The sequence below is a fragment of the Camelina sativa genome, chromosome 9 (assembly GCF_030686135.1).
Source record: "Camelina sativa cultivar CO46 ecotype springtype chromosome 9, ASM3068613v1".
Taxonomy (NCBI): domain Eukaryota; kingdom Viridiplantae; phylum Streptophyta; class Magnoliopsida; order Brassicales; family Brassicaceae; genus Camelina; species Camelina sativa.
In genome coordinates, this window is record NC_141888.1 from 26,250,356 (window position 1) to 26,305,827 (window position 55,472).

The 55,472-nt window shown below is 37.0% G+C and overlaps 2 protein-coding genes, 2 long non-coding RNA genes and 1 pseudogene across 5 annotated transcripts; 1 reads left to right on the top strand and 4 right to left on the bottom strand.

Annotated features, from left to right (window-relative positions):
- Window positions 1-17,465: 17,465 nt before the first annotated feature.
- LOC104715463 (senescence-specific cysteine protease SAG12-like) lies at window positions 17,466-19,311 on the bottom strand (annotated as a pseudogene).
- Window positions 19,312-20,087: 776 nt separating this feature from the next.
- Window positions 20,088-21,625, top strand: LOC147938785 (uncharacterized). Of its 2 annotated transcripts, XR_015565057.1 has the most exons (3): window positions 20,088-20,413; window positions 21,149-21,214; window positions 21,321-21,625. It is a non-coding gene; the product is annotated as an uncharacterized LOC147938785 (long non-coding RNA). The 2 variants fall into 2 exon arrangements; XR_015565058.1 differs by lacking the exon at window positions 21,149-21,214 and having other exon boundaries at window positions 20,113-20,413.
- A 12,659-nt stretch (window positions 21,626-34,284) lies between these two features.
- LOC104711442 (uncharacterized) lies at window positions 34,285-35,627 on the bottom strand. The gene is made up of 2 exons (XR_755284.3): window positions 35,232-35,627; window positions 34,285-34,582 (listed from the first exon to the last, which is right to left on the bottom strand). It is a non-coding gene; the product is annotated as an uncharacterized LOC104711442 (long non-coding RNA).
- Window positions 35,628-42,691: 7,064 nt separating this feature from the next.
- Window positions 42,692-45,620, bottom strand: LOC104711443 (rab GTPase-activating protein 22). Its single transcript, XM_010428142.2, has 5 exons — window positions 45,053-45,620; window positions 44,623-44,758; window positions 44,471-44,520; window positions 44,298-44,351; window positions 42,692-44,206 (listed from the first exon to the last, which is right to left on the bottom strand). The coding sequence occupies exons 1-5, from the start codon at window positions 45,223-45,225 to the stop codon at window positions 42,988-42,990; spliced, it is 1,632 nt and encodes a 543-aa protein (XP_010426444.1). The 5' UTR covers window positions 45,226-45,620; the 3' UTR covers window positions 42,692-42,987.
- A 3,257-nt stretch (window positions 45,621-48,877) lies between these two features.
- Window positions 48,878-50,425, bottom strand: LOC147938786 (putative 6-phosphogluconolactonase 2). Its single transcript, XM_087464097.1, has 3 exons — window positions 50,079-50,425; window positions 49,829-49,964; window positions 48,878-49,493 (listed from the first exon to the last, which is right to left on the bottom strand). The coding sequence occupies exons 1-3, from the start codon at window positions 50,228-50,230 to the stop codon at window positions 49,002-49,004; spliced, it is 780 nt and encodes a 259-aa protein (XP_087320223.1). The 5' UTR covers window positions 50,231-50,425; the 3' UTR covers window positions 48,878-49,001.
- Between the last annotated feature and the right edge of the window lie 5,047 nt (window positions 50,426-55,472).

Genomic DNA, 55,472 nt, shown 5'->3' on the forward strand with positions numbered 1-55,472 from the left:
TGTGTAATCGTTTAAAGACGATATTGCCGGGTTTGATCTCAGAATTGCAGTCTGCTTTTGTTCCAGGACGTTTGATCTCGGACAATATTCTGATTGCTCAAGAGATGTTTCATGGTCTGCGGACCAATAATTCCTGCAAAGGTAAGTTTATGGCAATTAAGATGGATATGAGTAAGGCATATGATAGGGTGGAGTGGGGGTTTCTCATGGCTCTTTTCCGCCGAATGGGCTTCGCGGAAAAATTGATTTCATGGGTAATGTTCTGTGTCTCTTCGGTTCAGTATCAAGTTCTTATTAATGGTCAACCACATGGTCAGATTGTACCTGAGAGAGCATTGCGGCAGGGGGATCCCCTCTCTCCATATCTTTTTATTCTATTGATATGTCTATATTTTGTCTCTCCTTAGCCTATTTTTATCATGCATTTAGCTAGGATAACTCATTGGTTTGCATCGTTTTCTAGTTTTTTCTATACACTTTGCACGTCTAGGTAGCTCTTGCATCATCCTTGCATACATTGTGCATTTTGGAGTATTTCAGGTATTTAGGAAACGTTGGAAGCTATTCTCGTCCGAGCCATGGTCACCATCTTCATTCTCGTCCGAGCCATGGTCACCATCTTCATTCGCGTCCGAGCCATGGTCACCATCTTCGTTTCGTCCGAGCCATGGTCACCATCTTCATTCTCGTCCGAGCCATGGTCACCATCTTCGTTTCGTCCGAGCCATGGTCACCATCTTCATTCTCGTCCGAGCCATGGTCACCATCTTCATTCTCGTCCGAGCCATGGTCACCATCTCCGTCTCGTCCGAGCCATTGTCACCATCTCCGTTCCGTCCGAGCTATCCGTCCAAGCCATGCTCCTCAGCCTTCCATCCGAGCTATGATGACATTGGATTCCATTCGACGCACATGGACTTGATCGCACATGTCGGGAAGAAAGACGTTTGGTTTCACATGCTTCAGGAGATTACCGAACCGACGCTTTACCTTGTCGTTTTAAGTTTTAGGGCTTTCCATGTTGGACTACTATATATACATTTTGTTAAGTCTTTGCGGAGACAGCTTATCTTTTAATCTCGTTTTCGTTCCCAGAAGGTTTTTAACCTAGCATCCAAAACACGTTCTCAGACTTGTATTCCGATATCGTTGAGATTTATTGAGATTTTGCATTTGATTCCTTCTACAAAGTTGTTAATCTTATTTTTATCTATCTTATTATGCTTGATTCAATGATTTCTGTGTTTGCATCCTTGACTATGATTTTCGGATCTGAGTAGTGTGGTAGTTCCTGAGGATGGGATAGATTAGGTGGAGGATCTTAGGATGTAGAGTGTTTAAGCTTTGATTGTAAAATTCCCTTCTGGACTAGAGTTAGAATTACTTGTTTCTCTCTGATCAATTGGAACTAGGTTCGAGACATTTCCGCACCCAAAAGGTGTTTGATGAAATGTCTGACCAACTAGTGCCAGAGACTTACGTTCCTAGCCTAAGAGATTAGTTGTCTAGGATGTTTGTTGACACGAATGAACTTGTCTGTCATGCCTGCTCGACCACGTTTCTCTAGCGAGAGCTAGGTATGGAAGTGGTTGCGTCTGAGTAGCTTTTGCCAAGAGATTGGATTAGCTAAGTTGTGATGTTCATTGTTTAGGGATACTTTGCTTATGGTATGTTAAACACTCCTTAGACTAGAATACTCCACCGACATCAATTACCCCATCCTTAGGACTTCTTTCTTTCTGATTTTATTACATTCTTGGAACTGTTTCGTTTGTTCATGCTTAGAATCGTTTGCGTTTTTATTCACTTTCGCTTCTTGTCATGCATTCTTGTTTCTTGTTCTGTGACTCATTTCCATTTCGCATTTTGATCATTCTAGGACTCTTAGATAAAAACACTCTTTGAATTGGCTTAACTTGTGATTCCTTGATTGCATCTTGATTGCTAGCAACATCCCATTTGGATTGACACCTTAAATACTACAACACTTAAGGTTAATTGAACCTGCTAGGAGACACAAAAATCTTAGTATCAATTTGGCGCCGTTGCCATTTGGGATTCGTATTGTTACATTTGAGATTTCAAGTTTTGCAAGATTAAGTTCTGTTACACTTATCATTCTGAGTACTGACTTGTTTTGGTTGTTTGCTTGTTTGTTTTGCATCTCAGGAACCTGTTGATTGCAACCTTGCATGCACACCAGATCAAGAGGGCATCAGAATCTCCTTCCTGTGATCGACGAAATCAACCGGTTGCAACGCCCACGACAAGCTCGTCAACCCGTTGGTCAGGATGACACTCAGATGGAGAACCCCGTCGAGGCAGTCAAAGATCCAATCGAGCCAGTGAAGCAATCCGAGCCTGAAGCTGTTAAGGAGCCTGCTGTTCCTGAAGACAGACCTGCGAAGTTCATCCCTCCACCGTACAAGCCTCCTCTACCATTTCCAGTGAGGTTCAAGAAGCAGCTTACTGAGAAGTACAAAGCCTTGTTCGAAAAGCAAGTCAAGGAGATTGAGTTGAGAATGCCATTGCTAGATGCATTCGCACTTGTTCCTCACTACCAGAAATTCCTCAAGGACTTGGTGATGGAGAGATCAAAAGAAGTTCAAGGCATGGTGGTACTAAGTCTTGAGTGCAGTGCAATCATCCAGAAGAAGGTTGTACCCAAGAAGCTCAAAGATCCTGGATCATTCACTCTTCCCTGCTCCATTGGACCCATGTCTTTTGAGAGGTGCTTATGTGATCTTGGCGCTTCAGTGAATCTGATGCCATTCTCTGTGGCTAAGAGGTTGGGTTTCACAAGGTTTAAGGGATGCGACATCTCCCTCATCCTTGCAGATAGATCAGTGAGACTTCCACATGGTATCTTAGAGGACTTACCTGTCAGGATCAGAGACGTGGAAGTACCAACTGACTTCGTGGTTCTGGAGATGGATGAAGAACCTAAAGATCCTCTGATTTTAGGAAGACCGTTCCTAGCGACTGCTGGAGCCATCATTGATGTCAGAAATGGCAAGATTGATCTTAATCTGGGCGATGACTTCATCATGAAGTTTGATATCAAGGATACTTTGAAGAAGCCAACAATAGGAGGACAAGTCTTCTATATTGAAGAGATGGATAAGTTGGCTGATGAGCTGTTGGAGGAACTAGCTGAGGAGGATCATCTCAAAACTGCTCTAACCAAGGATGGAGAAGAAGGGTTCCTGCATGGGGAGACAACTTGTTACAAGAATATGCTAGATTCCCACAGAGAAACGGATGGATCAGAGGAATTCGAGCAGATATCTGACGTAAAGGAGGTACGTGCAGTTGAGACAGAGAGTTCAGAACGTGATATCTCCCACTCGACCGCGATCATTCCAGACTCCCGTGCTGATGACTGGTCGGAACTGAAAGCTCCGAAGGTAGAACTCAAAACTCTCCCTTCCGGACTCAGGTACGTTTTTCTGGGAACCAATTCTACTTATCCTGTCATAGTGAATGCTAGGTTGAGTGATGATGAATTGGGGTTGCTAGTCACTGAGCTAAAAAAGTTTAGAAAAGCCATAGGTTATTCTTTAGATGATATCAAAGGAATCTCACCTAGTCTTTGCACACATAGGATCAATCTTGAAAATGAGTCTTATGCTAGTATTGAACCCCAAAGAAGATTGAACCCTAATCTGAAAGAAGTAGTAAAGAAAGAAATCCTAAAACTGCTTGATGCTGGAGTTATCTATCCTATCTCTGATAGTACTTGGGTATCTCCAGTGCACTGTGTACCTAAGAAGGGAGGCATAACTGTGATCAAAAACGACAAAAATGAGTTAATCCCAACTAGAACCATCACAGGACATAGGATGTGTATAGATTATAGGAAGTTGAATGCTGTATCTAGGAAAGATCATTTTCCTTTGCCTTTCATTGATCAAATGTTGGAAAGACTAGCTAGTCATCCCTATTATTGTTTCCTTGATGGGTATAGTGGATTCTTCCAAATCCCTATTCACCCAAATGATCAGGAAAAGACAACCTTTACTTGTCCCTATGGCACATTTGCCTACAGACGCATGCCATTTGGTTTGTGCAATGCTCCTGCCACCTTTCAGAGGTGCATGACTTCAATTTTCTCGGATTTAATTGAGGAGTCAGTGGAAGTGTTTATGGACGACTTCTCTGTATACGGTTCCACTTTCTCCTCCTGTTTGTTAAATTTGTGCAGGGTATTGACGCGATGTGAGGAGACGAACCTGGTGCTGAACTGGGAGAAGTGCCATTTCATGGTTGAAGAAGGGATTGTTCTGGGACACAAAATTTCTGAGAAAGGGATTGAGGTTGACAAAGCTAAGATTGAGGTCATGGTTCAGCTTCAACAGCCTAAGACAGTGAAGGACATCAGGAGTTTTCTGGGACATGCTGGGTTTTACAGGAGATTCATCAAGGACTTCTCAAAAATTGCAAGACCTTTGACAAGGTTGTTGTGCAAGGAGGTTGAGTTCGAATTTGATGCAGCATGTTTGGAAGCTTTCAGCAAGATCAAGGAGGCCTTGGTTTCAGCACCCATAGTGCAAGCTCCGAATTGGGATCATCCTTTTGAGATCATGTGTGATGCTTCAGACTTCGCAGTTGGAGCAGTTCTGGGACAGCGTATTGACAAGAAGCTTCATGTCATCTACTACGCAAGTCGCACCTTGGACGAGACCCAGGGAAGGTATGCTACCACAGAGAAGGAACTCCTAGCAGTTGTGTTTGCATTCGAGAAATTCAGGAGTTATCTTGTAGGTTCGAAGGTCATTGTGTATACCGATCATGCCGCTCTGAGACACATCTACTCGAAGAAGGATACCAAACCGAGACTGCTGAGATGGATCCTGCTTCTCCAAGAGTTTGACATGGAGATAGTTGACAAGAAAGGAATAGAAAATGGAGTTGCAGACCACTTGTCAAGAATGAGGATAGAAGATGTTGTTCCAATAAATGACTCAATGCCTGAGGAACAACTTCTGGTAGCCCAGGTTTGTGAACGGATGCATGACACAGGGGTTGAGAACCTCAAAATCAGATGCATGGCAATCACTTCTGAGACTGCACCCTGGTATGCAGATGTTGTGAATTACAAGGTATGTGGAGAAGTTCCTGATGACATGGATCCATACAGGAAGAAGAAGCTTTTCAGAGAGGTCAACCACTACTTCTGGGATGAACCCTATCTGTACAAGAGAGGTTCTGACGGTCTGTTCAGAAGATGCATAGCAGAAGGGGAAGTGCAGGGAGTGCTTGAGCATTGTCACGGTTCCGTCTACGGAGGTCATTTCGCCACATTCAAGACAGCTCAGAAGGTTCTCCAAGCAGGTCTCTGGTGGCCAACCTTGTTCAAAGACGCTCACAACTTCATCACCAAGTGTGACGCTTGTCAGAGGATGGGCAACATCACAAGGAGAAACGAGATGCCCCAAAATCCAATCCTGGAAGTGGAGATATTTGACGTCTGGGGGATAGACTTCATGGGTCCTTTCAACCCCCCATCTAATGGGAATGTCTATATCTTGGTGGCAGTTGATTACGTTTCTAAGTGGGTCGAAGCCATAGCCAGCCCCACCAATGATCACAAGGTTGTTCTGAAGCTGTTCAAAAGTATAATCTTTCCAAGGTATGGGATACCTAGAGCGGTGATCAGTGATGGTGGAACTCACTTCGTCAACAAAGTTTTTGAGAGCATGCTGAGAAAGTATGGGGTCAAGCACAAAGTGTCTACTGCGTATCACCCTCAGACCAGCGGTCAGGTTGAAGTTTCGAACAAACAGATCAAGGGTATCTTGTCAAGAATTGTTGGAGTCTCGAAGAAAGATTGGTCTGTCAAGTTGGACGAGACTCTTTGGGCATACAGAACAGCGTTCAAGACGCCAATAGGCAGAACACCGTTTCAGTTGGTATATGGTAAAGCATGTCATCTCCCTGTGGAGGTTGAGTACAAGGCACTTTGGGCAATCAAGCTGCTGAACTTGGATATTGACACAGCTCAGGCTAAGAGAACTCTTGACATCCATGAGTTGGAAGAAATAAGACTTGATGCTTATGAGAGTTCCAAGATTTACAAGGAGAGGACAAAGAATTTTCATGACAAGAAGATTATTGTCAAGGAGCTCAAAGCTGGAGATCAGGTTTTGCTGTTCAATTCCAGACTTAAGTTATTTCCTGGAAAGCTTAAGTCTAGGTGGTCTGGACCATTTACAGTCAAAGACGTTTTGCCATTTGGAGCTATCACTCTTCTGAACAAGGATGGCAGCGAATTCACTGTAAACGGCCAAAGAGTAAAAAAATATTTAGCTGATCAAATCCGCCCAGAGGGGTTTTCTGTACTCCTCCATGAACCCCAAAAAGCATAAAAAGCTGAAAAGTCAAGCTAGAGACTTTAAACAAGCTCACTTGGGAGGAAGTCCCAAAGGTATCACTGTAAATATTTTTAGGATTCTTGTGTTTTTAATTTTTGTTTTTGGTTTTCTGTGTTCAGGAATCTACAGAAGGGAGTGTGTGCAACAAAGATAGAGGATACAGAGAAAAACAGAGTGAAAAGGAGAGGGAGCAAAAAAAAAAAAAAAAAAAAAAAAAAAAAAAAAAAAAAAAAAAAAAAAAAAAAAAAAAAAAAAAAAAAAAACGAAAAAACGAAAAGAAAGCAACCCACTTGCATCTCCCTCTTTGTTGGCTTCCCCTCCCACGTGAACCTCTATTATCTTCAATCACCTCACTCCTCCCCCTCTCTTGTTCCCTCACAACAAACACATCACTTTATGTCTTCTTTCTTCCCATCACTCCACCACTCTTCCTTCTTTTCTCCTCTTTAAATTCAACTCTCCCCTCCCTTCACTCTTCACCCCTACCAAACAAATACTCTCCTCAGGACCATTATTATTCCACTCCCTCATCACTCTTTGTTTACGTTCTCACTTTGTTCTATTACCTCTGCTCACTCTCCATCTTCGACCTGCTGCAGTTCACTCTCCATCTTCTCGCCGAAGCTCCACTCTCCCGTTCATCACCGCCGTCTCACCCCGCGCTTCCGTGAGGCATCAACCGAGCCACTGTCGCAATCTGCGTTTTGACCGAGCTACTGTTGCAATCTGCGTGTTGACCGAGCTACTGTCGCAATCTGCGTTTTGACCGAGCCACTGTCGCCATCTGCGTGTTGACCGAGCTACTGTCGCAATCTGCGTTTTGACCGAGCTACTGTCGCAATCTGCGTTTTGACCGAGCCACTGTGACCATCTTGCTGTCGTCCGAGCCACTGCGACCATCTTCGTGTGTCTCGCGCCATACTCACTCTCATTGATTTTTTTTGCGATTTTTATTATTGCTCGGTCACTAACCTACTAATCTTTGATTTTGAGTTTGAATTGTTTCAGCTTTGCAATGTCTGACAATTTTTGGGATGAGATGTATGATAAGTATGGTTGTCAGGTTCCAGGACGTGTTGCTACTTCCAAGCCGCCTACGCAAGGCGCTGGGTCAAGCAGACCGGCCAAACCGCTCTCTAAGAGTAAGAGTCGCGGGAAGCGACCGGCACAAGCTTCACACTCAAAGGAGGACGGGAGCGATTATGAACAGGAGGAACCCGCTTTGCGCTCAACACCAGCTCCCAGAAAATCGGTCAAACGGAAGAGCACTGAGACGAAATTAACTCCCAAGGAATACTACGAGCTGTTCCAGCAGATGGAGTTTGAGGGAACAAGATATCCCCATGTTGAGACTATGCAGCAACTTGGGATTTGGGAGGATGTTCAGTATCTGTTTAGCCGGTGCCATCTGGGGAGAATCATGAACACACCAAAAAGCGGATACAGGGAGGAGACAATTCAGTTCCTCTGTACTCTGGAGACGCATCTGTATGCGGATGAGCCGGGAATGATGTCTGATGGAGGTCTGGGCTACATTACATTTCGCGTTCATGGCCAGTTCTACACTCTCAGTTTCAAAACTGTCGAAGAGATGTTTGGATTTCCCAGCGGAACAGGGACTACGCCGCAGTTCGATCGGGATGAGATATCCGCACTCTAGGCAACGATTGGGAGTGCACCCACATTCACCTCCTCGAAGACAAAAGCGCTGAACGTGTGGAGCCCAGTGTTGCGTTACTTCCAGAAGGCGGTCACCAATGCATTTTACGCTAAAGAGATTAAAGGATACATGACGAATGGCGATCTAGAGATGATCGATTTGGCGCTTAAGGGACTCTCATTCACTGCCATGGATTGCACCGCGCTGCAAGGTGACATATCCAACGCTTCCGTCTCGCTCTACCTTATCAACCACATGCTGACATACAAGCATTGGGTCTCGCGACTAAGCCTCAACCACACTCCCGGAGTGATGTGCATGGGAGGCATCGTGACTTGGTTCCTTGAGGCTGCTGGCGTCCCCCTACACTCTGAGGCGCACCCACCACGTTGGATAGACCTCCGCTACCTGCGACAGCTACGCACTTTGGATTGGGGTTTGAGGCATGGAAGGTTGCTCTACAATTTTGTGCATCCTGCGGTCGGACCTTCGAGATTACTCCTCCCTTGCGTCGAGTTGACTACAATCTTAGGTGGAGAGCATATCGAGTTTATCCCTCCTACGACAATCTTATACAACTCTGAAGCTGAAGAGGATCATGTCGACGTTGTGGAAACACGCGCGGAGCCAATGGAAGAAGACACAGAGGACTACCGCCCAGAGGAGTACCGCCCGGAGCAATTCCACTTCGAGGAGTACTCGGATCCGAGAATGTCCAAGGGGGATCGAGCCGCTCATCATAGACTCAACCTGCTGCAACAATGGGGGAAAGCCAGAGACAAAACGTTTAGCCGTTTCACCAAGAATGTCATGAACTTCATGCGTAAGTTTAGCTGTTCGACATCCACAACCGCGGTCCCAAAGTCCATCCCCGAGGATACCATACCAATGCCAGGACGCCCTTCCGCGAACCTAGAGCGAACACCTTCTCCGATTCCATCACCCGCACGTCAATCTTCATATGTGCCGCGACAGCGCCCATCTTCTCCCGTCCCTTCACGCCACTCATCACATGAATCTAGGGAGAGAAGGGGACGCGGTTTGCGTGGTTCAAGAGCCTCCTCAAGTCGTCGATCAGCGCGTCGTTCTGCAGCTCAAGCTGAGCAAGAGGTTGAGCAACAAGTTGGGCAGCAAGGTGATTATCAGCCTACGGATGTGGTAGTATTGGTCTCGGACCATGGCGAGTCTAGAGTCGACGACATGCAGTGCGACGAGCAGCCGAGCACTTATCAGAATACTCAAGCGGTTGAGCAACAAGTCGACCAACCAGGTGGGACCACTCCTGCGGATCCCGAACACGGTGAAGGACAGAGCCAGTACCACGCACCAGCTCCTTGGGCGAGCTCAGACTCCTTTTTCTACTACTGAGGTACTCCTACCTTCCTTTGTATATACCATTTCATTTCTGCATTGTTTGTATTGTGATTCTTAAATCCTCCAGCAAATTTTTCTTACACAGGAGACTGTGTATTTTAAGTTTGGGGGAGGGTTTGAGATGATGTATCTAATGTCGTGTTTTGTGATTCTTATTTCAAATCTTTGCATCATATCATGTTTGAGTCTGCATCCATCTATTTGTATAGAAAAACCATAAAAAAATTTGAAAAAAAAAATTTCGAAAATTTCCACAAAAACAGAGTGTTCATGTAGTTTGCAGTTGCATATTAGGATTGAGTCTAGGTTTATTCATATAGGGTTGTTGCATTTAGCATAGGGGTTGATGATGATTGTAACCTTGTTAGCATGTTGGATTCAATAGGATAGGATCAAGGCCCTTGTTCTTAGTTCTTTGATGCTTGTTGATTGAACTTGAAAATTTAAGATTGAAGCATGTTTTGAATTGATATCATTCCCTATCTACTTGAACCTAATCCTGACTTGCAATTATCCTGTTATGCATTGAAGTTGAACTCATGGATACCATATACATACTTGGATTGTCTTTCACATTTTTACCACCCTTGTCGATCCAAGTAGCTGATTCCCATCTTTGGAACAGTTCCCCGCACCCTTAACCAACCGTTCTTTCAAGCCAATTGTATTCTTGAATGTCAGGCCTTTTTCCGAGTTGAGCTTGTTAGAAAGTGTTAGGTTCTAACCGACAAGAGTAGGATCCTGTGTAGTTCTAGTTCGCGTTATCCGGACTAGTAGGACTAGGTGAGAACTCGATTTTGGGTATTGGGTATGGATTTGTGCAGAAAAGTGAAGTGTAAACAGAAAGTAAAGGGGAGAAAGTCTTTAGGAGGGGGATGTGTTTTCAAGGTTTACAAGTCTAGTAAAGGATTTGGGTTGAGCAAAACAATGAGTTATTGGTTCTGGGCATAAAACGAAAAGATTAGACAAAGGAAAGAAAGTAAAAATGCTTATGATGTCTAGAGTCCTTAGAAGAAAAGAAAAAGAACCATAGTGATAATAAAGATTTCCCAATCTGCTAGAATGATAATAAGTGAACTTCCCCTAAGACCAAGTATAAAGAGTGAAAGAATGGGTTTGAGATGATGTTTCTGATGAAGGGTAGAGATAGGACCAACTTCGGTTTGGAATGTTCTTTGGGTAGACAGGACGCTGCTCTTGTATGTATCAGTTGGTTTCAACCTTTAGCCTTCTCTTAAGCTCAACTCATTTTTGTGAGAGAACCTTGTCATGTATTGATGAAACCACTCGAGAAGGAGACCATCTAAGTCTCCAACCCTTCACCCTAGCCAAATGAGTTCAACGACATTGCTTAGCTTGATTCACGGTTCTCTGTTAATGAATGTTAAAGGGAATGATTGATAGGATTGCATGTGTAAAAAAAAAATATAGAGTTCTTTCACCATGCATCATAGAACTAAAAACAAGGACCTTGATTCTAACTATTTTATTTAGCATGTTTTAGGTTCTGAGACCCCATCTTCACACCTCTTCTCCATACTCTATTCTTGATTGTTTGCTTGAGGGCAAGCAAAGAGTAAGCTTGGGGGAGTTGATATGTCTATATTTTGTCTCTCCTTAGCCTATTTTTATCATGCATTTAGCTAGGATAACTCATTGGTTTGCATCGTTTTCTAGTTTTTTCTATACACTTTGCACGTCTAGGTAGCTCTTGCATCATCCTTGCATACATTGTGCATTTTGGAGTATTTCAGGTATTTAGGAAACGTTGGAAGCTATTCTCGTCCGAGCCATGGTCACCATCTTCATTCTCGTCCGAGCCATGGTCACCATCTTCATTCTCGTCCGAGCCATGGTCACCATCTTCGTTTCGTCCGAGCCATGGTCACCATCTTCATTCTCGTCCGAGCCATGGTCACCATCTTCGTTTCGTCCGAGCCATGGTCACCATCTTCATTCTCGTCCGAGCCATGGTCACCATCTTCATTCTCGTCCGAGCCATGGTCACCATCTCCGTCTCGTCCGAGCCATTGTCACCATCTCCGTTCCGTCCGAGCTATCCGTCCAAGCCATGCTCCTCAGCCTTCCATCCGAGCTATGATGACATTGGATTCCATTCGACGCACATGGACTTGATCGCACATGTCGGGAAGAAAGACGTTTGGTTTCACATGCTTCAGGAGATTACCGAACCGACGCTTTACCTTGTCGTTTTAAGTTTTAGGGCTTTCCATGTTGGACTACTATATATACATTTTGTTAAGTCTTTGCGGAGACAGCTTATCTTTTAATCTCGTTTTCGTTCCCAGAAGGTTTTTAACCTAGCATCCAAAACACGTTCTCAGACTTGTATTCCGATATCGTTGAGATTTATTGAGATTTTGCATTTGATTCCTTCTACAAAGTTGTTAATCTTATTTTTATCTATCTTATTATGCTTGATTCAATGATTTCTGTGTTTGCATCCTTGACTATGATTTTCGGATCTGAGTAGTGTGGTAGTTCCTGAGGATGGGATAGATTAGGTGGAGGATCTTAGGATGTAGAGTGTTTAAGCTTTGATTGTAAAATTCCCTTCTGGACTAGAGTTAGAATTACTTGTTTCTCTCTGATCAATTGGAACTAGGTTCGAGACATTTCCGCACCCAAAAGGTGTTTGATGAAATGTCTGACCAACTAGTGCCAGAGACTTACGTTCCTAGCCTAAGAGATTAGTTGTCTAGGATGTTTGTTGACACGAATGAACTTGTCTGTCATGCCTGCTCGACCACGTTTCTCTAGCGAGAGCTAGGTATGGAAGTGGTTGCGTCTGAGTAGCTTTTGCCAAGAGATTGGATTAGCTAAGTTGTGATGTTCATTGTTTAGGGATACTTTGCTTATGGTATGTTAAACACTCCTTAGACTAGAATACTCCACCGACATCAATTACCCCATCCTTAGGACTTCTTTCTTTCTGATTTTATTACATTCTTGGAACTGTTTCGTTTGTTCATGCTTAGAATCGTTTGCGTTTTTATTCACTTTCGCTTCTTGTCATGCATTCTTGTTTCTTGTTCTGTGACTCATTTCCATTTCGCATTTTGATCATTCTAGGACTCTTAGATAAAAACACTCTTTGAATTGGCTTAACTTGTGATTCCTTGATTGCATCTTGATTGCTAGCAACATCCCATTTGGATTGACACCTTAAATACTACAACACTTAAGGTTAATTGAACCTGCTAGGAGACACAAAAATCTTAGTATCATCTATGCACGGAGGCTTTGATAGCTAATATTCGTAAGGCAGAGGCGGATAAGCGGATCACGGGGATTAAGGTGGCCAATAAGTGCCCCCCGATAACACATTTGTTGTTTGCGGATGATAGCCTTTTCTTCTGTAAGGCGGATAAGGCTCAGTGTGGGGTCGTTTTGGATATTTTATCGCAGTATGAGGCCGCATCTGGACAGCAGATCAACTTTGCAATATCTTGAATCCAGTTTGGTCACACAGTCGATGAACAGACTAGATTGGAGATGCAGAGTGTTCTAGGGATTTCCACCTTGGGCGGGATGGGATCATATTTAGGAATACCAGAAAGTTTGGGGGGGGGGGGGGTCCAAGACGAAGGTATTCTCATTTGTTTGGGATAGACTACAGAGCCACACCACTGGTTGGACGGCTAGGTTGTTGTCCAAAGGGGGTAAAGAGGTTATGGTTAAGTCTGTTGCGACTGCTGATCCGAGCTTTGTGATGTCTTGTTATCGATTACCAAAAACAATCACATCCAAACTCACGAGTGCAGTGGCCAATTTTTGGTGGAGTTCGTCGGGTCAGGGTGGGGGTATGCATTGGTTAGCTTGGGATAAAATATGTAGCAGTAAACAGTTGGGTGGTTTGGGCTTTAGGAATGTGGACGATTTTAACACGGCTTTATTAGCTAAACAGTTATGGCGGCTGATTGAGTTTCCCGACTCTCTGTTTGCCCGGGTTTTTAAAAGTCGGTATTACCGGAATTCTTCTCCGATGGAACCGCTGCGTTCTTACTCTCCTTCCTATGGATGGAGGAGTATTGTCTCTGCTCGCTCTTTGGTGAATTTAGGACTTATTAAACGGGTCGGCTCGGGAGATACCATCGATATATGGTCTGATCCCTGGGTTCCGGCCCAATCCCCAAGACCAGCATTTTCAAACGGATCTGCTCCAGATCCTAATCTCTCTTTAAGTTACTTTATTGATCCTTCCACACGCGCTTGGCGGCAGGATCGGCTCCTCGAGCATTTCGATCCTATGGATGTTCCTTTGGTTCAGGCTATTCCTTTGAGTAGTTATCCGCAGCGGATTCTTTGGGGTGGCATTTTACAAAGTCTGGAAAATATACGGTTAAATCAGGTTACGACACAGCGCGCTTGGGTGTTCCCAGCGCCTTTAAAGCTACTGGGTCAGGGCCAGATATCACCGCTCTCCTAGCAGGGGTTTGGCAAGTGCGATGTCCACCTAAATTGAAACATTTTATGTGGCAAGCTCTGACTGGTTGTATTTCGGTTTCGGCGAATCTGAAACGGCGAGGTGTCGCTTGTGATACTGGCTGTTCGCGGTGCGGGGCGGAGGAAGAAACGGTTAATCATGTTCTTTTTCGTTGTCCCCCCGCACGTCAGGCTTAGGCCCTGGCACATGTACCGGTGGGCCCGCAGAACTTCCCGACATAGTCGGTCTATGCTAATGTGGATCATTTCCTAGGGCGGAATAACCCAGGCAACCGGGTGGATTTTTTCCCTTGGCTCATGTGGTACATTTGGAAAGCAAGAAATGCTAAGGTTTTTGAGAACCGAGAGGAACATCCGGATGAGGTGGTGAGGTTGGCCGAAGGGGAGGCATCCTCTTGGCTTCAAGCTCAGATGGAGGACGTGGATTTGGAGGGTCCACCCGGTGGTTCCCCTTCCTCTCAGACACCTCGGGGGAATACTGTTTCTCTTTCTTTGGTTTATTCAGGGTATCGATGTTTTGTTGACGGCTCCTGGAAGGAGTCTGATGTTTTTTCAGGTGCAGGATGGTGTTGTACTTCTGTACAGCGAGAGTCCCCTCTGCTCGGAGCCACCAATTACAGGCGCAGTCTTTCCCCGCTACACGCTGAAGTTGAAGCATTTATGTGGGCCATGCGATGTATGATTGGACATGATTTCCGGGAGGTGACGTTTCTTACGGACTGTTCCGACTTGGTGAAGATGGTGTCTTCTCCTCACGAATGGCCGGTCTTTGCACCGTATCTAGACGACATAAAGATGGACAGGGAGGAGTTTTCTTCTTTTTCTTTGATTTATGTTTCCCGTAATGCTAATGTTAGGGCGGACTCTTTAGCACGCCAAGCGCGTGAAAGTTCACATCATATTTTATTTGTAAACGATTTTCCATCAAATTAGCTCGTTTGAGCTAATTTTCTTGTTGACAAAAAAAAAAAAAAAAAAAAATTAGATGCTCTAAGCACCTTTAAATAACGCTATCATTCTAAGCATTGTTTATTTAATTAATGACAAAGAAAACACTTAATCATCTAAAGAAGACAAATCTACGACAAAACAGTGGTTATTAAACCACAAACCTTTTTTTGGAGTGTTCAATAAATTCAGTGAGAAATGAAGATGTAGTTACGTACTTACGTTCCCTGTTTGCTGGAAGTACTATGGTATATTTTGACTTTTTGAGCATCCTGATACAGCTCGGGTCGTTGTAGTTTGAGATCCTTGTGGTTAATCCTGCGAGTTCGGGTATATGGGTCGGGTCGGGTCGGTTTTTTCGGTTATTCGGGTATTTGGGTTTTCAAAAAATCCACCGAACATAACCAAACAAAAAATTAGTTCGGGTCGGGTCGGGTATCGGATCGGATCGAATGAGAATTGATCTTGGATTTATCCGGTTTAAATCTTAAAATCGATTGAAATCGGTACAAATCTGGTTTAAACCGATTAAATTACGGTATATTTCGGTATAATTTTTGTTTTTATTAAAAAATAAAATAAAAAATTGGGTTTTGGGTCGGGTCGGTTTCGGGTCGAATACCGAACTAGATTTTCAATCCATCCGAATAAAACCGAACCCTAAATTTGGTCGAACCAAAACCCGAAAATTTCGGGTCGGGTCGGGTTAAAATCGCAGGCCGACTTGTGGTGGTGCAAGCTTCTCCAGTGGGGATTTCTCACACCATTTCTTTCAATTATAATAATAAAAAAATAGAAAAGGAAGGAAGAAAGAAGAGAATCGCTGCTTATTGAAGCACTCTAGGAAACGTTGCTGGCCATGTGTCATCTAACTAATTATTCTTTTTATTATTATTTGAAATTTAAATAAATAAATAATATGATTAAATTAATACATGGAAGAATCTCAAATCTCCTTTCACCGTTGGAGAATATATAATATAAGGCTTATGTTCAATTTGTTACCTCCGGAGTTTTTCTTCAATTGAAAACATTATATTTGTTACACCAACGTACTCTTTTTTTCTTTTTTTTGGTTCAAAGCTTACACATACATTTATAAACGAAAAACTAGATAATAACCCACGCTGGTAGCGCGGGAAATTTTTTTTTATTTTGTTATTTGTTAATATTATGTTTATGTTGTATCATTCATTTACATGTTATATAATATAGTACTATATGGTGAATTTTAATTCATATTAAACTACTAATAGGTAGGTCTGGAAACTACTACCGATACCCGTATTGAACCCGTTTTTTGGTTTGTATCTGTTCCGAAAAAAGGTAGCCGCAGCTTTAGGATCGAGTGAAGGGTATAATAATTATATTATCCATGAATAATGATCGAGTATCGGATATTAATTTAATTTTTGAGCGTCTCATTACCCGTCTCATTACCCGTTTTATTACCCGACTCATTAATACACGTTAATATTTTGTAGAATAATGTTACCAGCGTGAAGAAATATTTATGTAAATTTGGATTTGTTTGTTACAAAATAATAGTAGAAAATTTATTAATTCTACACATTTTATAAAATCATATATTTAATTTACTTAAGGTCATACTCTGATTTCGACCCGTAGTTGGTACTACTATTTTGGTTTGGTGCAATATCAAATTCGTTAATTATACATTCGGTAAAGCCAAAAAAATCCAACAAAACATGTATTGACCCGTGATTTGGTATTACAAATTGATGTGATCGTGTTTAGAGATCTTAATATACCAAATTTACAAATTGAAGTTATTGGTATAACATGTTGTATATTAATTTTATAGATGAAAATTACAATTAAGTTATGTATATTATCAATATTATACACTTAGTATTGTTTATATAGTGAATATTGTGTATAAACAATTAAGTTTTAGTCAATCAAATAGTTTGTTATTTTCCTAAGATTTATGAAACAATAAATAGAGTTTTCTTATTTTGTAAACAAATCTAAACTTTTCTTTTGTTAGTTATTAGAATAATTAAAATATAATAGTATTTTCGTAATATGTCACATCAGAACTGGTTAAATTTTTAACAACATAGCTTAAATAAGTATATAGATATATTTTAAAAATATAAACAATGTTGTATCCTAATTTTAATATATATTTGTTATTATTAAATAATTTAGATATGTAAATATTTAATCTTAGTTTTATAAATAAATTTAAGTTTTATAATTTTCTAAATAGTTTGTTATTGTTTCCTAAGCTTTCTAAAACAATAAATAGAATTTGTTTAATTATTTTATTACATAATTTTGAAATAATTTTATTAAATAATTTTGAAAATATTTTATTAATGATTTTTTGTAATCTAATAAATTAATAATTACTATTTTTTTGGATAATCATTTTCAGGTTACAACAAATTAATATTAAGATTCTATTATTATATTTTGTATTAAAATACTGTGGCATTTTGTGTAATATTTTATATGGAGTAGGGTTATTTGTTTAAAGGGTTGTTTAAATAGGTATATAGATTGCAAAACATATAATGCGGCTGCAGAAGGCCAATTACTTGATAAGGGTATTATTTGTCAGCACTCTGAATAAAACCCATCTGCATATACTCAAAACCAATTATAAAAATATTTCAAGCAAGTGGATAGGAAGCAAATTCGGCCAAACCACAGGCTCCTTTAGGTGCATCAACGTCTCTCTTGATTCTCATGTAACCATTTTCTCCCATTGTTCTCCCCATGAGTTCTTCAGCAACCAATATTTAATCCCTTCTTCACTTATCCCGTAACCAACAATGGTAACTGCATGATTCTGGTGCGTCCCGCAGTACTCGCCGTCGAATATCCCGCCAGAATATTGCACAAACGCAGCTCCTGATCCATCTATCCCGATGGAAACAGGCTGTTGAGACACCGCTTTAAGCAATGCTTCTGTGGAGAAAAGATCCTACATCTGATAGATGTGAAGGGACTTGAGTAATATATAAAGGGTTATGGTCTCTCCACTCATTGCCAATTGATTTTGAGTTGGAAGTCTATAGTAAAGCCCAAATCTAACATGGTATCAGAGCTTACATACGCTGGCCCGTTAATTAATCCGTCCCGGATAGAGGCCCGATGACCCCATTAATTGATGGCCCAAATGAAGGCCCAATTCCATCGAGATAGCTGAAAAAAAATAGAGCATTATCTCGAGGGGACGTGATGGATTCTGTCGAGATTAACGGCTAGAATAGCCATTATCTCGAGGGGACGTGTGGAGAAAAGATCCCACGTCTAATAGATGTGAAGGGACTTGAGTAATATATAAAGGGTTAGGGCCTGATCTCCACTCATTACCAATTGGTTTTGAGTTGGAAGCCCATAGTAAAACCCAAATCTAACAGCTTCCTCATCATTTTGAGGAACCGCCTCGTAATCGCTGATGGTTGCAGCAACGGAATGAGTTGAGTCACAGGTTTATTCTGATGCATGGTAAGGATAACTATCCTCTGTGGTGATTCCTTGGTTGTTTATTATGTAGTTGAAAGCCTTATCCATAAACCCTCCGCCATATCCGTTGTTCTCTGTGTTGCAATCCAACAGTTGTTGCTCAGACAAGGATACGAGCTCTCCTTTCGCAATCTTCGTAATGCCTTCCACCGCGGCCACTGCCGAAAAAGCCCAACAACATCCTGCTCCAGTTCAATAAAAAAAGAAAAGGTTAATATATTATTAGTGTAGTAGTTGTAAATTTCATATAAATTTTAAATCATATTTTTGATAAACACTCATGAAAATATGTAGATAAATTTGTTCAGTTATTGATGCATGTGTTTTAAGATAATATGAACTATTTTTTATTTGTTTAAGGATAATATGAACTTTTCGTATGTATATACTTAAAAGTATAATGCAGTTTTGATCCGTAATCTTGCTATTTTACAGGAAGTGACACTAGTTGTTTAAACCGCATACCACATTGTCCTTGGTTCTTAACCGGTGTAACGGCCCCTTCCTGTCTCCATTCCATGCTCTCACCGGTTTCACTGACATTTTCATGTCTAAATGACACCGTTCTGTAAGAATCCAGTGATGAAGTACCTTCCGGCACCACCAGCCCCATGTACCTCGCCTGGAATTCCTCGTCGGTGAGATCAGAGAACTTGTTGACATCCAATTTGTAGGTCTTGTTCGTATTCCTGTTGAAGCTCTCGACGAACTTTAAGTTCTTCTTAAAGATCTTAGATCTCAAACCTACTCGTTTTCTCAGCATCGTGCGGGTAAACGCGATGGAATCGAGACATCCATTGCTCATGTTTCTCTACGGCAGAAACTTCAAAGAGCGCCCCCCCCCCCCCCCCCCCCCTAAATAAACTACATGATCACATGCATTAACACATTTTAATGGGGTTGTGAAAATAACTTATGTTTTATAAATAATGGTATCTCATGAAACAACTTAGTTTTGCATATTTGGAAGTAATTCAAAGTTTCCATAATGTTTGGAGAAAAGATTAGTAAGGATTACTACTCATCAATAATTCAAGATAGTTCTCTCTTTCCTTGTTGATAAAAGACAACCTTTGTTAGCCACAGGCATGAAGAAGCACGTATATATGGAAATCTAATTAATTGTTTTGTTTATATCCAAAGAGATTAGTGGTCGGTTTCCAAATTAGAAACCAGTTGGTAATGCACAGTTGCACACGATCCAAAGAACCAAAGAACCGGAGGTTAAAATTAAAGATTAGTGGCCGGTCTCCACTTTTAAACAAAATAATCTAGTCTTTGGACATTTCAAACATTTGTTGTTTAATTCTTCTTGTAGGGCCTAGACTATTCCAAGCAAAAACCCAAAGTTATACGGTCGTTGCCGTGTGGAAAGGTACTGAGTTTAGCAAGAGAACCATATTATTATTTAGGTCCCCCAAAAAATGTATTTTATTAAGAAGAAAACAAAAATATTACTGATCTCCATATATAATTTGTGTACCGATCGTGTCGACTTTTTTTAAGCTTAAATATATCTTATTATATTAATTAAAAAGTATAAATATGAAACTAATCTTAAAATATGTAAAAATATTATATTCAATTGCCAATGAAAAAAATTAATTAAAACTAACTAATTAATTAAATAAATATTATTAAGGGCAATTGACAAAAATAGCACACATTTAAGTTTTTGTTCCAAAATTAGTACACTTTATTAAATGTTCTAAAACTAGCACAAATTTATATATTATTAATTTTTGGAAGAATCTAAATTATTTATAAAACTAAAGGTTATGTCGTCTCTTCTCTGCTTCCACCGACACGATTCATCTTCTCAACCCAAACAAGCTCCGCCTGCGATTCCCATCACTGGAGATAAAAAGCGACACAAAAGCTACAAAATCTTCGAGTTCTTCTCCAGCAGTATGGTTATCCTCTCTTTGTTGATTCGATCAGATTTACACTGAAAGAGCTTTTCTCTGTCTTCTGGTTATTGTATCCGTCGTTGAAACACGATTTCTCCTATTACTAACATAATCGAAGATTGTTTCTGAAGCTGCGGAAGTGTTTTTCGCCATGAGGAATTTTGGGGTTACTGAAACTGGTACTAACAAATCCATACATATTTTAAAATTTGACTCTCGTAATGCATTGAAGTGATTATTAAGTCGTTAGAAGGATTCAACATATATAGCTCATGATTTTGTTTCTCTTAGGATTTTAGAAGCAGATTGAATGAGGTCGATGTTGATATCAGAAGAGAGGTTCTTGAGATTAGCAATAAACCTCTTAAAGAAGGGTTTGTTGATGATGTTTAATTTTAGCTTTGCATTCATCATATTTGCTAGTCTTTGTTGAGGTATCTAAATTGTTCTAAATAGAATTTGGAATCTGGAGAGAATGAAAGGCTGAAGATGCTTTGTATTGAATCGCTTAACAATTTTGTTGATCAGGTTGTTTCATTTTGGCTTAGATTCGTACTTTTGAAGTGTTTCTTTTGTGAGTTAAACAAAAACATCTTATATGTTTCTATGGTTGGAGATATATACAGCTTGAGCATCGTACTAAGTGCCAAAGCTTGAAAGAACTGAAGAGAGTGATTGGCTTAATTAATAATTTCTTATTAAGAGAGTGATTGATAAGTACTCAGTTTTCTTATTACTTATAGTCGTATACCATGTTTTCATCTTTATTGCTTATTGCTTGTGTGTTGTTTATTGTTGTTTCTTGTATATTGATGTTTTTCTTAGTCACATTTAAAAATTCAGGAAGCACTATTGAGAATTCAAAAAGACTTTCCTGAAACATATTCTCTGATAAAATTCACCTTTTATCGCAGGAAACAGAGCTTGGAGATTTTTTCAAGCTATGTGATCCAGTTTTACTTTATTTGTTATTTAGACATGTATGGAACTTGTGAAATTTTTATAGATTGTTTTGGTACTTGTATGCATCATAATAGTGTCACATATTTCTGTTAGCACTTTGTTTTACTTGTGATTGAACTTCAGGAAACATTATATGAAATTAAGGAAGGATTGTATGAAATTGGGGAAGGATTGTATGAAATTCAGGAAGGACGGTGTGAAATTCGGGAAGACCTTCATAAAAAATTAGAATTTCTTAACATCAGAATGTTCACACAAATAAAATCAGTATTCTTCACTAAATGGAGTAGTTTGCAATATATTGAGGCAAAACATGAATAAAAAGATAGGTCAAAACTCATTTCTTTAAATTTAAGAAAGATTTCATATTGTTTAGAACGATGTCCTTGAGTTTAAGAAGATCTTCCTAAATGTCTGAAAACAGCTAACTTTGGATTTCCAGTTTAGTCCACAGAACTAAAAGAGAGAAGAAGAACAATAAACATAGCATCATCTTCTATTTGATTGGCTTAACTAATAATTTCTTCTCTTTAGCAAGAGGAGGAATCAAAGGAAGAGTTAAAAAGTTGAAAAAAACTAAAGAAGTTGAGCTTTAAAAGTCTTAATCAAATCAATAATTCTAATCTCCATCTCCTTATGAAGCCTCATTGTCTCATTCGCAAACTGCACCTTCTTCTTCTCCATTACCATAACTTTCTCATCAACACTCTAATATCTGCTACCATGGCTCTTGCTCCTTTCCCCTGCCTCTCACCACCATCTCCATAGTTGTTTCTTTTCCTCTTCAAGATCTCTCTCTTTGTCTTCATGACAAGAAACATCAGAATGTGCACAATAATAAAATAATTATCCCTCAGTAATGGAGTAATCTACTAATATTTGACACATTGATTCAAAATACATAAAATAATATATTTAGAAACACATATATTTAAATTTATGAAAGGTTCAATAATATTTAGGAATCACTTCTTGAAATTCAGGATGGTCTTCATAAAAATAATAGTTAAAAAATATTACATATCTAAAGTGTTCTTGCTTAAATTCAGGATGGTTTTGGGTGCTCCACCATGGAACATCTTGTTCATCATCAACTCTACGTTTCTTCTTTGGAACAACATACTCAACTTTCTTACACCATTTCTTTCTTCTTTGCTGAAATCAATATGTAAACAAAAAATCCACATTACAATGAAACACATCAAAGATATCACACACTTCTCCAACACAAGATACAAGATAATTATATTTTGTAAAGAAACATTTCAAAGACATCACAGACAAACACTAAAATACTTCATAAAATCCATTCATGAAGGTCTTCCTAATATTTATGAACCCCTTCCTAAATTTTCAACAATGCTTCCTGAATTTTAGACAAGGCTTAATTCCAATCATTATTTGTGTGAGAAACTCTATGATGATTAACATATGAATGAAATTCCAAAGTAATAAGCAAACAGACCTCTAACAATAACACTAGCAGTTACCATTCTCATAAAACCATTCCAAATTTGTCTAGCTTAAATAGATGGGACAGTTCTAAGATTGAAACTTCTTCCAAAAAAACTCATACGAGTACAAGAAGAACACAAATTTGAGTTGAACTAAGTTAAGTCGTTGTTGTTCTCTAAAATATACAACAAAAACCTCAAATAGAAGAAATAAAGGAAAGAAACAAACCTCATCTCAATTCTCAAGAACTTCAACTTCACAATCTTGAATCTTGTTGAATATCCTTTGGATCTTTACCATTCACAATAGACCCAACAGAAACACAAGTCCCCAAGATCTCTCTCACTAAACCACTCAATTCCTTATGAGTGGCCTTATGATCCTTGCGATCTCAATCACATCACCAAACATTATGCTTAATGTTCTCCACCTTCTCCAGCTCTTTTAACGTCGTCATGACCAGCGCTGCTGCCGACAAAACCATTGTGACTTTCACATGACGAATATGTACCCAATAGCATCGCTGCCGACGGTTCAACACCATTAGCCTCTATCTAATTCGACCTCAAAGCAAAATTTTGAGAGATTTTATTGAATCCACATTCATAAAAAGTAGATCTAACCAAAAATGCAGGGGAGAAGAACACAATCTCATGACGATTCGTTTCGGGTTAAAGGGGACAAGGAGGAGCTCGTGAGAACCAGCAATGAGAATTAGGTAATCTCCGGTGAGAACAAGAGAATTGGGGCTATCTCCGTTTTAGATATTTCGTGAGAGGTTAGATAAAAGAGACGACATGAAACAAAGAAATTATATCAATTATTTCTTATTTTTTAGATTTTTCTTAATTATTATGTTAATTAGTAAATGCTAGTTTTGGAAAATTGGAGAGGGTGTGCTAACTTTGGAAGAAAAACTTAAAAGTGTGCTATTCTAGGGTATTTCTCTATTATTAATTAAAAACAAAAATTGGGGACACATAAAATAAAATAAATTGTAGAAAAGTAAAAAAAAAAAGTCTATTAAAATCAAAACTAATTTGTCTTTAAAAAAATTAACAGCTAAAATTTTAAAAATCTAATCGAATAAAATCTATAAAACCACAATTCTATCAAAAAACTTTTCCAGCACAGGTTAAAATTTTTTATCAAAAATCTAATCAAATAAAATATATAAAATTTTGCTTACATTTTAAAAATTAATAAACTAAAAAATAAAAGATATAGATATAGTATCTTATCTATTTTAAAAAGTTATATTTTTCTTTTAGCCACCGTTTTTTAGGAAAATAAAACTAAGTTGAGATTTAAATATATTCAATGCTTGAAGGTGCTTATTACAGACAAAAAATGGAAGTCACGGAAAGAAAAACAATGAATGTTGTTTTCAAAGAAGTTTTTCAGAACCTTCACTAGCTATATTTAGTTGTTCTTTTACATGTTAGTTATATTTTTTTACTTACTTCACAACTATAACAAAAATTGCATTTAATTGACAAAGGTTTAAACAATTTTTTTTTTTATTTTTTTTTTACAACTTTAAACAATTTTATTCATTATGCAAATGTTTTATTGACAGGTTTTCAATAAACATTTATAAAATACAAAAATTTTAATATAAGCAAATTAAATTTTCAATCACAAACAATTATATATAACACTAGATAAAGACCCGCCCGATGTGCGGGTTTAAAGTTTGTTATTAAAATTAAATTTAATAAAAATATATTAAAATTTATTGTACATTATTTATTGAAAAAAATTTGCTATAATATACCTATTTATATCTATATACAAATCTTTTATGTATGTTACCATTGAAAGTATAATACCCGTGTCCCAAAGAAAAGTGGAAGAACCGATCAATTTATGTGAAATCATGAAATTGCACGGTTTGGTTTAAGTTCACCCGGTTTAGAGCCAGTTTTGGGAAACCCTAAGTGATGTATTTATAATTATATGGACGCCTTTTCTCTCTATTTGGTCGTGGCTGCTATTCAATACTAGTGTTGAGAGGAAGAACGAGATATAGAGAGAGGAGAGAGCCTATTGTGGTGTGAAGGAGATTAAAGGAGAAGGAGAAGGAGCAGAATCGTTAGAGTTTGGGAAGAAACAGTTTCGATATATCAAATCGTTGTCAAAGGTAACGAAATTTGGTAGTTTTATTCCCAAGCCTTTCATCGTCGTTCTCCTTTTTACAGAACTGGATTTGGATTTAAACTCGATGAGTTATATGCAGTTTCGTGAGACACGTTTTCTCAGACGCGAGTTGGAACCATCGGAGATTGTAACTGAGATCGTGGTCTCGTCTGGTTTCTGATCGGCACGAGATTTTGTGGGATGCTTCGTGACGTCTCGGACTAGCTTTTCACCGGAGGGATTTGATAGTTAACGGTTGGTTTTATTTTAGGGTTTCGTCTTTAAGATTGTTCTTTTCTGATATTTCTGTCCAGTTTGCTTCAAGGTTGTTTTTGGTTGTGTCACTTGTTGTATGACGTTTCTGGACTGTTTCAGACGCGAGGAGAATTTCTCCTGGTTGTATTTGTTATTAGAATCAGCTTGATAAGGTGAGTGCATGACCATGAGCTTATCTAAGCGATTGGGTTGTATAACTTGTTTTGTGTGAAGTTGTGTAGGTGTGATGAATGTATTATTGGATGTTCTGTTCAATGGCTGGTTTGTTATGTTTTATTTGTGGTTATACTCTTGATTTTCTTGTGTGTATAGCTCGTAGATGGGAGGATCGTCTCACTAGGTATTTCTGGTAATACTCACGCATCTCATTGTGTTTGTGGTGCATGTAATGTGTAGCGTGGAATCATGGCGATGAGGAGGAGGATGATCTAGGGTCTCGTTTGTGTGATGTTGGTTATATTATTTATGTTGGAACCTTGGTTAGAGTTATGTTAGGTTGCTGGATAGATTGGATAGGAATGTTATTGTATTGATGATGTATCGTTTCTGTAATATTGGTATGTTTCCGCTGTGCATATTGGTTGTTATTGGTTTAATGAGGAATTTTGGTTTGGGTGGTTTAATTAAGTAGTATGGGATGCTTAATTATATGTTGTATTTATTATTAAAAAAAAAACGGTTCAGGTCGTTTTATTTTGGTATCAGAGCCCTTACGGTTCTAGGATGGTTAAATGGATGGTTTAGAGCGTTTTAGGAATTTAATTGGTTGAATTATCTTCCTATTGTTTGATGCATGATGATGTGTGATGGAATTGATTATGAGTAGTTAGTCAATTTGTATGTGGTATGGAGTCCTAGTATCATCCTCTTCGAGCCTTCAATGAGATTCCACTGTAAGTTGTTTTATGTGTTGTTAGTTGTGTAGTGTTTTTAGCTTCTGTACGGGAGGTGCAGTTGGCTATTGACAAGTTGTTGGAAATTGGTGGATCACGCCGGTATCGGGAAATACCATTGGCGGTGATTTGTGAAAGTGGATGTGTTGGAAAGGGATTTCCAAGAAGTTAAGTTGGAGACTTACTTCGCCTAGAGTGGCTGGAGTGCCACTATTTAACAAGATGAGGTGGTGTTCGGAGTCCGAAATTTTCGTGAAGCGGGGGTGTTGAGAGAAGTTTCCCGAAATAGAATTTACTATAAGTGGAAAGTTTCCAAAAGAGGGAAGTTTTAAAAATGGAAAGTTTTATGGAAGTTAAAATTTGTCAATTTTTTAGCTGTGTGTGCCTTGGAGGGGCTTGTGTGGTCTTTGTGGCGGAATTTTGAGTTAGTGTGTGCCCGTGTGTGGCGGTCTTCTGAGACATTGTGTGGCCGATGTGCTTACTGGTGTTGTTGGAGGTCCAGCAGGTTCTGTGAGTGTGGTAACAGGTTTTGCTCAGACCGAGATGACCTTATTGCAGATTTAATAAGATGATTTGTTCTTATGAAATTTTGACGAGGGATGGGTTAAGGGATTATGTGATTCTAGGAGTGGGAAGTTTCTATAAATAGAAAGTTTCTAAATATGGAAAGTGTTTAGGGAGATGGAGCTTTGCTGTTTATGGAAAGTGTCGTTGCAAAGGAAAAATAAAAAGTTCCAGAAAAGGGAAGTTTCCATAAATAGAAAGTTCTATGAATAGATAGGACTTGACTATTTTTGGAAAGGGGATGTGGAATGCCTGGAGTGGCGGGAATGTTTAGAGGTTGACCTGAAGAGTGGTCACAGATGAGATGATCAGTTCTCATGGATTTTTGATTGGTGATGTCAGGGTGCTACGGAATGTGTGGGTTCTTAAAATGGGAAGTTTTATGAATAGTTAAAGCTTGCCTATTTACGGAAAGCGCGGTTGCAAATAAGTAGAAAGTTCTATGAACAGTTAGAACTTGTCTATTTATGGAAAGGGCGTGTGCAAACACCCAAATGGTTGAGATGTTTTGAGTTGGCCTGAAGAGTGGTCATGGTGGTGGTAATATTCTGGTGATTGGTAGAGCATTGCGATGTTTTACGCGAATCACATGAGGTAGTTCCGGTCGGGAGATGCTTATTGACGTTAGGACTTGTTTGCTCACGTGGAGATGGTTAGTTCTCCAGAGGAGATGATTAGTTCTCCTGGGGAGATGATTAGTTCTCCTGAGGGGATGATTAGTTCCCCTGGTGCACCGCGGGCTTGACGGGTTGCGACCCTGAGGGCGGCAGAGGAGATGATTAGTTCTCCTAGGGGATGATTAGTTCCCCGGAGGGGATGAGTAGTTCCCCTGGTACCGAGATCTCGAGGGTGACGATCCGAGAGTGAGACGGTATGGCTCGAGGACGACGGTCTGAGAGTGCAGGTGGTGCAGTTCGAAGGTTGCGACCTAAGAATGTATGAGTGAGAGAGCAAACAATGTCTAGAACGTGGTTATGAGCGTAGTGACTGGATGTAGACCTCGGAGGTCAAGATTGATCTCGTGTTTTGGGTTGTCCTGACTAGTGGGGTCAGGGTTATGCAGACCATTGGGTCATATGGATGTGCGGGCTGTCGCGACAGCTGCACGGAAAACCTTGACTGACGGTGTTCAGTCCGGTCGAGGAATGTGCGGGCTGTAGTGACGGTTGCACGGAGGTCCTTGGTGGAGGAACGGTGTTGTAAGATTCGAGGACGAATCTTTTGTTAGAGGGGGAGAATTGTAACACCCGTGTCCCAAAGAAAAGTGGAAGAACCGATCAATTTATGTGAAATCATGAAATTGCACGGTTTGGTTTAAGTTCACCCGGTTTAGAGCCAGTTTTGGGAAACCCTAAGTGATGTATTTATAATTATATGGACGCCTTTTCTCTCTATTTGGTCGTGGATGCTATTCAATACTTGTGTTGAGAGGAAGAACGAGATATAGAGAGAGGAGAGAGCCTATTGTGGTGTGAAGGAGATTAAAGGAGAAGGAGAAGGAGCAGAATCGTTAGAGTTTGGGAAGAAACAGTTTCGATATATCAAATCGTTGTCAAAGGTAACGAAATTTGGTAGTTTTATTCCCAAGCCTTTCATCGTCGTTCTCCTTTTTACAGAAGTGGATTTGGATTTAAACTCGATGAGTTATATGCAGTTTCGTGAGACACGTTTTCTCATACGCGAGTTGGAACCATCGGAGATTGTAACTGAGATCGTGGTCTCGTCTGGTTTTTGATCGGCACGAGATTTTGTGGGATGCTTCGTGACGTCTCGGACTAGCTTTTCACCGGAGGGATTTGATAATTAACGGTTGGTTTTATTTTAGGGTTTCGTCTTTAAGATTGTTCTTTTCTGATGTTTCTGTCCAGTTTGCTTCAAGGTTGTTTTTGGTTGTGTCACTTGTTGTATGACGTTTCTGGACTGTTTCAGACGCGAGGAGAATTTCTCCTGGTTGTATTTGTTGTTAGAATCAGCTTGATAAGGTGAGTGCATGACCATGAGCTTATCTAAGCGATTGGGTTGTATAACTTGTTTTGTGTGAAGTTTTGTAGGTGTGATGAATGTATTATTGGATGTTCTGTTCAATGGCTGGTTTGTTATGTTTTATTTGTGGTTGTACTCTTGATTTTCTTGTGTGTATAGCTCGTAGATGGGAGGATCGTCTCACTGGGTATTTCTGGTAATACTCACGCATCTCATTGTGTTTGTGGTGCATGTAATGTGTAGCGTGGAATCATGGCGATGAGGAGGAGGATGATCTAGGGTCTCGTTTGTGTGATGTTGGTTATATTATTTATGTTGGAACCTTGGTTAGAGTTATGTTAGGTTGCTGGATAGATTGGATAGGAATGTTATTGTATTGATGATGTATCGTTTCTGTAATATTGGTATGTTTCCGCTGTGCATATTGGTTGTTATTGGTTTAATGAGGAATTTTGGTTTGGGTGGTTTAATTAAGTAGTATGGGATGCTTAATTATATGTTGTATTTATTATTAAAAAAACGGTTCAGGTCGTTTTAGAAAGTGTATTTTTTACACCTAGGTATATCTATCTTAATATTTTTTAAGCACAGTTTTGTGTCATCCTCTCTTATATTTGTATCCAAACAAATCCCAACTAAATTATCTACAATCCTTACAACCAAAGACAATCACTTCCTTATTTTATAATATTAATTTCCTAAAATCTATCTACCTAATTTAAAGCAATATGTTATATTAAAATAGAATTTTCGTTTCACTTTTATTTAATCTTATATTTAGTTATTTGAATTACTATTTAATACATAAAGTGAATAAAATTTTAGGTTTTTTTCAGCATATGATGTGATTTGAATTTTTATAAACGGATATATATTTTAAAAATTGTTTTAGGATTTTTGTAACCAAACAAGTATTTTCAGATATATATTATTTTACATTTGAGTTATTTTCATATATAATGAATATTTACAATTAAAAGTTAAAATAACACACAATAAAATTATATTGTGCGAATGATTTGGATCAATATAAATATAAATTTAACTATCATTAATCTGGTGTTACACAGATAATTGATCATTTCATTATTTTGCTAACATTATTAATATTAGGATATTAGATATATTAAATTGAGTAATTTATGATAATGTAGAGAACAAATTATTTTGCGGTAAACTGTGGGTTAAATCCTATAATTAACAGTTAAATATAATTATATAATCTTACACTAAACAAAACAAAACTAACACATAAATATAACTTAAATTTTGATATATTTGTTATAAATATTTGACTGTTAATTTCTTCAGAATGCACAGAGTTATTAATTTATAAAACAAACAAAATAATAAAAAAATGGACATGTGATGTACCACAGGGTAAATCCTAGTTGTATGTTACAAATGGAGTATTATTTACCACCACCTAAAAAATGTCCATATTAACAAAGTAAGCCAACTATTATATGTCTTTTTCCTTTCATTTTTGCATAGTTTCTTTAATCACTAAAATTTTTAGCTCAAAAGAAAATTTGAATAAAAAATAAATTACATCAAAATAGTGCATGACCAACCATGGAGAGAACCTCAGTTCTACCCTCTTGCCTTATGGGGAGACATTGCGTCCAACCTCCTCCATCATGGAGAGAACCTTGGCTGCGCCTTCCTCCAATGGGGAGATAACCTTTCGTCCAACCTCCCCCACCTTCTTCCCTTGGGGAGATAAACCTTGCATCCAACCTCCTCCACCATAGAGAAAAACATTGGCTCTGCCCTCCTCCTGTGTGGAGAGAAAATGTTCAGGTCTTTTAGCTATCTTAAAGTGGCTTGCTCCAGCAACCAATAAAACTAAAGATCATTTTCCAACGTCACAAAATCTTTTGGTAGTAACTAATGTTAAATTTGCCAATGTATTTGTGGAAGTTGCTTTGACACACCATGATGTAGCCTCTGTCTCCGAGCTCAACAACGATTTATGTTTTTCCAATCTATCTATGTTTGTTGTAAGCTTGTGTTTGATTAGCTTATTTTATCCAACCATTAGATTGATGACATTTTCCTCTTTATCTTCTTTTGGGATTGAACGAATGGTAACAATTATGTTTGCACAAATAAAAAGGTATATGACCAACCAATCAAGGTTGAGAGATTAGAAGAAAATTAATTTGACATAATTAAAGAAATAATAGAAAATTATAAGCACAATAATATATGAATCTCAAATAATTCAAAGATAAAAATATAAATTAAATAAAACAGTCTAAAACTACTATAATAAATTTTAAAATACAGTATTAGAAAAAGAAGATGCATATATTAATCTTCCATTTTTTTGGGTCAACGTATTAATCTTACTTATTCCAAACTAAAAAAGGAGAAAGTAGGTGTATATTTTGGTTTAAAAAAATAAGGAAAATTTGTCTTCTCATTAAAAAAGTTTCACCAATAGAACAAAGTTGAAAGCAATATCATGGTAAATAAAAGCAAATAGAACAAAGTCGAAATTGTCTCTGAAAATCATATGTTGTTGAAAACTTCTTGGTAGACAATATTTTATAGAACATTATTGTCGTAGTGTTTTGTGTCTCCTTTTAAGAATCTGAAGTTCTGTAGTTGTAGTAACTCTGGAGAGGGCTACATATAGTTGTCTGTGAGAAAATACTGGACGTGGCAAATATAAACCAACCTTTTAAAAAGCTTTGACCTTGGCTCTTATTGATAGTCATTGCATAGCAAACTCGTATAGGAAATTGACGTCTTTTTAGTTGCACAACCACAAATTTCTCTATAAATAGCAAGCAAAATTCTTCATCAAACATCACATTTTACCTCTAACATAAAATTTTAAATTTAGTAATATCAAGTTTTATGTAACTAAAATATTTTTTTATTCTCTTTTATGTGACTTTTGTAGGTTTTTGAAACAAATAAGTAGAATCAAAATTTTGGAGCATATGTAAAAAGGCTAGATGAATAAGGTCTAAAGCACATGACACATTCTCACTTTTAGAAGACACACAAGGTCTTTCGTATCCTTTTCACCTTTCATTTCTACTTTTTGTTCATGTTTTGAAATTAGTAAATGTTGTTCAGAATTTTTATTTTGTGTATCAATATTGTATTTTGTTTCTTTTGATCTATTTTATAAATTTTAAATTTAAAAATTTAGTTCTAGATAATAATTCATAAAATCTATTAGATTTTTAGGTTATAGTTAATATATCTTAGTTATTACAAAATTGTATAATTTACAACATAATAATAAGATTTTATTATTATTATAATAATTTTATTATTTTAATAATCTACAACTTAATAAGATTTTGACACATGTCACGATCTTATGAATTAGTAACTTTTGAAACCATACTTTATATAATAAGATAATAACAAAATAAATTATTACAAATTTTCATCAAAAGAAAAGTTCATTCCGCGGTTTTCCACGGGTTAGTAATTAATAAGCAGGAATCTTGATTCAAATTCAGTTTCTAGGATTTAGAATAAAGGATAACCAAAAATTTGAATAAATTAAAGAAAAATATACAAGTTTTGTTAAGAACAATTACAAATCTTATCAATAATGTCACTTTTTGTTTTTGTCTTTTCCCACCTGCCACAACCTCTATTTTTTTTTTTTTTTTGCCAATACTGCCACAACCTCTATTTAGAATGACAAAATTACATATATATAACTTTAACAACAAAATAGATAAATGCTATTGTTTTTTATTTAACGTAAAGTTTGTCCATGATTTTTCTTTTTTCCCAATAAAATTCCGATTCTCTCTAAATCTCCATCTCTCTTATTTCAACTTTCAACATTTCATCTTCTTACATTTAATGTTGAACCAACATATTATGGGCTATTTCTTCATCCAAAACCATTTTTTGACCACAACCTCCATCTGATATGTATGCTTCACTATAGATGAGCAACGATGTTTCATTCGAGGATGTGTGCTGCACATCCGGCGGACTAGATCCACATTCTCTAGCCAGATTTTGTCTTTTGTTTTTCAATGGACCAGATCCAGTGCCAGTAGACCAAACTTGTCCACTTTTACTAAACTAATCTTGTCTAACCTCTAGATCTTCTGAAACCACAAATGATCGCTTAGATGATGAAACAAATAATGCACCTATGAAAGACGTCATTCACGATCTAGCCACAATTTTACACTCAAACTTGAACTCGAACTCGGGTTATGGTGTATCAATTTAGTAGGGACAAACCAACTTTGCTAATGATATTTCACTGATGTACATGCACAAAAAATATTTTAGTATTTCAGGGGGGTCAATTGACCCCCTGACTTCCTACATAAGTCCACTGGTGTTTACACTATGGATCACAGATAGACCATATTCGGTAGAAAGGATCTGGTCGACCATATTCAGTGTATGTAGTAATTTTTTTTCTAACTTGTTGTCCATCTTGCATATAGTGCAATAAGTCCATTTTCGTCCTTTAACTGTTTACTAACTTGTCCACTTTCCATTATTCGTTAGTTTCCTAACTTGTTGTCCATCCTACAAATCATCTAAGTATCCTACACCTAACCGTCAAGATACCACAAGTGATCACCTAGAGGCTGAGACAAGTGCTGAAGACCAAACTAACCAGGTTTGTTTCGATGGACAAGATCTAGTAGACTAGTACAATTATTTCCATTACCTGTTTACTAATATTTTCCATATATTTGCATAAATCGTAAACTAGGAGTGGACTAATTTATTGACAAAGAAAAGATCGAAGGTCCAGTTAGGTATTAATTGATTGACCATATGTATGTAAGACTTTAAATTTGTTTCAGTCTTCATTGACTTTATTTTCTAGCATGCATATATGCTAGCCAATTGATAGACAACCCTGATGAATTTCTGATGGACAACACTAATAAACTTTCTTGAGGACAACAATCGATAGAAACATTGATGAACTCTCTGAGGAAAATACTGAATATATTTTTTTCCTTTCAAACTTGCCCAACTTCTGCAGATATTATTGTTTGTCATCAATGTACGTCGACGTTGTACTCAACAAAATCCAAACATAAATCCAAGAAATTCTTTGTATTCTCTCCGATATATTATATTTTAAATGTTATTTATTTAAGATCAATATTGTAGAGAAATCTAAAATTCTCTATAACACAACCTAATGGAAAATAAAAAATTTCACCTTTAATATTGTTTTGGATTCAGCCAAAATTGTCCCATCAAAACCCAGCGATTCAAATCATCTTCCTCCTTTCATTATATTGTGTTATAAAATGAAAAAGTGGTAGTTTCAGAAAGGATTATTAGAAAGTGGAATTTGTGGTGAGTTTAGTTTTAAAGTGACAGTTTTAATGAAATTCTCTATATTAAAGATAGCGTTAAATTTACATGTAAAAAGATGATGGAACATGAAGTGGCACAAAAATAAAAACTCATGGTTGACATAGAGAAAGATTTACATTCCCGAACATGGTAGTAAAAGCTTTTAGGATACGATGGTTCGATAAATGAAAACAAAATTTATAACCTATAAAATAAAAATAAAAGTGAAAACGAGTCACAACTCACAATATTAGAAATATAAAAATAAACCTACGTAAGGAAAAAAAAATACAATCCATTCAAATTCAAATATTCATTGTTTCTAAAATGGCCATATTGGGTAATTAACCAAAAAAGAAAAATAGTAGGTGCAGATTTTAAATATCTTTCAGATTTCTGCTTATCTTATATTTACTTAATTTAGAATATCTAGATTCTCAGGTCATCTCCAATGCATAGAGACTCTCATGGTCTCTCAACATTATTTTAGATATTAAATTTGTTTGTTTTTAGTTTACAGACCCTTTAATATCAATAAAATTTAGATGCCTCCAATGGTAGAAACCACATGGGTTTCTTTAAAATTTCAAATTGAGAAATAATTGCATTTCATAAAATTTAAACAAACATGACATAAAACACAGCCAAATGAAAATTACATGTCAAATGTCTTATAGTCGTCTCTGTTGTCTTCTTCTTCTTCTTCTTCTTCTTCTTCTTGTCTTCAACTCACATATCTTATAATCTTCTCTGTTGCATAAAACACAGCCAAATGAAAATTACACACTGTGACATTCACGAATTCAAGAACATCATCATTACAAGATAAACCGATTACAAAATTGAAGTCATAAAGCTCATTCAAGAACACATAAACTCATTGACACTAAAACTGAAACTCATTCATTAATAAGAAACATACAACCGATCAAAGGAAACAACATCATTCAAGCCATTTCTCCAAGTATTTTCTCAATATTTTCTCATTAACCAAAGCAAGAGAAATAAACCACAAATACACAACAAATTCTCAATGTTCTAAAAATATTCAAAATTCACACATTTTGCTAAAATCCTGAACTTGCCAAATTTCAATGGGAATCAAACCAATTATAATTCATAACTCTAAGGCAATATTACAGCAAGCCAAAGACATTAAAAACCCCAAAGTCTACCAAGCTTTTACTATTTTCGTCACTTTCCCAAATTAAGAACCCAAAATCACTTAAATTCAAAAAATTTCACCAAATGAAGCAAAACAAGCTCCAATAATCATTACCCAAGGTTCACAAAACAAGCATAATCTAAGCCTATTAACATGTAAATCGAGTTATACAAGAAATTTTCAGAATTTAACAAACTTGGTGAATTCGAAAATATTGAGAAATAAAGATGTTACCTTGCTTGGGAGTGAAAGAGAGTGATACAGATGGATTCTGGAGCCAAAATTGAGTGAAATAGAACTTTGAATCAATAAAATTGAGCAAGAATTGAGACAGCTGTGTGTGTTTGAAGAAATTCGCAAGAGAGAAGGAAGGATAAAGAAATTGACTACTTGATCGATCAAGTTTGTCGAGCAAGAGAGAAAGTCAAGGAAAAGAAAAAAAGAAAAAACATATTTTTTGTCTAAAATTTTAACCAATCAAAAACCACCACGTATGCGTCTCTTACCATCTCTAAAATCTCTGTTTTGAGAGACGACTCTACATATTTATTTTGTTTCTGATTTATTTTTCAACACTTTTTTGTAAGAGGACATATCTAAAGAGACTCCATTGGAGATGCCCTCACATTCTTCTTTTCTCTTATCTTTGGTTTTATTATATAAGATAATAAATGCATGACCCTTTTCAACATTCCAAAGAAACATAAAACAAATCCACATGAGAGATAATCGGTGACAGCCATGAGCCATGGCATGAGAAAAAGTGAAGCTTGCAAAATCAAAGATAAGAGATAAAAATGTGAGAATCTAGATATATAAAGTATCTAGATATTCATGGATTGGGAATCTATAAATCTGAAAAGCTGGTTTCGTGAAGAGGTTAAACGGTTTATCAGAAATACAGTCATACTGTATAATATGATTTTTAATTGATTTCTAATTTTTGGTTTTTGGTTTTTGGTATTTGAAGTTTTTCTAGTTTTTGCAAAATCAAAAACTAGAAATCAATTATATCTAGTTTTTCGGTTTTTTTATAATTATATATTTTTAAAAACATTTTAAAGTTATTATATTTGAAGTTTTAGTTATTTTTTTAGGATTATTTAAAAATAAAAAAATTCATGTAAACCTTTTAAAAAACCCACAAAATTTGGTTTTTAGATTCTATGAACTAATAACCAAAATTTCTTAAAATCTGGTTTTTTTAATTTTTAATTTTTTAGGAAATCTACTTTTTTTAGAATCATGAATGGTTAATTAACTAGTTTTTACCAAATCAAAAGCCAAAAAGTAGTTCAAAATCTCTTGCCATTCAAGGCATCAATTCATTAGTTTCTTCGATAAAGTCGTCCAGGCTCTTCTTGAAACTGGTTTTTCAGACTCTTTGGTTCTCTATCCACGATAATATTTTCTCCTACCATGGATGTTATTGAATATCTAAATCTTGTACCATTGAGGCCTTGAATGTCATCTGATTTTGCATCAATTTTTACCTTTTGATTCGGCAAACTCCAGTTTGTTAGCCATTCACGATTATAAAAAAAGTAGGTTTCTTGAAAATTGGAAAAACATAGATTTTAGAAGATTTTGGCAATTAATTCATAAAATCCGAAAAGCTGGTTTCGTGAGGAGGTTAAACGGGTTTATCAGAAGTACATTCATACTGTGTAATATGATTTTTAGTTGATTTCTAATTTTTGGTTTTTGATTTTTTTAGTTTTTGGTACTTTATAATTTTTGCAAAATCAAAAACTAGAAATCAATTATATTTAGTTTTTGAGTTTTTATATAATTATATATTTTTATAAACGTTTTAAAGTTATTATATTTGAAGTTGTAGTTCTTTTTTTGGGATTATTTAAAAAGAAAAAAAAAGTCATGTAAATCTTTTAAGAATCCCACAAAATTTGATTTTTGGATTCTATGAACTAATAACCAAAATTTCTTAAAATCTGGTTTTCCTAATTTTTAATTTTTTTAGGAAATCAACTTTTTCTAGAATCATGAATGGTTAATTAACTAGTTTTTGTCAAATCAAAAGTCAAAAAGTGGTTCAAAATCTCTTGCCATTCAAGGCGTCAGTTCATTAGTTTCTTTGATAAAGCCGTTGAGGCTCTTCTTGAAACTGGTTTTCCAAACTCTTTGGTTCTCGATCCATGATAATATTTTCTCTTACCATAGATGTTATTGAATATCTAAATCTTGTACCATTGAGGCCTTTAATGTCATCTTATTTTGCATCAATTTTAGCTTTTGATTCGGCAAACTCCAGTTTGTTAGCCATTTACGATTATACAAAAAAGTAGGTTTCCTGAAAATTGGAAAAAATAGATTTTGGATGATTTTGGCAATTACTTCATAAAATCTAGGAACCATATTTTGTGGGTTTTCCAACATGACTTTTTTCCTTTTAATTTTTCCTAATATATTTATATATAAAAATCAAAAACTAATCAACTTACCATTCAAAATTTTGCAAAAACTAAAATCTCCAAAAATCAAAAACTAGGCCATGAATGGAAGAGGAGTTTTAAATGGATTTTAGATAATAGTTTTTGATTTTTAGTTTTGTTTTTTGATTTTTGATTTTTAGGTTTCTAGTGTTTGTAATAGATTTTAATTGTTGTACTTTTAAAAATAGTTACATAAAAACAGAATAAAATAGAAGAATCGTAAGTTTTCTTAAAATCTCTAATTACTTGGATTCTAGTTTTTCTTAATATTTATTTGTAAAGAAAAGTTAAAAACTAATTTTCCTAATTTTTAGGGAAACTATTTAGTGTAAAATCTTGAATGTAAAAAATGGGTCTTCGAACAACAAAATCCAAAAACTATTTTATAATCTATTTACCTGTAACGTCCCGACCGCCACCTCTTACTGGGCCCCATGTCCAATCTCAGTCCATAGGCCTGCCTTCCTTAATGCGCCTTACGTCCTCTCATTAGGCCCGTGAACCCATCTATATCTGACGGTCGGTTTGCTATGTCCGGAAGAATTTAAAGACTTGTTACTGTCTCTACAAATCACCACATGATCTTTTTTTGTGTTTTGTTCTCACTCGTACAGTTCCGAGAGTCACTTCCCGGAAGGTCACTTATCCTGAGACTACTCTAGCATAAGCACGCTTAACTGTGGAGTTCTCTCAGGACCCTTAACCGAAAAAATAAGTGCACTTTGGTATATAGGTGGTCAAAATCAATTATTTTAAACCTTTGCGCAAGTCTCTAAAACCGGGGTGTCACAATTCACCTCCACTAACAGATCGCAACGTCCTCGTTACGCACCAAGACCGTCACCCCAGACGGTGTGAGCCCACTCGACTCCACACTTGTTTGGGTTCGGCTCTGATACCACTTGCAACGCCTCTACCGCCACCTCTTAGTGGGCTCTATGTCCAATCCCAGTCCATAGGCCCACTTTCCTTAATGGGCCTCACGTCCACTCACTAGGCCCGTAAGTCCATCCATATCCGACGGTCGGTTTGCTGCGTCCAGGAGGTTTAAAAGACTTGTTACCGTCCCTACAAATCACCACATGATCTTTCCCTGTGTTTTGTCCTCACTCGCACAGTTCCGACAGTCACTTTCTGGAAGATCACCCATCCTAAGACTACTCTAGCATAAGCACGCTTGACTGTGGAGTTCTCTCAGGACCCTTAACCGAAAAGATAAATGCACTTTGGTGATATAGGTGGCCAAATCAATTCTTTTAAATCTCTGCGCAAGTCTCTGAAACCGGGGTGTCACATTACCATTCAAGGGTTAAAAACAAAATCAAAAACTAAAATCCAAAAACTAAAAACCAAAGGAAACTCATTTAGAACCAAAATTTATATTTACTCGTAATCAAAACAAAGTTAAACTTAATATGAATTCATGGCCTGGACAATTAGACATTTACGAGGTTTAATCAAGTAGTCGTAATTTAGAAATTGTTTTTTTTTTTTTATCAACAATTTAGAAAGTGTTTTGAAACTCATTTACACCAAAATTTACTAATCTGGTTCATATTTTTACACAAAAATTTTAAGACGAGTTTCAAATACGATTGGTTGGAGTTAAACATTTCTAATGAGCAAAAAAAAAAAAAATTATTAGCTCTAATTGGTAACCATAAAAATAATAATCGGATTGCAAAAGTATTTATAAATAAAGATGTAAATATGGAAGCCCATTGGCCCAATAGTTAATTGAGGGTTAATTAATACTTCTACACTAATATGTTTAGGTTCGCGATTCATAATTTACAATAATTATTAATTAATAATAAATTAAGACATAAAAGAAAGAAAAAAAGAAAAAAAGTAAAGATGTAAATATCATCAACAAGTAATTGATAAAATAGGAAAAGTATTCTCTAAGTCACTCTTATCCATCAAGTTATTCACGACACTTGCTTAAACAGCATAACAACAAACATTTGTTTTTCTGTGTATTCTGTTTTTTTAACAAGAAACATATTTAGTTGAATAGACGAAATAAAGGAAAGCAAAGCATGAAAACATCAGCGGCCAACAGAAACAGAAGAAATACATATTTTAAGAGGGTGATCCTGCACATGTTCATGGAAGATAAAGAAGTAAAGAACTACAATATTTCAATAGGTATATGAGGAACTGAGGAAGTAAGGACTAGTTGTTGATGACCACACCATGACATAGAAAAAGCAGAAAAGGTATACGTTTCCAAACATGGTCGTAAAAGCTTTTACGGTTCGATGGCTCGATAAGTGAAAATAGAATTTATAAAATCTATAAACCTATATATTATTTACTAAGTACATCCGAACTAACCTAAACGAAATCGAACGGTTTACCTATTGTCTAGGCCTACTATTGTTTTTCCTTGCTGCTTAGAAGTAAAGATGTCATCAGAAGAGTAAGAAAGAATTACTCAAATGTACTCCAAAAGTTGATTTATTCTTTATATCTAACAATTTTCTAAAAATTGCTCAGATATTTAGTGTTCTGGGTGTAATTACAATTTACCCCTTGGATTCATTTTTTCGATTTTGATTAAAGAAAATAATAAAAAAATACACATCAGCAAATTAAAATACACGTCATCTTCCATAATCCACGTCAAAACCCAAAAAAACAAAAAAAAACTTAACGGCTGAGTTATAGTATTTACAGGAAAACGAAAGGTCTCATCGATTCATATGACGGCTGAGTTATGATGTTTTGTGGCTGAGTTACACAAGAAATAATCTGAAAGCAAGCAGTTGATTTATATTACTTGACGACTGAGTTATAGTATTTACGGGAAAACAAAAGGTCTCGTCGATTCATATGACGGCTGAGTTATAATGCTTTGTGGCTGAATTCTCACAAGGAGTAATTTGAAAGCAGAAAACGAAAGGTCTCGTCGATTAATATGACGGCTGAGTTATAATGCTTGACGCCTGAGTTATTACACAAAATAAAACAAATGTATTACAATAATACTACATCAGACAAGTTTTCGCAGTGTGTCCAACTTGTTTACATCGAGAACATGTGTTTAGCTCATGGCTTAACGCGTTAAATCAGTAGTCATCAAAAATAAGCTTGTCGTGTGTTGTTTCTGCATCTATCTAAACAATTCTACACCCTCTATCGTCGGTGTTAAATACATATTTGTGTTTCTTTACCCATTTACCGGGAACAACAATTACCGGAACTTGATCCATGAAAGAAAATGAAGAACAAGGTGAAGAAGAAGTAGAAGAAGAAGGTGAAGAAGAAGGTGAAGAAGAAAGTGAAGAAGAAGTAGAAGAAAGGTGAAGAAGAAAGTGAAGAAGAAGTAGAAGAGCAAGGTGAAGAAGAAGGTAAAAACCATGTAAATAGTTCACTTATTAACCAGTTGAAGAACAAGAGTTGAAGGAACGACGTTTCGTATTTCCGGAGAAGAAAGATGATGACCTGGAATGCTGACATGGATGATGCGTCCGACGTGGCAAGTCAGCCATCAACCAAATTATAACTCAGCCTAAATATAACAGCCATCAAACAAATTATAACTCAATCACAACATTAATAACATTACAATAATTAAAAAGCAAAAAAATGGCTGTCAAATTCAGCCGTTTCATCAACTGAAAATATGTAACTCAGCCGTATCGTTTAATAAGTCAGCCGTAACTGAATAATATTCTAGTAATTAATCTTTTGCTACTAAGTCAGCCGTAAAATGGCCAAGTTGTACGATAAGTCAGCCTATCACGGCTGAGTTACAGTTTTTAACCATAACTCAGCCGTAACTACATCTCATAAGTCAGCCGTTTTTCATAACTCAGCCAGCCGGAAAAAGTTAATTCAGCCGTGTCGTAGTGATAACTCAGCCAAAATTTTGACAACTCAACTATCGGGTGAAAACTCTGTTGTAAGGACGGCTGAGTTAGAGCATAACTCAGCCAGATTTTAATAAGTCAGCCGTAACGCTTGGCTGAGTTATGTCCTATAACTCAGCTGTCATTACCTCTATAACGCGTTATGGCTGAGTTATTTAATACATGTCAGCGATTTCTGACGTAGCGTCTGACGTGATAATGGCATTTTTGTAATTCCTTTTTCTGGTAACATAAAACAAGGACACGCTGGATTTTGAAAATAGCCGAAATATTCTAGTAATAAAATTTTTTTTGTAGATTCTGATAATCCCCTTTATAATAAAACGGAAGTACACAACATTATTTTGTAGACTATATAATTTTAATAAGTTGGTTACAAATAGGTTATACATTAATGATAGATTAATTGGTTATAAATAGGTTATACCAAAAATTTTAAAGAGAATATTCTAAAGAATCATATCATCTAACTTACTATATTAATTTCCTTTATTAAATTATTCATCAAATAAAATCTTTTGATATCTAACTTAACATATTAATTTATTAATTATAATTATACTTCACTTCTCATTTTTATATATGAGTCTATTTTGTGAAACAAATAAATTATCATATAATTTATTATAATTAAAAATACTTTTATTTCTCGATATACCATAAGTTGATTTTTTAAAAACAAATATAAATTGTTCAATCTATAAAATATTCAAGCTTTAGTAATATTATTCTTTAAAAATAATATATATTGAATTAAAAATTTTATTGAGTAACGGGTCAAAATTTGAATATTTAAATTCAAATTTACAAAATTATGTCTTATAATGACATTGAAGTCATGATGTAGAATATACATTGTTAAAACAACTTCACATATATAACATAATACAACATATTAAAATTTTATTTTAAAATATAAAATATACAAAATTTTGTATAAAATAAAATTTAACCAGTGTTATAGCACGGATCCTTATCTAGAATCATTAACAATATAAAATTTACAAAATAAGTGTCTTTTTTCAATCAATCATATTTAGCATATAATTTTATTACATAATGTTTTATCTAAAAAAAGTTTTTTTTAAAAATCACATAAATTATATTTTATATAAAAATTACAATATAAATAAAATAAATTTCAACCCGTGCTCTAGCACGGGTCTTAATCTAGTATTATCTAAAATGTATAACATCTGAATAAAAGTAATTAATAACTACGGTGAACTCAACATGCCTTTTTAGACAATAATACATATTTTTCTTTAACCGGGAGTAAGATTCTCCTATGTCCTCTCCGGTTTAATACCCCAGCGACTAATGGAAACACACACATTCTTCTAAATCGACATCTTTGCACAGCTTTGTTTCCATATGCATATATTTTCAAGTAAAAGAATATCTTTCCCTGAGGGATTTAGAAAAACCCTCCTCAACCTTTTTCACAATCTTCACAACACACACATACATTTATTTTAATAAAATTACACACCCCCTCTCTCTTCACCAGAACAACTCCTTCCAATCTCTAGCCTCATTTCAATCGGCCAGGATAAACAGATAAGAGAGTTCACGGCCCAATTCGGGCCTGCACGGAACCAGGGAGTTCACCAAGAATCCATCTTGGACAAGTCGCAGGAAAGAAAAATAGATCAAAATTTATGAGAATGAATGTTCAATCTTGGTGTGTAGAGTAACGACGAGGTCATGTGCATCATCCAGGAGCTTCCACACATCTAATTGTCCTGCCATACTATGACACTCCCTTAGAATCTCATCCATGCTGTTGTATTTCTCTATTATAAGTTTCCTTCTTTGCAACACCGAGGCCGCTATAGCATAGAGCACCAAATCATCCGTTGGAGGTGCACGCTGCCTTATCCTGCTCCATGCAGATTTCCCCATCCCTGCTCTGATTGCTGCTTGATCTGCCCACATCACTTCCCATAGACAGAGTGTCTGATCGAGTGTTAGCTCTCGTCTGAACATCACTACAACCATTCTGTACACAAAGAAACAGTCTTCAGCTTGGAGTTTCTCTAAGTGCCTGTAAAGCTGAGAGTCTTTGGATTTGATTATCTTTGAGACTATGTTGAGTTGTCTTCTGATTCCAACCTCGTCCAGTCTGAAATTGTGACGAGCTTTCTTCATGAACCCGACGAAGCACCAAAACACTTCATGGTCATCAGGGATTACAGAGAGTATAGGAGAGAGAAGATCGCTCATTCCTTGGCAATACCCAATGTCAGGGTCATACAAAGCATAAGCTTCAAGAACAGCAACTAGCCGAGCAGCTTGAAATATTTTGTACGGTTCCAAGTGATTGTAATCTTTTAGCCCGACTGCTTCAGCGGCACGACATGCTCTGTCCTCTGATATTACTGCCTGAGATGGAGAATAAGGGGTCCACTCTGAGTTAGCACGCACGGCATCTAAACGAATGATACGCTGCCACGTCACAAAATCCTCTTCTGTCCTGGGGATAGTTGAGTTGGCTGGATAGGTACTACTCACATCTGGAGTATCGGAAGAGTAAAAGACCTGTACCACTTCACTCCCATCTGAAGAATCAGAATCTGATGACTCGGAATTGAGTGTAGAGATAGTAGCATTGGTGATTCGTCTTGAACTACTGCCGTCTCTCTCAACTGTACACGAAACTTCACTCATGTACCCGATATCTTCAGTGATGTCTTCATCACTTGAGAGAGACTCGCGGGCACTGACAACTTCATCAGAACATGAACTGTCAGTGTCTTGCACTTGAGGCCAATCGTACTCATCTTGGATAGTGTCACTCCCCCTGTTTAACTTAAGAGTCCCGTTATTGTGTTTTTGAAGCCGTTTGCACTGCCTGCGTAGTCTCTCATACTCCTTTCTGCATTTGTCAAAATCAAAACAGATGAGCTAGAGAATAGATTTAAAAGTACAAAACTTTCCCATGTAGTTATTCAATCGGTCTCTCTCACCTTCTCCGGTTTCTTATAGTAACTCTCTCTTCTTTCGAACTATTAAAACCGTACCTGTTTTGTAAAAACGTAAAAATCAGCAAACGTAAAGAAAAGAGGCAAAAGAGCTAGCAATAGATGCGATTGTTGCAATAAGATTCACCTAAAAACAGAGTTTTTGACAGTATACTTACACTCCAAGAAGGAATGGCCACACCTCCAGCCGAATGCTGGGCTCAATACCCTACAAGGAAATAAGAGAAAAAAAAACATTCTTTAAAAATCAACAACCCACAAAACGGTTGTGACAGTGAACTGAAGGAGTCCATGGAGCTGTGAGACTCACTCTACTTCGAACTTTCTTCAATAAATCAACTCCTCCATTCCGTAGTCTACCGTCGGGATTAAAGAATCTCTTCCACTGCTGAGGTCTGAGTGGCTTCTTCCTTTTCCTCCGGGACCATGGTGATTTAAGACGTGTCCTGAGTGAAAACAAAAACAGTGAAACAAAAGGTTACAATGTGCCTTACTTGTTCTCAAGAATAATTGAAACAAGAATTATCCAGAAATAGCCAATCGAGTTAAGAATATTTACAATCATCTAAAACAGCAAATTTGAAACACACTATTAAATCAATGTAATCGTCGATGATCAAGGAATCAAATCTATGAAGGAGATGAAGTCTAACAAAGTCAATTCAAGGCAATGGATTCGAGATCTAATTCTATAAAATCAAAAAAAAATTACCATATAGAAATTGAGGTAAAAGACTAACCGATCAGAAGAAGAAGAAGAGCAAGAAGCAGGAGATGAAGAAGCAACAACGAAGAGAGCAGAACGTAAATGGATCCACGAAGACGACGAAGAAGAAGAAGCTGGAGGAGATGATAATGGCGATGAAGGATTAGAAGACGACGACGTCGTTTGAATCCTTCTCAGAGCTTTCATCTATATATATATATATATATATATATATATTCCCCCAATCCTCCTCCTCTCCCACACGATTTTAAAAACCTAATCAAACGGTTTCCTCCAATCTAACTCAAAAGCAACCCAATACCTTGAAACAGACGACAACTTCAAATCTCCACCGCCGCCGCCAACAATACCTCTCCTCCGACGAAGACCCGATCAAGTAAAAATTGAATATAAAAAAAATATCTTTATACCGCCGTCCGTCTTCTTCTTTCTTCTTCTTACACAACTTGCTTCGTCTTCTTCTCCGTCTCCGTCTCGTTTACTTTTGCTGTTTCTCTCTATAGAATAGAGAAACGTGGGCTTACTTGTAAATCTCTCTCATCTCTATAAGAATCTAAATGAGGAAGAAAAGAAAAAAAAAAGTCTTGAAAGAGTAATGCGACTGATGAGAGAGAGAGAGAGAGAGCTTAATGGTGGTGGTGACTTTTTTTAGTTTCTCTCTCACGAACTCTGAAACCTTTCTTTTATATTTTTAACTCCTTTTCTTTCTTTAGTATTTTGTTTTGATCTCTGATTCTTTGATTGTTTATGTTTTAACCCATGTACTTTCATCTTTTAATGTCTACACCAGTTTATTCCATAATCCATATCATGATTATTTTGTCAATTTCCCTGTAAATTAATTTATTTTATCATTTCATCAATATCAATAAGAAATTTAAAACCACAAGCTATTTTCTGTTAATAATTTTTTTTTTTTCATGTTTCTAGAAAGAAATATACTTTATGTGTTTCTTACTATAAAATGTTTTTTTTTGGTCATACATCTTATAAGTTATAGCATTTTTTTTAGAAAAAATTTATGTGTTTCATATTTAATACTATAAAAATGTGTTTCATATTTATTATACATTAGTTTAATATTTAAAATTATATTTATTATGTACTTTTTTATGATTGGTTCGAATTTAAAAAAAAAATAAATACTATAAAATTTAGGTTTTTAACTAAAACATCTTATATTTTGTAATGGATGGTGTACAATTAACCTAACTAATTGTAAACTAGTTGTAGTAGTTAAGTATGAGTAAATAATACTACTACATTAAAAAATAATTGTTGGTAGATTGTAAATGATCTTGAGATAATGGTTTCCCAACGAGTGAGATGAAATAATTCCCATGTTTTCATCAACCGACCAAAATCAAGCACATGGTATTAGTTATTAAAACATTTAATTTTGTTTCTTAGTACTATAAATTATGTAATTGTTGTTTAGGAATCGAGGTACATAAACAGTTTTGTTAATACAACTAACCGAACAAAGACTCATACTATGTAGATTAAAGAATCCGTAATATGTCTCTAGACAACAATGATGAAATTGGTTCTACGCTATGATTAATAATTAGCTATATAACAATTACTTATGTTTTCAAATAGTAATTTTTTCTTTTGCTTTTATGTGTCTCCTGTTTTTGGTTATAATTTGTCTTATTGACCAAAATCAATGCTGCCCTAAGTATTAGATACCTATCATTTAGTATAACAACAAACGGTTCGATTACGCTATTATATACAGTATCAAATGCAAAGGAAGGATTTATTTATTAAGCTCAAATTCAATGATATGACTCGTTAACCACTTGGATTAGGTTTTTGGGAATATCCCAGATGCAAAGTATCACAATTTATTCCACTGTTCGGGTATATACCTATACGTAGAAATGTTGGATCCGGTTTCTGATTTTGTTTTTAGTTTGTTATTTTTTTTCTCTCTCTGTGGATTCTTGAAGTATTATTGTACCCAAATTGACTGTAACGACTGAAAGTAGAATAGAGTTTATGAATTAGTGCCACTAATTATTTATTTTGATATAGGCAAGCATTTAATTAAATGTATTGAACAATTTTAAATAGGCTTCTATATTAGTTTTAAATTTACTTTGGATCGGATTAATTATGTTGATCCATATTTACTTATATGGTTTTCTTGCATCAAATATGAAGAAAAAATAGAGGATTCTTTTCTTCCAAAAAATCAATGGAGGATAATAATAAGAAAAATAAAGCAAAACAATACATACCTCTTTCATAAATAAAAATTAGTCTGGTCAACAAAAGCAGTCGCATGTATCCATTTTTGTCTGACAAAATATTTCAAAGAAGGTAAAAATGCAAATGTGATTGTCATGAAGTTACTCTCACATACCATACGGTCCATAAAACATGTAATTGATGATGTGTAGTGCGATTAGCTGTTATTAGAACATAAAGATCTTTTGGTTAAACCAAATTGAAATGACTAAAACCGAAACTACAAAAACTAATAAATTTAATTATTGATCTATATACGTCTGACCTCTTCGACCATCTTTTATTATTTGTATAATACAGGACTTCATTATATATCTCCGTACGTCATCCAACCGGCAAATGGATGTTGATATGTTCTTAAATAATAACCTTAGATTTAATTATATCATTATCATCTAGAGTGGAGTCATGAATCTGCACAAATTGTCTCAATAATTGTAACGATGGTTCCGTTTAACAAAAGTAGCACCTGACCTGGTTGATACTTTTTCTTATGTTTTTTCTATTTATTTATTTTGAATCACCGGCCATGACAATATTTTTTTCTAACAAAATTCATATTTTTCTTTTATTTTTTGTAGGAATCAAAGAAAAAAATTATATGTGCTGATGAATATCTGATGATGAACAAATTAAAAACACATGGTAATAATCACATGTAAGATACTGTTTAGTTAAATTCGAAATATTGGGGATTGGTGAATTCAATGTTGTGGATATGTTAGTTTAGTGGGAAAAGATAAAATACCAAAGATAGATTCGTTGCTTTACAAAAAGGGAAAGTAAAGTATCGTTTTCCATATACAATACTTTATTAGTTGCTTCGTCTGAATACACTATGAATAGTTGAATACAACTATATTACTAATATTGTTAGCAGAATTTTTTTAACTAATGTTGCCAAAAAATAAGTATTACTGTACATAACTGTTTGAATTATAAAAAGAACGAATATGCTCAAACTAACTAACGAATTTTCTTTTGATTAAGCAAGATAATATTGAGAAGCTACTACTTTTTAATGAAGCCAGACATACATCATCATTCATCAGAGTTACTCTATAAACTAGCATTGGTTGAAAGATTTGATAAAGGTCAATAAATTATTTGAGGTACAAGATTTGATATAGAATTAAATTCACTGCCAATAATCATTACATAAAAAAACTATATGTAAGAATATTATCCAGTTGCAATTGCAACCATCTAAAATTATTTGTTGTCGGAATTTTAGATACTAATGTTACGCATATGCTAATCAAATAATATAAATAAACTATATAACAGTTTGTTGGGAAAAAAACAAAAAGAAAAGAAGAAGATACAAAAAGGGCATGCATGTTACTTATATCTGTTGAGTGTTGAGTCCTGTATTTGTGAATTATTCGTAGATACAACTAATAGTTAGATATGTATACTGTGATCCATCGATCATGTGAATTAGATTCGTGTTCTCGCTTTTGTCTACTCGTGTCTTTCCTTGTGTGGACACAATCATGGTGTCTCATATAAGATGTTTACAACACTTCTTTACTTGTTTCACTATATATTAATATTTGCACTTAACAAAAGAAGAGAAAAATTTGTAAACCAAATAAGCAATAGATTCGAATCCAATTAGTACATATACATGCACAATAATTAAAATCAATAAGCGGTTAAAAAACTAGCCATACCAAACCGATTCATTTAATAAGACAAATAAATCAAAGGATGGAGCACCAGCCATTAGGGAGTTTAGACGCAGCAGCGTGGTCAAGGAACCAGACGACTTCAACATCAGCGGTTAGTCTACCAGCTGGTAAGTTCTTGGTATGATTAAGAGCAGCCGCAACCGAATCAGCCTGTTCTTGATCACATACGGCCATAACATTGTAAGAAGCACAATTGATAACCGGTAACGTGAACGTGATCCTTTTTGGTGGCGGCTTAGGTGAATCAGTTATCCATGTGACCCATTTCACTTTTTCATTGATCTGATCATGTCCCGGGAATAGAGACGCCATGTGACCGTCAGGTCCCATTCCTAGAAGCTGAAGATCGAACTGTGGAAAACCAGAAGATTTGTATGTTCGGATTATGTTCTGGTTCACCTTTTGTTTGAGGCACTCCTCGTACCGTTCAGCAGCGAGCTCCGCGTTGCCTTCGGCTCCGAGTCCGTTGTCGATAGCGTAGATGTTTTCAGCTGGAATCGGAACCTGGATGTTGGGATAATATATCGTTATGACTCATGAATGGCAGGCAACTTTGATACTATTTGTCGTCAAATATCAGACATCTATGTTTTACTTTTATATGTTATAATGTAATGTTATTTTGTTTTTGTCAAATCATATCATCTCGTCCTAAGTTATAGGAGTACTAAACTACCATTGCTTGATCCCTAGTTCATAAATTAACAATATAGTTGCAGTATTTTTGTGATTAACGGCACTTCTTAAACACCACTAATCATTTTTAAAGATATATAGAAGTTTATTATAAAACAGAAATTTCAATTTTTAGTTTGGAACGTGTATTTGTACATGTTTACCTTGGAGAGAAAACCATCGTAAGCGAGCTTATAATTGCTATCCGCATGATCCCAAGCACAAACCCTCTCGTCGACCCAAAAGATGTGCCACTTAGACCACTCAACTGAATCAATATAAGGAGCTCCTAACAATTTCCTATGAAAGAAACCAAAAAAATGTAAACTATATAAGTTTGGGAAGAATCAACAAATTCAGATTGGTATTAAATATTGATAAGAGAGTTCTGTATTCATAAATCATGAAACGGACCAGAGCCAGGAGATGAGGTCGCCCCCGGATAGAACCACGGTGAAAACTCCTCTTTCTTTGCAGAATTTGGAAGAGAGATCAGCTATGTATTTCGCCAGCTCCACCGCTATTTCATTCTTTGTCTTGAACACCCTCCTCTTCACCGGCGCCATAGATGATGATGAGGATGGATAATTATTGTGATGAAGATAATGATGGCATCATACAAGTGGAGGGTTCTTGCTAAATGAATGTGACAAGTTATTTGTTTTCTTCTAAAAAAAATCTGTATAAAAACTACCTCTATATTGATTCTTTTTGTACGTGTTACACGAACAGTATCCAAATGCATATTATACCTTTCTCTTGTTTGTAGTTTATTCATTTACAACCTTTTATTATTCCTTTCGTCGTTATGAATGATTGATGACTTTCATGTTTTAGGGGTTGATTTGCCATTAGTTGGCGTAGGTTGTTCAGTTTAAGGTTTAATTAAAGACGACAAAAGATATTAGTAATAAACAATTAAGAAATCTAATCATTTCCTTCCTTTTCGGAGGCAAGACATTAATCTCGACATTAATCCTCCCATAATCCTAACAAAGCTTATTTGGAATCTCAAGTATTATTATTTAATTTGTTTTGGGTTTTGGGTTTCATTCACCAACTCCTTCTGGGCCGAAGATGAGTCCAAACCCAATAAAACAAAATAAAGAACAAATTGTATTTTTTTGGTAGAAGAGGGGGAAGCAAGGCCTCCCCGTTTATTAATAAAAGAAAAGAAAATACAAAGTACACTCTGACTGTCCGTACATGAGTGCACCCAACATCATCGTCAAATAATAAACCTTGAATATCAACAGGACTGACATCAAGAGAAAAAAAACCTAAAGGAAGAGAAAACGCATAGTTCGCTAATCCGTCTGCAAGACAATTAGCTTCCCTATACACGTGACAAATACGGACTAACCAGTCCTTTGAAATCAAGCCATAGGACAAATGTACTAGGAAAGACAGGGGATGATTATCATTAATCCCTGAAGTTAGAAAACCAACCACGACCTTGGAGTCCACCTCAAGCTCCACCCGTGTATAACCCTTCTCCCATGCCATTACCAACCCGTAATAAACACCCCAAAGTTCTGCGAGAGGAGCTGAGCAGAAACCAATATTCAAAGCAAAACCCCCAAGCCAATTACCTTCACCATCCCGGAGTACACCTCCCGCTGTCGCCTTACCAGGGTTTCCATGTGAGGCTCCATTCGTGTTCAGTTTTACCCAGCCAACCCGCGGAGGAGACCATGCTATAGGCCGTTCCTCACGACCTTCTTCGGAACGCTCACCACCCACTGCCAGAAACGCCATATAGCATTCCTCTGCTAACTCCTTTAAGAAGCGGACTCTGTCACGAAAATTTCCCAACCCACCAAAAATATCACCACACCTCCACTTCCACCCCCACCAAGCTGCTCCTGCAAACAGGGTAGCCCAGGAGTAAGTTCCCCTTTCTGTAGTTTCATTCAGATTAACAAATAACCATTCCAACAGAGAAGTGGCAAAGAACGCAGTGCGCCTACTTGGCGGTACGAGACGCTGCCAGACCCCTGCCATGGCTGGACAATCCCTCAAAACATGTAAAAGTGTCTCCTCTCCACTACTGCAAACAGAGCAAAGACTGGAACTGCACAAGTGTCTGCGAACTCGTTCAACATTGGTCATTACCACTTGATGAGCAACAAGCCAAAGGAAGCATCTCACTCTCTCTGTAGTCTTCACATGCCAAATACAGTCGAAGAATTTGCTCATATCCTGCTGGGGACCATTCGCCTGGCACATCAACCGATACGCCGAGCTTACAGTAAAGCATCCATTAGCTGTCTCTCCCCACGAGAGACGATCCCGAGCACCAGTAACCGTATCAATTACCACTGATCTCAAACAAAGTTGCACCGTTTCCGACAAAAAAGGGGCCAATGGATTCAACTGCCATCCCGTGGCATTCTGCCAAGCATCCCGAGCTTTCATCTCCATCCAAAAAGATGGTACCTCCGCCGTTACCACATCTAACAGTGGCGTCTCGAGAAACTATTTGTCACGCCAAAAAAGTATTTCACTCCCATCACCAATTACCCAACGCAGTCCTGGTAGTACCGCTTCTCGCAGCCCCACACATATACTCCGCCAAGTTGGAGACCATGCTCCTTTAGCCACCAACCACGATCCATCATGAACCCTACCCACCTTGTACTTAGCTCTCAAGATGCGTGCCCACAGGCTGTTGGTATCATGAAGTAAACGCCATCCGATCTTGCCAAGTAAAGCTTTATTCATCTCTTGCGTTTTACGAATTCCCAGACCGCTTTCACACTTAGGCAGACATACAGTGTCCCAAGCTACCAAATGGAGCTTCCGCTTCTCACTCCCACTCCCCCAAAGGAAACTTCTCGAGATCTTGTCCAAAGACGCCCATACTGATTTTGGTAGGCATATAGTGCTCATTAAGTGGATTGGTATGGATGACAAGACAGCCTTAGTTAGAGTTAACCGGCCCGCAAAACTCAGAAATCTCCCCTTCCAACCTGACAATCGTGAAGAAACCTTCTCTAAAACCTCACCAAAAGTTTCTTTGTTTATTCTTTTATGAAGGACCGGCATCCCAAGGTACTTCCCCAGATCTTTAGTAGCTTTAATCCCACTCACCTCACTTATCCGTTCCGCAATGTCACGACTTACATTCTCAGAAAAAAACACTTTTGACTTCTCCAAGCTCACTTTTTGTCCCGAGGCTAAACAGAAGCGCTCCAGTACCTTCCGAATGACTTTTACTTGTGCAACCGACGCTTCAGCAAAAAGAATAAGGTCGTCTGCGAAGCAAATATGCGAGAGTCGTGGACCCCCTCGCGACAGAGTAATAGGCTTCCATTCCTTGGCATCCACTGCCAACTCAATCAGATGGCAAAGTCTCTCTAAACATAGGACGAAGAGGTATGGGGACAAAGGGTCCCCTTGTCGAAGTCCTCTGGACGGCCTAAACGGTTCTGTTTTTTCTCCGTTCCATAAAACAGTCATAGATGGATTCACCACACACTGCATAATCCAACCCCGCCAGGCATCAGATAGACCCGCCACACGCAGAGTGTCTTCCATGAAATCCCATCGAACTCGATCATAGGCCTTCTCAAGATCCAATTTCAGCAACATCCAACCTTTCTTCCCTTTCTTCCTTCGCATCGAGTGCACTGCCTCTTGGACCACCACTATGTTGTTTGTACTCAATCTCCCTGGAATAAAGCTCACTTGAGCAGGACCAATAAGCTTAGGCATCACTCTCTTCAGCCTGGTAACCATTGTTTTTGTAATCATTTTGAATAACACGTTACATAAGCTTATAGGTCGAAATTGAGTCATCAACTCTGGTTTCGCTACCTTAGCAATCAGAACAACTAGTGCATCGTTCGCCTCAGCAGGTAGAGCCCCCGACTCAAAGAAATCCATGATAAAACGGACCACAGAGGAACCTACCACCTCCCAGCTAGACTGATAGAACCCCGGGTGAAAACCGTCTGGACCTGTCTGTAAAAGACTCGGTTTACTCAATTCTGCAAGCTCCCCCTGAGTTAACTTCTGAAAACCTGTCTGTAAAAGACTCTCGGCTTCTAGATCAACCCCCTCCAGTGAGTATAGTTTCTGATAAAAAGCAATCGCCATTTGCTCTAGTTCTTGTACATCCGAGACCCAGCCTCCCTCATCATTTTTCAGCATTTCGATACTATTCTTACGCCTTCGGATAATAGTTGAGGTATGAAAGTACTTTGTATTTCTCTCCCCCAGAGCAATCCACTTCTCCCTTGATTTTTGAAACCAGAGAACCTCCTCTTGTTCCAAGACCAAATCTAGTTCTTTAATCAACCCTTCTTCCTCACTCAGTAGGTTATCTGACTGATGGGCATCCAGTTGATCTTGAACCCTTGTAATCGCCGCTGACAAATGCTCCTTCCGTCTCTGGATATCCCCAAAAACTTCATGATTCCACTTCTTAAGCATAACTGTCAATCTCTGCAGAGCTAGTTGTGTTGTAATCTCCGTATCCCAGGATGATGTCAACATCTCTTTAAACTCAGGATGAGACAACCACGCAGCCTCAAACCTAAACGGTCTCCGCCGTGGATCGCACCGAACCTCCGGGCTCAACTGCACATACAGAGGTGCATGGTCCGATGCCAAGAAAGGTAAGTGAGTCACCGTAGCCTCTTGCCATCGTAGACGTGTCTGAGCACAGCACAATACCCTATCCAACCTCTTAGCCACATAGTTGGAAGCCACACGCCCTCTCCGCCATGTAAACTTGTTCCCCTTGAACCCCATATCGATTAGGGAATTAGAATTAATCCACGAGCCAAACTCCAAAGAGTCCGGGGACAAGCGACCATTACCTCCGGACCGTTCGTCTAGCCGTACTACAGTATTAAAATCACCACCCACCATAAACGGAACATTAATCCCCTGAATCACTTCTCCCAGCTTATCCCAAAGCCCACGTCTTCTAGCTGGAGTAGGAGCTGCATAAACAACAACAATGTGCATCGGATTCACTCCATCATCTATCCTAGCATGAACAAACTGGTCCGAAGACTCGACAATTGATACCAAACCGACCTCCGTACGCCACAAGAGCCAAATCCCTCCACTTTGTCCTACAGCATCCACACGAAAGGACTGGTCAAAACCTAATCCTTGACAGATGCGAGCTGCTCGATTCCCACCAGCATGAGTTTCAAACAAAGCGAGTAACTGCGTCTGAAATCTCTTCAACATATACCTAATTGACCGCATGAAATTGGGTTTATTGGCCCCCCGGTAATTCCAGAAAATGCAATTCATCATTACACACAATAAGTGGTATAGAACAACCGGGGGAAACAATTATTCCTTCCGGAGGGTAACCCCTCCATCCAATGATTTACTCAAATTGTATTAGCAAAAGTTATTTAGGATATCATCTGTAATTGTACATTTTGTTTGATAGATATCTTAAATATATATTAGCAAAAGTAATTTGTACATTTTGTTCAATAATGTATATATCTCACATTGTGTTTAATCTTTTTTTTTATGTATTGTTCTTCTTTCCTTCTTATTTACTTCTATTTTTTAATTTAAAATTAGATATGTATAATAATTTTTGATGGCTATATTAAAATTAATTTATCAGTGCAGATTCATAAATATTAATTCTGATCATCTCACAATAAAGGAATCAGTTAAAAAAACTATCATCATAATTTACTTTAGATGTTTGATTATTTCTTACATATTCAAGTATATATATTTTTATTTTTAAAAGTATGCAATGTTTAACGAAACAATTATTTTTTGTAATACAATTATTGAATCAATTTTTCTTAACTCTCTCTT

Bases quoted from the DNA above. Each gene is read 5' to 3' on its own strand.
- LOC104711443 (XM_010428142.2), bottom strand. From the start codon at position 45,225: ATGAAAGCTCTGAGAAGGATTCAAACGACGTCGTCGTCTTCTAATCCT. The intron at 44,759-45,052 runs GTTAGTCTTTTA...GTTTTCACTCAG, and splicing joins TCTTCTTCTTCTTCTGATCG to GACACGTCTTAAATCACCAT. The intron at 44,352-44,470 runs GTAAGTATACTG...TTTACAAAACAG, and splicing joins TGGCCATTCCTTCTTGGAGT to GTACGGTTTTAATAGTTCGA.
- LOC147938786 (XM_087464097.1), bottom strand. From the start codon at position 50,230: ATGGCGCCGGTGAAGAGGAGGGTGTTCAAGACAAAGAATGAAATAGCG. The intron at 49,965-50,078 runs GTCCGTTTCATG...TTTCTTTCATAG, and splicing joins GACCTCATCTCCTGGCTCTG to GAAATTGTTAGGAGCTCCTT. The intron at 49,494-49,828 runs GTAAACATGTAC...CCCAACATCCAG, and splicing joins ACGATGGTTTTCTCTCCAAG to GTTCCGATTCCAGCTGAAAA.